Source organism: Rosa rugosa, chromosome 1 (genome assembly GCF_958449725.1).
Source record: "Rosa rugosa chromosome 1, drRosRugo1.1, whole genome shotgun sequence".
NCBI classification, from domain to species: Eukaryota; Viridiplantae; Streptophyta; class Magnoliopsida; order Rosales; family Rosaceae; genus Rosa; species Rosa rugosa.
The window spans coordinates 46944172-47005565 of record NC_084820.1 but is presented as its reverse complement, the minus strand read 5'-3'; the positions used below and the strand labels follow the sequence as shown (position 1 = coordinate 47005565).

Genomic DNA, 61394 nt, shown 5'->3' with positions numbered 1-61394 from the left:
CAAGTTAGTATTCCCTTTTTATGCACTGCTAGACTCCAAAAAAAAAAAAAAAAAAAAAACGACTCAATTGGTTTTATTTTTTGTTTTTAAGTCGATGCTTATGCACTTGTGCAGTTGTGCGCAAAGTACCATGCTTTAAAGTTTTATTCTTTCTTTAACGACAGTTAGTTGAGGTCGACTGATGAATTTGATTTAACTCTTTTGTCTCGATTCCGAATGAATTTCTAATACAAATAGCATATGTTTGCAAGAAAATTTGTGATATTATTCCCATCAATATGGTGTAGGGCTGGCCGTGGTACGGTTACCGGATTTTTTGGCGTCAGCCGAATACCGACCGAAAGTCTTCGGTTTCACCAAATGTGTTGCCGTAACCGTGCCGGAGCTTTCGGTTACCGGAAGTTCGGTTTACCGATTTCAACGGTCGGTTTTGGCTGGTATTTGAAAGAAGGCAGTATGAGGAGGAAGAAGAAACAGAAAGAAGAAAGAGTACAGAGGTGGAAGAATAGAGAAAAGAAGAAAAAACAAAAGAGGAAGAACTGAAGAAGAAAGAGAACAGAGTTGATTCTGTTGTGGTGATGGATGAAGCTGAGAGTGAGAGGAGAACAGCAGCCCTCCTAATTCCAGATCTAGAATTCAGTTGGAGATCCGATCTTTGATTCATATCTAGAGGTGAAAGAAGAAGTGGAAGGATGAATAACAAAAATGATGAGAAAATGGAGGAAGAAGAACAAGAATATAAGAAGAACAAAAGTCAGAAATGAAGAGAGAGAGAGAGAGAGTCGTTTCTGACTTTCTGGAAGAAGGAAGAAGGAGAAGGAAGAGTGAATAAAAGAAAGAGTCGCTTTTGGAAGAAATGGAAGGTGAGAAACTTATTATTCTTCATGAGCAATTAAATGTGTTTTTGCACAACCAGTCACAAGCGAGCTTGTGGTCTAATGGTAAGTGGCTTGAGTTCTCATTGAGGTTGGCAAGGGTTCGATGCACGGCAGATGCAAAATGGGTAGGAGTTTTTGGAATTAAACCAAAAACTTTTATTTCGGCTGGTTCAAACTACCGGTACCGATCCACCGGTTGCCGTATTTGTCGGCGCCGACACCTTCGGTCCGGCCGGTTTCCGGTCGGTTGCGGCAGGTTCGGCAATTTGAGCCACCCCTAATACGGTGACTTGGTGAGTATACATGTTAAAGAGAATCGTTTATTCTTGTATCAATTTCTTCTCTCCCTTATTGGTTTAAACATTGATTTACGAGTTTTTTCATTCTAAGTTAAGTACGTGCCATAAGTTATAGCAGCTAGAAAAGAAAAGAATACCGACTAACAATAGACAATTCACTACTTTGTGAGTTTGTGACCTTTGCTACATTAGAAGACTACAAGGGTAGCAATTTAAGTTGCTTAGTTGGTAATAAATTCTCATTAAAGTTGTTCCATAGACGATGCAGTTGTATGCTAAGATTACTTTGTACTCCCTACAACATTTTACAATGAAATACACTAATTCTATGCTCCCAGATTTTGTGGGGTAGTATCGAACAGTAGTTTAATCACTGTGCTTCATAGATGAAAGTTGTGCCGTTAAAAAGATGGAGAGGGTCATTGATGTAGCCATCTTTACACTTTCAATTTTGTGATGTTAGCTAATTAGGTTTAGTGAATTGTGACTAACCCAACATCTATCCTAACTAAGCTTTATGAGTTTTCAATTGTTTACCGTGGACAAGGTACTTGTTCTCCATTTTACTCTTCGTCAAGTACTTTGGAACATCATTAAGGTGTTTAAAATGTTCTTAGAACTCTTCTAAATTCTTACGTCTATAGTGCTTTTAATCAAAGTTTAAAATTTTAATAAAAAATTAAGAGGGTGTATATTTAGCATTTTTCATCTTTTTTTTTTTTTTTTAGTCATAAGAGAAATCGAATTATGAGCTAGTTGTCTTAACTTTAATTCCTAATCTCCCTTCATTATTTGAGCTAACCTAATAGCATATTTTTTTCCCATCATTAGTAAGTTTGACTCATGACTTTTGTAAGTGGAATGAGAGACTTATTATGTCATTAGACCAAATGATATTTAGCGTATTTTTCATCATTTTAAGTTTTTTCTTTTTCCATCATTTTAATTTAATAATTTCTTTTTAATTCATTAGAAAAAATAATTAAAAAAAAAATAAAACAGGGAAGAAACGACAATCGTTTTGCAGTTTTCTTTTTTCTATTTGTAATTTCTTTCTTTAAAGACTTCTTCTTATCCTCACCGGCCTAAACCCTCTCTCAGACTATCCGTCTCGCTCTTCTCTCTCTCAGACTCTCTCTCTCTCTGTGTCTCCCACATCTTCAAAGCACGCAGAGACGGGTAAGTAAGATTCTCACTCTTTTTTCAATTCCAATAATTTAAACTCATATCTTTGATTATGATGATACCTGGGTTTTTGTTCAAATTTGCGTCTGGGTTTGGTGCTTGCTTTCATGGGTTTTCCTGATTTCCAATGCATTTGGTTAACAACAATGACCTAAACTTGTTGATGAATTTGGCAATTGGATTTTGGTGCGGCTCTTTTGGTCCCCAAAAATTTACAGCTTCCTTTGCTAGTTTGAATTAGGGGAAGGTAAAGCTGGAGCCTTTCAACTTTTTGGGTTGTTCTTTGGGTGTTTGCTAAGTTTAATTGAATTAGGGGATAAGGTAAAGCTTGTCTCTTTGCTAATTACATTGGGTGCTTTGTTGAAGGGTCACTAGGACCTCTCTAGTTCCTAGTCCCATCTTTGTTAGGGTTTCTGCTTCACTGCTATTTGTGTCGGCTAATGTGAATGGGAATGTACCTAAAACAGAAAAGGGGTTCCTATAAATCTATGTTTGTGTGGTTCTTATAATTGTTTTTATTTTTCAGAGTGCTAGAAGTGTAACAGAGCCATGGCATCCCAAATAATTAGAGAATGGCTTGGGATAAACAGTTTCGCACCTGCCACGCAGACTAAGTTGCTCGAATTGCTCGGAAAACTCAACCAAGAGGTTCCTTTCTGTATTATACTCAGATTCTCGTTTACGTAGTTCGAATAACTTTGCTGATTCATATGAGTGTGGATGTAGAATGTGAACAGTTTGACAATTCTTGTTATGGGGAAAGGTGGGGTTGGGAAATCATCCACTGTGAACTCACTCATTGGTGAAAGGGCTGTTTCTATTAGTCCGTTTCAGGTATGTTTGTCTTGTCATTTTGTATTGCGCAGTTTCTTTGCTTTGCCATTTGTAAATGCATTTGTATTTTTTGTTCTTTGTTTTTGAATTAGCTTTTCTGTCTAGTCTGAAGGAACCAGAGCTGTGATGGTTTCCCGCTCAAGGGCAGGATTTACCCTAAACATCATTGACACCCCTGGGCTCATAGAAGGAGGATATATTAATGACATGGCACTTAATAATATAAAAAGGTTACTTCTTATTTTTATGCATCTATAAATTTTTCAATCCCTTAGTGAAATTTTCCCCGGCTTTTGTTCAAGACTAAATTTAAGACTATTAATTGTATTGTTCATTCCATGTGGTGGGTTCTTTTGACCAGTTTCCTTCTGAACAAGACCATAGATGTTCTACTCTATGTGGATCGATTGGATGCGTATAGAGTGGACAACTTGGATAGGGAGGTGGTCAAAGCCATTACTGATACTTTTGGAAAAGGGATATGGAATAGAGCTTTGGTTGTCCTGACACACGCACAGCTCTCACCACCAGATGGTTTGCCTTACGATGAGTTTGTCTCTAAAAGATCAGAATCTCTTCTAAAAGCTGTTCGTCTTGGTGCTGGGTTAAGAAAACAGGAAGTGCAGGTGGGTGCCTTTAACTTCATTTTTTTTTTTTTTTATGGGCCATTGCTTTTATTTGAGTGAATAGGACATAGTCTTGTTTAACTCTTAAGGAGAAAGGTGCATGAACTTTTGGGGAGGGAAGTTATATTAGCTTCAAATAGGGTAAAGATAATGCGCACTATGGTTTATGAGACAAGATCAGTGCAATGATTGAATGACATTTGAAACTACAGAGGTTTAAAACATGTCTTTTGTACATTTGTTTTGAAAATAAAAATAGAATGTTACTCTCCCAGGTCATTGTTATAGATAGCTATCTGAAAATGATTAAAGCATTCATGATTGGAGTGTTGGAATGGTTATGTCTTCTTGTTCCAGTTTGCAAAGAATATAGTTAGGCCATCGTGGTTCACTTTTGTTTTTCTCCCATATCGTGGTTCACTTTTGTTTTTCTCCCATCTTGGCATCTTCTAAGAGGTGGTGTAGATCCATTTTTGCGTCTCACCATGCTAGAAAGTGTGCGTGGCTATTCTGTAGCAAGGTTTTAGTTCACTTTCAAATGTCTGAACTTAGTTTTTTTACAGCTCAACAATTGATGTTTTATGGAATCTGTACAATACTGTAAGGAGAGTAAGTACAAAGGAAATAAATTAAGCACAACTGCTTCTTTTAATTGGACGCTTGTATTGTCCTTTGTCAACAATGGTGGAATCTTGTTCAGTTAAGTGGGTTCCTGGAGGTCAAGTGAGAAGTTACAGTTTCCTAATATATTTAAAATTTCATACCTCTAGACGTATTCCTAATTTATTCAAAAAAAAAAAAAAAAATCAAAGATTCGTAAGATACTCAGTAAGTTCACTATGAGTAGCTGCACAGATTTAAGTATTGGGTTGAGGGGATGGGGAAGGTATACTCTGTCAGGTAGATAATTGGTTTACTAGAAGTATGGGACACATTTAAGTATTGAGGTGTGATGTGTTGCGACGCCAAAATAAACTTTTTAATTAGTTAGATGAATGTGCTCTACCAATACTTTGTCAATGGATGAATATGCAACATCTGTTTCATGTGTGCCAAAGTAAAAGCAAAAGTGGTTTCCTAAAGTCACGCTAGGACAAGTTATTCCCATTTCTTTTAATGTCATAAGTTTATTGAATTTAATCTAGTTGATTTTCAGGATTCCATGGGGAAAGCTAGAGATGCCTCCTACATTAGTTGTGATTTGTTGAGTATTGACCTTATTTAATTTAGTTCTAAGTGCTGCACGAAAAAATTAAGTCAGATGAAGGAACTGGCAGATCTGCGATCTAGTTGTTTCTTTGGTTTAAAGTTCCTTTTTTCTGCATTCAACGTAGGGAATGGTATTTGAATATTTACTTTTGCTACGTTACTATTATTAGTTTCTGCCTGTCTTGTATTCTAAGTTATGTATCTTACAACTTCTATGTCAAATGTGGATTGGATAGCTCTTAGTTTCTGAAAGTTTTCCTGTATAATTGTAGGGCTCTACTATTCCTGTTGTTTTGGTTGAGAACAGTGGGAGATGCAACAAGAATGAAAAGGATGAAAAGGTTAGTTGTATTACTAGTGTCATACTTGGTCCATCTGTGAAGCATATTTATATGTTATAACATGCTTGTGGGCTGTTCTTGTTTATAGGTTCTTCCAAATGGAACTGCTTGGATACCCCATGTTGTCCAAACAATCACAGAAGTCATCTTGGGTGGAAGCAAGTCAATTTTTGTTGACCAGAAGTTGATTGAGGGGCCAAACCCCAATGCTAGAGGGAAAATCTTAATTCCTGTAATTTTGGCGCTCCAGGTGAACTTTCTGAACTTTTATACCTGGCTTGTTTATTTCTATCTGTTGATGCAGGGACTAATATCTTCTTTTTTTGTTATTAGTACTTCTTTGTGATTAAACCGATAGAACGTCGGATCAGGACTGACATTGCAAGAGAGAGCAGACCATCCTGGGAGATGCGGGATACCGCTAGTCGCAAGTACTAACTTGGTTTTGGGCCATCTATATTCTTGAAAGCTTCTTGTGCTGATCATCTCTGTTCACTCTTTTTAGGGGTAGCAGTTTGAGTAGTCATTATGATGTTTTGCAGTATGAATATTCTGCGGCGAATGGATCGTTTTAGTATGTTGAGGAAATCAGATTTTATCCTTAAGATTATTATTACAAAAGGCAGTAGTTAATATTGCCTGTATTGATGAATACTTTGTTTTGATTAATGATTACTTGAAGCATTTTAAGCATTTCTGAATTTTTGTTTTACGTTTTTGCCAAACAAATATTTACGGAACCGATTTTAGATCCAACCAATTAGGAATAAGTCTACAACAGTGGATGCAATGACGTCTGCTCAAGTTATCCACTTCATTGGTTTTTTTGGGTGAATAAGGCATCCCTACTAGGGTGGGCTTGCGAAACCGAAAACTGAAAAAAACCGCACCGATACCCGAACCGCAGTCGAAAAAAACCGCTCCGAACTGGAAAAAACCGCACCGCACTAAATCTGTTCGGTTCGGTTTCGGCCCGGCTGAAACCGAACCGAACCGCAAAACCGAAACATTGTTCATTTACTACAAAACGACGTCGTTTTTTATTAGGGTTTGGAGACCAACTTACCTCGCTGGAGTCGCCCGGCCTCGAGTCGAATACTCATTTCCTCTGTTCCTCACTTCCTCAGTGCCTAAACTCTCTCGAGCCCACCCCTACTCAGTCGAATCCTCGCCGCCATCGGACGCCGCCAATCAATTTCGGCGACACAAAGACGGGAACGCAGGAAGACTGGAACTCACAGCAGCTTTCCATCTCTCTTTCAATCGGTAAGGTTAGTCGAAGTGTCGAACTCCGTCTTTGATTTTCGATATGAGATTCTGAGCTAGTTGATCTCCAATCCGTCTTTGATTTTCACCGATTTGTGTGTAGCTAGTTGATCTCAAGTCTTCAGTGACTCACTAATCTTCACCATGTCTTCTTATTTTATGTTTTTCGTCTTCAGAGATTGAAGAAGAGTCGGTGTTCTTTTCTCCTCCATAGCAGCAAGTATAGATTGAAGAAGACTCGGTGTTCTTTTCTCCTCCATAGCAGCAAGTATAGATTGAAGAAGACTCGGTGTTCTTTTCTTCTCCATAGCAGCAAGTATAGATTGAAGAAGACTCGGCTTCAGAGATTGAAGAATTCCAGGTTAGGTATGATCCAAATTGAAAGGGTTTCTTGATTTCGTGGATGGGGTTTCTTGATGGTTTTTGATCTGGACATTCTCTTGTGCTATTATTGTTGTAGATTAGCTTGGAAGAGACTTACAGATTTGGGCTAGACTTTGGTCAGTTGGTATTTATAGCTGTGATCTTTCTGGATAAGGTAAGAGCCGAGGCAAAAGATGGTTTTAGTTTATGTTATGTTGTGTATATTGTGGAATGTTCTTGTTGGACATGGAATTGAGTATGTTAATTTCAGGTACTCTGCATTTGTTTTGGCTGAGTAGTTTTCAACTTGAGATTGCATAAAATGAAGAGGCAAATGGAGAAATCTAAGTCATGTGGTACAAGTTCTGCCTCAGCCCCGAAGAATAAATCATCTTCATCATCTCAGGTAGCATTTTTTTGTTTAAAATCAGTTTATGTTTGTTGATGTTGACTAGGTTGAATAGGTTGACAAAGATGTTTGTTGATGTTGATGTTTAAAATCAGTTTATGTTTGTTTTTGTTGATGTTGTTTTAAATTTCCTCTTCTATAAGTTAAGGCCATCAATTTTGTGAGTGGTAGACCTTAGTAATGCATATCTGAAAGTAGAAACTGCTTTATTGCTGATATATATTTGCATAGAGAAAATTGGTATGAAGCTATTCCCTTTAGTCTCACTGAAAGTTAAACACAATGCAAAATGAATAGTCTACTTGAATGGTGACAAATTGATAGGAGCATTTTAATGCGACGTTTTAACTGTTATTTCCTCATATTTACTTAGTTATTTCCTTAAATAAATCCTTCTTGATTAGGAAAGTTTCCATCTTTAGAAAGTTTCTATTTTTAGTAATTTTAATAAAAGTTTCTATTTTCTAGGTACATTGGAATAAATGACAAGGAAATAAAGCTGAAATGAAGAAATGGAGTTTTCCTGGTCCGACTAGGAATCCCAGTCAACGCAGGAATCCTGATGAGGCTAGGAAACCTAAAGGCATTAGGAGACCACATGGCTTGAACATGACGTGGGAGATATTATGGGAGATTAAATCTGATTTTTGCATGGGAAATCAAGGAGATTACGTTGAGAAAATCAAGGGAGAATTTCAAGGGATTGTATAACAAGAAAATGCTCAAAACAAGTCCAGATTCGTTCCTTAATTCCCTCAAGATATGTTGGCTGAAATTAGAGAATAAAATCTGCAATTTTAAGGTGAAAATCAGGAGAAAATCAAGGGGAGGACATTAAGGATAAAGCCATGGAGAGATTTAAGAGAGAAAAGGTCCAAAACAAGTCTAGATTCATTCCTAATTTCACTCAAGAGTATTTTGGCCGAAAATTAAGAGAAAAATCAGAAATAATCTTGGGAAAATCAGCAACAATATATTAGGGATTGATTTTGGAGCTTTTTGATTGGTTGGATGACAAAGCAGAGCTGACGTGGCATTATTTGATTGGCTGAAGCTGTGTGGATCAATCTTGAAGACTAAGTTGCCATCCTCCTATAAATAGGAGCATTCTCTACACAATTCAACACACCCTCACAACACAACAACAACACCACAACACCTCTTCATTCAGAAAAATTCTCTCCATTCTCTAGTTGCAAAGTTCTGCGTTTTCAAGCAAGGAGAGGAAGAAGAAGAAGGAGCCGTGAAGATCATATCCTCCATCATCCACCTTGAAGGCTTGCTTCCAAGATTCAAGATCCAACCATCTAGCTCTCCATCTCCATCTCCACTCACGGTGTAATTCGTTCCTTTTCCTTGTAACCTTTTTGGTTTCCTTGTTTGATTTCGTATGAACTTGTTTCTAGTTAACCTAACGTTTAGGGCGAAGTTTAAGCCCAATTTCTATGTTTAAATAAAGTTTTTTAATTCTATAATTGTGATTCGAAGTTGCTTATGTGAGTTTGTTTAATTAAATTTGCTTTATAGATAACTTTTGTATTTTAATCTTATGTGGTTGCAAACACTTAGGGTTTCGATATAATTGGTGCTAGGTTTAAGAACATGAAATCGACTTTTCGTTTTGTGTAAACTTGAATCAAAGTAGTAAAGGTTTTGAGCAAAGATCGAATTTAATTAACGAGGATTGCAATTAGGTGGACTTTTCCATACTAAGTTGTACACTTGAGTTGATAGCCTTTCTTTATGTGTAATGCATTAAACATGACATGATTGACTAGTTTTCTAGGGTTTGATTGCATGTTTGATAGGATTAATCTAGGTGCTTTCACTTAGGTTAATTAGCATTGAAAAGTAAAATATGGGAAATCATTTGCTTTCGAATGTTTCACATGATCAACTCCTTTCTCATGACTTAGATGAACAATTATAGGGTTTGAATCGAATTTGATTACATGGAATTGGTTTTGATCTTTGTTCCTTGCGTTCCACCCTTGTATATATGTTTTTACGTTTCCTTTATTTTATTTATTTTAATTTTAATTTTAAGAATCCTAATCCCCCCTTATTTGTGTTTACTTGTATATATTTCTTTTCTTTGTTTTATTTTTGTAAATAATACTTTGTACTTTTACTAATTAATTAATTATTTTTGCAATGACAGGTGTACCCTCAATCCCCGGAATAGAACGATCCCTATTTGCTTATACTACTAACGACATTTCAGGGTTAAATTATGCGCTTGCAAAAAGCGTATCACAAATTTTAAATGATAAATGGAAGGCCACTTCATGACCAAGTGAAAAATAGCAGAAACATGTTTTAGTTTTGAAATGACAAATTTTCTTGTTTTATCCATTGTTACTTTCCTTTCTCTATGAAAACTGCATTGCCAGGCCTGTCATAAGTGGTTTAAGGATCACTAGTGCTCATTAACTTTCGTATTCTGTTATCACTTTCTTACTGCAGTTTCTGTTTTTTGTTTCTTATTGCAGTTTCTGCTTTTTGTTTATGTTTGCAGTTTGCCAGTTTCTGTTTTGCACTTAAAAACTGCAGTTTCTGTTTATTGTTGATTATTCCAGTTTTCTGTTTTTGTTTTTTTGTTATTGCAGTTTCTGTTTTTTGCTTCTTATTGCAGTTTCTGTTCTGTTTTGCAGATCAACACTAGTGTTGGTGAATCTACAACACCAATACCTCCCCGCAAAGGAACTTCTACTGCAACTCCGGAAGTTCAAGGAAGTCAAGCAACCGAGCTTGAAGATTCTCATAGTGTGGAAAGCATCCTTGAGGCGTTGAAACGAAAAGAAAGGTCAGATATTTGGAATCATTTTGAGAGGGATGTGGTGGATGGTAGAATTAAGGATACATGTAATTATTGTGGAAAAGATTACTATGCCGATCCTAGGAAGAATGGTACAAGCTCCCTTAATAATCATATGGACAAGTGTCTAAAGTATCCCCCTAATATTGAGATGATGAAAGCTAAAAGGCAAAAGATTTTCTCTTTTAAAAAACCAACTACTGAGTTGTGTATTGTAGAATGCACTCAACAAGAGCTATCTATGTTATGTGTGGAGTATATTATATTAGATGAGCTACCATTTTCTCATGTGGAGGGAGAGGGGTTTAGACGTTTTATGGGTAGAGCTCTTCCTTATTGGAGAATTCCTTCCCGTAAGACAATAGCAAAGGATGTCCTTAAGCTTTATTTGGGGGAAAAGGAAAAATTAATAGATCAATTGAGTAGATATAGGTTGTCTCTTTCAACCGATACTTGGACTTTTATTCAAAACATTAATTATATGGTCCTCACTGCACATTTTATTGATGATAATTGGGTGTTGCATAAGAGAATTTTAAATTTTTGTGTGATTCCTAGTCATAAGGGAGAGGCTATAGCTAAGCTATTGGAGGATTGTTTGTTGGAATGGGGTATAGAGAAGATTCTCACAGTCACCGTTGATAATGCTTCGTCAAATGATGTTGTATTGAAAGAGTTGAGTAGGAGGATAGGTGATTGGGGTGTCCCTAATGCACTTTTGCATAAATGGAAGAATTTGCAAATGAAGTGTGTCGCCCATATTCTTAACTTGATTGTCAATGATGGGTTGAGTGTAATGAAGATATTCATTGGTGCCATTCGGAATGCGGTGAGGTATGTTAGATCCTCCCCACAAAGGCTTGATTTTTTTAAGGAATGTGTTGAAAGGGTGAAACTAGAGTGCAAAGGGCTTGTGATTTTGGATGTCCCTACTAGGTGGAATTCCACATTCTTGATGTTGGAACGGGCTTTGAAATTCCAAAAAGCTTTTGATAGAATGGTGGATGAAGATGCGGGTAATTTTTGTGCATGGCTTGAAGGTGCCAAGGGTGAAAAGCCAAAAGAATGGCCACTGGCAAGTGTTGATTGGCAATATGGGGAGCAATTTATGGATTTCTTGAGACCATTTTATGAAATCACTTTGAAGGTATGTTGTTCTAATTCTCCTACCGTTCATAGTACTTTTGGTGATATACTCTCTATTTATGGTCTCTTGCAAGAACAAAAGAACTCATGTTTGTCTGAGATTGCATCACTTATGCAAGACAAGTTTCTCAAGTATTGGGGTAGCTTTGAGAGCTTGAATAAGTATCTATTCATTGCTATTGTTCTTGATCCACGTCATAAACTTGAGAAAGTTGTTGACTATTTTGAGATTCTTGATGATGGGGATACAGATGAAAATGTGGAAGCTAACACAAGAACTGTGAAGGATCTCTTGTATGACCTTTACAAGGTGTATGAGGAAGAGGGAAGGGAAAGTGGTGTTGGTGAGGTTGTTGGTTCTCAAGTATCAAGTGAGGGGATATCTAGTTCAAGTAAGGGTTTAACGGAGTTAGAAAAGAGATTGAAAGAGAAGGAAGAGCAAAGAAAGCCGGGATTGTAAACAACGATGTGGATAGATATCTTGGAGATCCTATTGAAGGAGATGGTGAAGGCTTTGACTTGTTGAACTGGTGGAGGGTGAATGGAGTTTGCAAATATCCTATATTGGCCCGCACTGCAAAGGATGTTCTAGCTATTCGGGTGTCAACCATAGCTTCGGAATCTTCCTTTAGCACGAGTGGGAGGATCATTGATCCATACCGTAGCTCCCTAAGTCCTAGAATGGTGGAGGCTTTGATATGCACACAAAATTGGCTTAGGAGTGAAAATGTGTATCTACATCATATGCCTACTGTTGAGGAGATGGAGTTGTGTGAAGAAGCGGAAAAATGTAATAGTTTCTATTTTCTTAGTTAAAGTTTTTTGGGTTAATGAAGTTGTAATATTTATGTTATATATGATTGTATGTATTTCTTTTCTAATGTTGTTCTTTTTATTATTCTCTTATATTAATGTAGAGATGCTTAAGATGCCATGTGGAGCTGCAGTGGGGAGTAGTCGGAGCGGAATGTTACCTCCAAAGTCGAAGACTTCATCTTTCCGAGCTTGAGATCATGCCATTGCTCTCCTTCATATGTAGATGTTGGTTCATTTTTTTTGTGATGTTTAATCTTTTAGTAAACTTACACATTTTTAATTTGTGAGGTTAGTAACTTAGTGTTGATGTAATGATGGATTGTTATAAACTTTGGACTCTATATTTTTTGACCATTTCATATGTTGATGACTTGATGCTAGAACTTGATGGACTATATATTAGATTATGTGAATTGAATTATATGGAGTATGGAATTATAGATTATTGTCTATTGAAGTACAAAGCATGCATTAGTAAACTTGTAAACACATTGTGATAGATTATTATTACAGGTTTGAAGAAACAAAAACTTCTCGAGTCACAATACCAAAGAAGTATATTTATATTTGGTAAAAATCTGTTTACAAAAAAAAAAAAAAAAAAAAAAAAAAAAAAACCGAACCGACCCGAACCGTCGGGTTCGGTTCGGTTTTCAGTGCCAACTTCTGAAAATGCAAAAACCGCACCGAACCGCACCGATTCTATTTTCGGTTCGGTTTTTGGTTTAGGCTCGGAACCGAACCCACTCCTAATCCCTATATCCCTTGAATAATGAGAGTTAACAAGAACACAAGATAAAGTCTTTAATCCTATGAAAAGATTAATTTGTTTTAAATCTTAAATATATTAGTTCAATAGATAGATGTGTTTCAAAATCTCTTCATTGAGGAATGTATTTGTGTATTATATTTCAAGATTTGGCATCTTAGCTGTTCTAGAAAAGTCAGCTAAGCGACTTTTACATAACTTCCAACAAATCCCTAGTCTTCTTCCATCAGTCGAGAACCTGTGCCAATTTATCGACTTTCTGTTTTCAAAAACATGATATGCTTCATACTTCTTTGGTACAATTAGAGGAGATCGAAGTATAATCCAAGCAATTTTTTTCTGTTGTCCAGAGTGCCCATCTTCATTGCGAGTCAAAACACGTACAAGTAATGTCTGCTAAAGTTTGCTGCATCATAGCTGATTGATTTCTTGGGTAGCTCCAAAAAGTTTTCAAAGATATTCGTTCTTTCCTTGGACATTATAACACATTTACGGAAATCAAAGGATAAGAGAAGACATGTTATACTAATTTCATGTTTACTACTAATGAAAAAGGCAACAACAAAGCGTTAATTCGATGAGAAAGCTGTGTTTAAAATCTTCTGTAACTCCTATAGGTCCCTTACCTAAAGATGCAAACTATCAGATAATTTAACCCTACGACTACAGAAATGATCCCTCCCCCAGTCCCAACTGATTCAAAATTGATGAATTCCACAATGCGCATCAATGTTCCAAAAAGATGCACCAAAAGAATTTAACTACTGATGGCCTCAGCACTATATGGATGAAACAAATGACCAGAAACAACTATCTCCTGCTTGCAGCCTTTCCCTTGCTCAGATTCGCAAGTTCCTCGATGAGCTTCTTTTCATCACTGCTTAATCTCTTCGGGATTTCAACCTGCACTCGCACCAGCTGATCACCTCTCATGTTGCTTTTGTTTAAGAGGGGAACACCTTTCTTTGCCATCACAAGGGTCGTGTTTGGTTGAGTCCCTGCTGGAATCTTCAAATCAACCATGCCATCAACTGTTGGAACCTTAATTGCAGTCCCCAAAATTGCATCAATATAGGACACCTTGCAGGAGTACATAATGTTGGTATCATCACGTTTGAGGACAGGGTCTGGGATAACTTCTATAATAACAAATAGGTCACCCGGAGACCCGCCTCGCTTTCCAGCATTGCCTTCATTTCGAACTCTTAAACGGCTGCCTACATCCACACCAGCTGGAACTTTCAGACTGATTCGCTTTGTCCTCCTCACACGACCATCCCCAGAGCAAGTGTTGCAGGGGGTGGATATTTCCCCAGTTCCGCCACAGGAAGAGCATGTCATTACTTGCTGGAAGACACCCAAAGGAGTCCTTGCTGATTGAACAACCTGACCTTGCCCACCACATGTGCTGCATCTGGAGGGCTTGGTTCCTGCTTTAGCACCTGAACCGTTGCAAGTTCCACAGGTCTCCAATCGACTTATTTCAATCTCTTTTTCAACACCAAAAACTGCTTCTTTGAAGTTCAAGACAAGACTATAATACTCGTCTTGGCCATCAACCGCTCTATTCCTAGAACCAGCACCACCTCTGGACCCCATACCTCCCATGCCCTCAAACAGTGACTCAAACAGGTCAAATGGATTGCTGAAATCCTGAAATAACATAGGGATGCTACCATGAGAAAGCAGAGATAAAATGAAGAAAACAACTTTCTCCAATCATTATTTGAGCTGCACTTACCCCTGGACCCATACCAGCACCTTTAACTCCAGCCTCTCCATATTTGTCATATAGTGATCGTTTTTCATCATCAGACAAGACCTGCACGCAAGAAAAGACAAATTCTCTCTAACTGTCACCATGTGAATGAATGAATGAATAGATTAGACAATTATACGCAATTATGGACCATTCTTTTACCTCATATGCATTACTAATTTCCTTGAATTTTGTTTCTGCCCCTGCTTCTCTGCAGCAGATAAAATTATAGTTCCAACAAAATGAGAAAATATAACATTACTGAACAGATTAAGTGAACTATTGATAATCCACCAGGAAACAAAGAAAGACTGAGATTGAATATGAAATCACTCAACTTCGGAAACAAATACATCAAACTCAATTTAAATAGAAAAATTCCAGACAGCCATTCCAGTAGTAAAATATATCATACATAACAAGACACATGACCTCGAGATGTCCAAAGCAGCCCAAACCCAGCCTCAAAGCTTCAATCAATCCTGATACCGTTTTTTTTTTTTTTTTTTTTTTTTTTTGGGTCGAGAACCTTATACCCTTTCGAGGTCCCATTTTTCACCCAAATTAGTACAACCTGGAATAATACTGATTGGGTAGATGGGGAATGGAATGTATTTGTGTAGATTCATGTTCACCATTTTAAAGCAGGCACATAAGAAAATCATCTACAGCTGGTGATTTCCAGGAAGCTGCTCTTTTGAAATCAATTTTCTGCCACTTATCCTATTCGTCCAACTTAAAGATCAATATTTTGAGTACTTATATGACTTCCTCTTGTACTTCTTTTATTAAATAGGATCCCTATATATCTATCTTTACAACTGCAAGACATAACCACAAACTGCCTAAACTCAGATACAGAGAAATAGCATCTCTCTAGGCATGAATGTACCACCTGTTCCGAAAATTTAACCCATTCTTCAAAGATGAAGCAAACCAGCAAAGCTATGAAATGAGCCTTTTACCATTTCAAACCCCATTCTAGATCACAAGTTCACAACTACTAAAATATAAAAGAAAGAAAAAAGAAAAAAAAAATCATGAAAACTAAAGAGCTCTAGTATGACACTATGACATGCCACAGAAGATATAGACATAGCCAGAGCCTTGGAGGAATATTTTTTTGCATGTATATAAAAGCAGCAGCATATGCATTTCTCTGTTGATTTGCCATTGTGGTACTAAACTAACATGCATCTCCAAGATAAAAAAGACATGTACAAACTCTCTAATGGACACCGAGCATGTAATCTCAAAAGCTATGCATGACCCAGCTGAGGCGTACGCGTAAAGTGAGAGAGACAGATAGAGGCAAACTTTAAGGGAGAAGAGGAAAAGAGAATGCCAAATGCTTGTAATACCAAGTTAAAGAAATAGACTCACTTGTTCACATCTGGATGATAACTTCTTGCAAGCTTCCGGTAAGCTGAAAGATAAATTGTAAAGAGAGATTAGAGGGCAAATCTCTGCAAGGAAAAAATAGTACATGGCCCCAAAAAAGGGTACAAAGTATCATTTACTCAATCCTTCAAGCATACAAACTTCATACTGGATGATATTTGCATCCAAACAGCACAGAAGCTTAATTCTGGTTTTGGGTTTACACCAATTATCATTTAATCCCTTAGATTTTCCAGCCAAGGCTTACTTTATAATGTCCTTTTTATATAGCAATCCAGTCATAAAGATTATATGAAAGCCTACAAGAATTTTACAACACGTGCCGTAGCTGGAAGATTCCATTTTATTCTTCAAGCTCGTTAGGCATCGGAACTAGTGACATGAGTCATTTATACCTCATCACAAAGTGGAGGTTTTAAAAAGTATACAGTAGAAAACAAGTTCATTGTTATGCTAAAAGTGCACAGCGAGGTTGAATCAGGTCAATATCTTGAGGATACACAAATTCGTACCAGTTAGCAAACTGAAACAGCAACGGCAACCAATAGGCTGCTATTGGTTCTCTACTATCCCACAAAAGGAAAATTACAAGGTTTGTTGCTATAGAAGTTGGCAAAAATTATGACATACTTTATAAGTCACTAAAGCTCTCTATTTATAAATGTAAGCAATCCACCAGTGACAGTGTAATCAGCATAGTGCAATGAAGTCTTCAAATTCATCTTACATATCATCTAAGTTTTCAATACCAATAGGTGGGGCCAAGGATACCATGTTAGTTTCAGATGCTTGTATCCATACCATGCAGTATTACACAGAAACAGATAGACAGCATTCTTGCAATTTACAGCAGAGCCTTTTTATTTCTGCCCATCCATCGTGATATCTAGGGGAAAATTAAAGAATTAAATACCATAATATGATGTTGATCTATAAACACATGCAGAGGTTCTACCTTCTGAATCTAAAGTCCACAAAACTGACTACTTTCTTATAAAGCCATTGCAGAGTAGAAATTGACAAATAATAAAAAAACAACAATTTAGGAAAAATCTATAAATAAGAAGAAAAGAATATAGAAGTGTAGATACCGCTTTTAATTTCTGCTTTAGTCGCATTTCTTGACACTCCAAGAACAGAATAATAGTCCTGGATGTGAGAACAAGTTAATGCTATAACATTAATCGTGAAACTACCAGCATTTCTTCAATTAAGCTCTTTATTCGTGGAACGAAAGTAAACCGAAGTTGTTATACTCACAGAGTCTGCTCTAACTACGAATCTTGCTCCCCTAATGCGATTTGAAGTGTGAGAGCCTGCACAGAATAGAGCATTCAAGGAATCCCGAGAGAAGATGCTTGAAGTTTGTGCCCCCAAAGAGCCTATTTGGCTGGAAACACTGCATAGAAGATGATCTTTAAACTAATACTAAACGTAAACCGGATATGTTGGTAATATTTTATGCAGAGAAGTGTTTTAATTTGAAAGTAGTAACAAAATAAAGCAAGAGCACAACTAGCATAGGTAGATGGAAATATCACACAGGTACAACTTTTTCAAATATTAATCTACACTGTTATTGATAAAATAGGGCAAAAGAACAAAACTTTATAGTTAAATAAATGCCATTCCATAAGCCAGTAAAATGTCAATAAGCTAAAACTTACCAACACTGGGATGTACGTATCTTGTTCATGGCATAGGATCTTAGCATAGGCTGAGGACGAATGCCCCATTGAGCAACCGTTGTACTTCCACAAGGTATAATTGCCATTTAGTGAACTTTTCTGTGAGCACTAAGCTGAAAATATGCAAACATGCATCAGAAAAGAATTCAGGTGCTTTGACCGAAACATGTTGGGGACTGACCCATATTGAAGAAATAGTTCAACTCAACTATTTAGAGAAATTATAGATAACAATATTGAGAAAATCAATCACGCAGTTGTTGGAGAAAGAAATGAACGAAGACTATGCCAACACACCATTGATCGCACTTCCAGGTACTTATCATAGGTATTTTAATGCCTCATTAATTACTATTGCATTACTTTTAGAAAGGTTTGTAAAGGTCTCTCTCTTAATTGATGCTGCTTTTTCCAGCCGACCTTCTTTAATCGTTTACATTCATGAAGTTGCCTAAATAGAATGGAACAACGTAATGGTAACAAAGTAACTTTGCCAACCACTGCCACTCGGCAGCCTCAAAGTCAAATAGTGTTTGTCGTTGCACCACAAACCGTTTCACCCGGTGCTAAACTGTGAGTGCGACACATGGTCATTAGAAATGTTTACATATCACTCTAAATAGACCAAGTTCCCTATATTTCTTTAATATAGGTAAAATACGATGCTCAGGAGTGTGGCCTACTTCTTGATACCGTGTTTGAACTAGTTGTTCGGATTCCCTATGATACTCAGCAAAATACGATCCTCAAGGGATGGGGCCTACTTCTGGATACCGTGTTTAAAGCAGTTGTTCGAATTCCCTATGATCCTCGGGGGTGGTGCACACTTTACAGTCAAATTTTCCGTTTCTTAAAATTATGAATCAAACATCAGAATTATTAATCAAAAACCACTCTCCCACACTTTTTACATAAATCTTCAATCAGCCACTATCAATGACTCGATCAATTCCTATACAAGTAAACATCTGTCCTCTCGCTTTCTAAGTGAATCACGAACACACAAGCACAAAAATTCTATCATATCTATTCTAATTAACTCCATAACACTGTATGAGTTTTTCTTTTCTCGAGATTGGTTGCCAATGTAGATAAGAAAGCATTCCACTTTCAAAACTCAGAGCTCATTACAACCAAGACGCATAGAAATGAACAATCGAATACATTAAAGAAGATGATAATCGAATACACAGGGTGGCGACGGAGGCAAATACAAAGAGAGAAATACATATTATACACATATAGCCGGTCATCGCCGGCCAATGAGAAGCAGTTAGCATTAAACCAGTACCAAACATGAAGCAACAGAAGCATGAGAATGAGTCTCAATCACTAGGTTAAAACAAAAGATTCTTACATTTCCAATGAGAAATTAACAGCGGCAGATGAACAGTAGCGAAAGCCCGAAGAGGAGCGAGAGTATAGTTTACCTGATATTCGATGCCAATAGGGGAAGCTGCTGATGCTCAAGAACCCTAGAAATGAAAACACGAAACGAATAAAGAAGAATTAGAAGATGAGAAAATTGAAGTGAAGGTTTGCGAGTGAATTTGCTAAACCCTAGAGAAGGAGAGAGAGAGAGAGAGAGAGAGAGAGAGAGAGAGAGAGAGAGGGATTACGGTGAGGAGAGAGAGAGAGAGAGAGAGAGAGAGAGAGGTGGTAGGTGAGATGAGCTGAGGAGTGGTGGAGGGGCAGCTGTGGATGGCGCGGAAGTGAGGGAGGGCTCCGAGTGAGGGAAGCGCTTTGGTATGGATGAGATTGCGTGGCTCCTATACCGCACTCCTGGTACTAAACGCCGCGTTTTGATTTCCAAAGACCACTCTAGACTCTACTACAGAGTACCCCGACCCGGTTTATATTCTCTTAGGTCCCACTACGAAAAATCAGATATAAATTGTTTCCGTCACTTTTTTTTCTTTTTTTAAGGAACATACGAAACTTCAATTAAAAAAAAAAAGGGAACGTACGAAACTTGGTTAATGATATTATGATATACGATTCGATTTTTTTTTTGAGAAAGAGATAGATATTTCATTCCATCAACCAGAAATCATACATGGAGGGGACATAAGCCAATACCCCAAAAAAACCGCAGTTACAGATATCATCAGGCCAAAAGACCCAGAGATAGATATACGATTCGATTAGAGTCGTATAAAAAGGCAAACGAGAAGCTTCAATGATAAAAGCACTCAGATTGAATATTGAGATCAAAATTTTGACTAGCAATCTATTAGCTACTTTGTTAGTAGTTTTAGGATCATAAAGCAATAAGAACCAAAGAGAGCTATGGATAAATGATAAATTTGGTAATGAATTTACTATAGGAATGATACTGGGGAGAGTTGAGCCGTTGAGGTCTCTAAATTTATCCCACGTCCAAAATCCTCAAGAACAAATATATATGCAGTAAAGCTCTATACCTCTCTTCTACTAGAATTAGGCTTCCAAACTCAACCCAAATCCCTATGAATTGATTGATCAAATTTTTATTCTCTTGTAAACACAAATATTCATATTGCATAAAATACAAAACACAAAATATATCATTCCCACTCCTAGAATTGCCTTTCATTAGGGTCGGTGATCCAATGGGAACCCAACCACATGAGATTTTTGTCCTTCCTAATCAAACTCTTCACTCCTTCACAAATGAAATACGTCGCTTTACTTTCGTATATTTGGAATTGTACGAAATAGAAATAAGAAATATAGTTCAATTTATTCTAAATTTGGTTTATGCATTAATTCACTCATGCTTGCATGATTCAGAATTCAGATTTCCCTTTTCTTGGGTGTCTATAATCCTATATCTATTTTAAAAGTAGGTAAGACATTCCTAAACATGGAAGTTGAATATCATATTAAATCCACAATTGCAGAACGGAGAAGATTAAGCACCAGTGAATCTCATACTATGAAGTGGCATTCTCTAGTCAACTTTTGAGATCAGAAACTAGTTGAGAAGGAACACATGACAGGATTGTTAATGTCTTAGCTAGAAGACATAATCCTTAGATTGCTGCCTGCTTTGTTTGAAACCAATGGCAGAGCTAATGGCGGAGCTAGGATTTAAAAATAGGATGGGCTAAAAAATAAAAATTCTTAAAATTTTACTAATGCTTTTAAATTATTTTTTTCGTAAGTTTTACAAGTAATATGTTTTATTTTTTTCGTAAATTAAACCACATTATATATTAAATAATCAAATAGTTAACTAATTCAAAAAATTAATGTTATAACGTGTAATAGAAATTCGATAACATAAATTTAAGACAAAATAACACACCTACTCAAATTGTACCCTGCGCCCTTGAATAGAAGCAAAAATCTTTAATTATTGAATAAAAACTTTTTATGCGACTATGTCTCTTAAAGCATAATAGAAAATCAAATAAAGGATGGTTCTAATTGGACCTGCAAATTTGATATTTAGACCTCGCCTACTTGTTAAATCTCAAATTCACTTTTTTGATTACTTAAAAAGCTAAGTACACCTCTTTAATTTTACCAAAATATCCTTGAACAATTAAAATTGTATTTTCAACAATTTGTTGTTTTTTTTTTTTATCTCTATCAATTCATCCATGAAGAATTTTGTGAGGGAGCTGCCTACATCTTTGATGTACTTTCATTAGTGGAACTAGAAAGTGATTCTTGGAGATGCCGAAGAAGTAGACAATTACAAAGATTTTTTGCTATTTTAGATCATAGTTTTTTTGTTTGTCGCAATATGAATGGTTCTAGAAAAGACTTTGGTTCTCAAATAAATAACATATGTCGATTAAATCTAATTAAAATGAGTTGATCTTGAATCTTAGTTAGTACTATCTACACCAAAATATATACACACACACACACACACACACACACACACACATATATATATATATATATATATGTGTGTGTGTGTGTGTGTGTGGGGTATATATGTGTATATGTGTATGTATATATATGTGTGTGTGACACACACACACACACACACACACACATATATATATATATATATGTGTGTGTGTGTGTGTGTGTGTGTGTGTGTGTGTGTGTGTGTGTATGTGTGTGTGTGTGTATATATATATATATATATATAGAGAGAGAGAGAGAGAGAGAGAGAGAGAGAGAGAGAGAGAGAGAGAGAGAGAGAGAGAGAGAGAGAGAGAGAGAGAGAGAGAGAGAGAGAGAGAGAGAGAGAGAGAGAGAAAAAGAGAAAAAAAATAAAAAGTGAGGGGTATAATAGTCATTTTAGGACCTGTTGTATGAGAATTAGAAAGAATAAGGACTAAACTGTTTAATTTAAAAAATTTGGACTAAACTGTTTTTCATGCAAAATTATGAGGAGTAACGAGTATTTAATCCAAAGAAATAACATATGGGCTAAGTTTAATAACATATGCTCACACTGTTCATCATGTTGGATCTCCAAAGCAGGTTGAACTTCTTGCTATTAGGAAGGGGTTGGATTATGAAAAGTTCTTACAACTGCAAAATGTCACAATTGAGAGTGATTGTCTTGAAGCAGTGCAAGAGATTTCATGCAGTGATCATGTCCTAAATGAGTTTGGAGCTATTTTGGATGACATACATGAACTTATGACCAGTATTCATGGAGTGCAAATTCTACATGCACCTAGAAGTTGTAATACTGTGGCACATAGACTAGCTAGCATAGCTTTTGAGTCTGATCAACAGGAGTTTTGGCTCCATAGTGAGCCAAATTGCATACTTCATGTAGTACAACACGATTGTAACCATGACACTTAATCATCAATGAAATTCAGCCTTTTACTAAAAAAAAAAACATATCAGACTAAGTTTAGAAATTTGAGGTGGGCTAATTTTTAATATTTAATATTTTAAACCATAATTAAGCTATTGTTTTAGGGAAACGATATTTGAGAGAGAATTGTTGTGTATTCTTATTGATAATAGGGGCCTCTTTATATAGAGGATTACAATGCATAGAATCTGAATCGTACAAGGAAAGGTAATCATACAATGAATAGATATCTCTAAGATATTCACCGAGATTCTCTCTAATTAAAACCCTATTACCACTAGATCAAGTAACCTAGAGTTTGGGCTAGACACAATTCGGATTTACTTAAACACTCCCCCTTGTGTCGCCCAAACGCGGTGCTTCTCTCGTTGCCTCGTTAAAAACCTTGCCGAGTAACAAAAACCCAGTGGGACAAAAATAACCTCAGTCGAAGGGGAAAAAGAGCACAACACACCCTTCACGTTTCGAGACCATACATGTAGACACCTCCCCCTGATGTCTGCACCTCCCCCTGATGACAACGGTCATGGGAGTTCGGATAACGTCCGTAAACGATGCTACCAACACGTTTCTCGAAAGTGGAATTTAGGCAATGACTTAGTGAGCAAGTCTGCCACACTATCCTCAGATCGAACCTAGTTCACTTTGATCTTGAAGAGAGTCTGTTGTTGCTGATTATGCTTGGTGTTGTCGCTTTTGATGTAGCCTTTGCTTCATTTGTTCAAAGCAAGCAGCATTATCCTAAATGCTCGTAGGCTCATCTGTGGTAGACTTCAAACCACAATTGTTTCGAACATGCGTAATTATGGATCCAATCCATATACATTCACGAACCACTTCATGAAGAGCAATAATCTCTGCATTGTCCGAAGATATAGAGACTAGGGTCTATTCTGTAGACCTCCAAGATGTCTTTACCCATGGTGAACACTTAACCATCAAGTACCGAAATATATCTTTTACACCAATCCAATGGCGTCGCGTTGGCGCAGAGTTATACCTTAGCTAACAAGTTCACTGCAAATGAGATGTCTGGTCTTGTGCATTGAGCTAAGTACAATAATGTCCCTATTGTACTTAAGTAAGGCACTTCTGCCTCTAGCACATCTTCGTCATCATCCTTTGGACGAAGAAGATCATTTTTAGGATCAAGACTACGGACGATCATGGGGGGGGGCTAGAAGGCTTGACCTTGTCAAAATGCCTAAGTATCTATCAACACGATGCTCAAGTTCCAAACCGAGACATAATCGTGTTCTCCTAAAATCTTTCATCTCAAACTCGGATTTCAAGTGTTCAGCGGTTTCCTTAACTCTATAAGGGCTTCCAATGAAGATCATGTCCAACATGAACCGCGATAGAATCCGAAACTTTGTTATGGAAACGCGCGGGCATATCGCTTCCCAATCAAGTAGTCACTTTAGTGAGCGTTTCAATCTTATTGCAAACGCGCTCCGTGGTCTAGAGCCACTTGACTTGAGTAAATAAAGTCCACCATAAAGCTTCATGTATATTTCGTATCTAGATTCCCATAGAGATACATAGTGACCACATTTGTAAGCTGCATGATCAGTTATTTGGAAACTACCAAACTGACAGGGTAGTGAAGTGCAGTGACATCCATTACGAGAGAATATGTCTCATCATAGTCGATTCAAGGGCGTTTTGTGAGAAGCCTTGCGCTATAAGGCGAGATTGCCATCTCTTTTTCTCATCACGCTTTCTGACGAATACCCATTAGTCAATAGGTTTTATGTTAGGAGGTGTTGGCATCACTGGCTCAAAAACCTTCCTCTTCATTAGAGAATCCAACTTAACCTGGATCGCATCTTTCCATTTAGGCCAAATTTATCTACGTTGGCATTCATTCATCAACGGAGCGTGGTTCGATATCATCGGACTCAACAAACTCATGCGCACCGAAATGCGCAACTACATCATCAATTATGATGGAGTTTCTATCCCACGTCTCATGTATACTAGTGTAATTTTTCAAAGAGCTCTATATTCTCAGGAATAGGTTTTGACGTTGAGGCGTCCCCCAACGATAACCATAACCCGGAAGATTCTCATGAGACGGATTTTGAGTCTTGATGATCAAAGGATTTGAATGTGCCAAAGTATCCATCGAACTCACGGGCCTCCCACGCATCCTAGCTGGGACCATGGCCTATAACGCCAGAGTGCCACTCTCTTTGGTGTTGGCGCCATGCCTACCTCCGTGTAGGGTGGCGCTATGTCCTCTCGTAGGGACGTACTTCCTTGCAGGCATATTTTCAGTAGATGTGTGATCTTGTCACTTTAGTAGGGATTGAGATGAAACATAGTGGGGATAGACCATGACAATTCCTGTCGTTCCTGCTGAACATCTGTGTTCTTATCTCTCCCTAACGACGGGAAGACTGTCTCATCAAAGTGACAACCCGCAAATCTAGCGGTAAGGAGATCGCCTTGCAAGAGCATTAAGTGGCAGACGATTGTTGGAGTCTCAAATCCAATTGAGTTGCCTATTCGTCTGTAAGGACCCATCATAGAGCGCTGTGGCGGCGCAATTGGCACATAAATGGCACACTCAAATATGCGTAAGTACGATATTTGTACCCAGTCACTGGCTGTAACACAGAGGTAGATTGAGTGCCAGTGGGTCGTAGACGAATTAGCATAGCTGCATGTGATATTGCATCACCCCAAGCGGATATAAGGAGATTGGTGCGCATTACCAATGTCCTGACTACCATCGTAGTCGTTTCCGCGAGACCATTTGGGTGTGTTCATGAGAATATGATGTCCAACATCAGTCCCAATGCAATAACCATCGAAAGTCTTCGATGTAAACTCTCTCTTCGATGTAAACTCTCTAGTATTGTCAACTCCAATTGACTTAATAGAATGATTCGGGGAGTGAGCCCGTTGTTATATGATATGGGCTAGGAGTGTAGCATAAGCAGTATTACAAGTGGACAATGGCACAACACGTGACCAGCGTACGTGTTTGCGTGTTAACCAACATCATGAGATATTTAAACGTCCGCAAGTTGGTTGAATCAGTCCACAGAATCCCCATGGATTCTATGTAAGAACAGAACGAGTATTTTCATATCCTTTGCATAGGACGGTCTCAGTCCTAATTTCCCTAATGAACAGGCTTTGTAAACGAGCGAGAGGCTTTAGAAGCAACCAATGAGGATTTTGGTTGGGCCTGAGTGTCTGAAACGTTATTTGAAGCAAAGTTGGTGATTGCAGCATCACCTGGGGCTTCATCACCATGATGTACGCTATCCATGGCGTCATGGATAAGGACTATGCCAGCCCTAGGCAGGTGGTTGACGGCGGCGGCGGTCACGCTTAGTCCAGGAATCAACTTTTGATTCATGCTTTGTTTCGCTAGAAGGAAAGGATGTCCATGTGAAGTCTTTGGTAGACGGATCATCATATCATGACCAGGATGACCTATCTTGTCGTGACAAAGCCAATATGTGGCTAAATCCAAGAGATCTTCTCTCATGACTTTATTGGATTTAATAGCTCGAATATGACATAGAGTCCAATAAAGAGACACATAAACTTCTCTAAAATGCGCCTTTGTTCGCAATCCTTAGAGGTATTGCAAAGGAACTCATTTCCGTTCTCTACATGTGTTTTCTCATGAAATCATTTGGCTATTCATAGGTGCAATTGGCCCTAGGAGCGTAGAGAGTTTTTGTGACAGTAATTAAGGTGTCATTTGGCAAGTGAAACTTGGGCTATTCCATGTCCTTGAATTAATACTGATGGTCCAGCCATCGTAGTCACAAAGTAATATGCTCAGAATCAAAATGGAGTCATAATGAAAAGAACTCGAAATTTTATTCATAAGCCAACGGAGTTACATCATTGTCTCTTTGACGAAAGAAAATCTTATCCAAAATGCTAGCTAATGCAAAACAATGGTAGTCGTCTAACTTCTTTCGGTAATTCCAAAATAAATGTGACCAGGTGAGTAGAGAGATGTCGGTGGAGCAAGGCTCGCTTAAGTACCACTAATCTCATAACCTTCCTAGACATCACACTTACTTTGGGTGAGCCTACTTTGAAGAAATACTAAACCATTGGCATCTACTACAAACATATATGGCAATTGCCTATTACATCTCTTGGAAAATAAAAAGACTTAATCAAAATCGCCAGTCTCTGGATCTTGGCCTTTGAAGTCTTCAACCCTTATAGCGAGATCGTCATCTTGATCTTCTTGCTCCATGTGATTTGCTTCCCTTGCTTCACCATACGTCTTGTACGCATTAGCAACATTCTGGGGGTGCATTACATGCTTTAGCCCAATGTCCGGACGCTCCACACCGAAGACAAGCATCATCATGGTCAGGCTCCCTTGATCGAGGCGCGCTTAGAGCACGTTGGGGACGGCTATGATCCTTGGTGGCGCCACCATCATAGCCGGAGGCTCTGCCTCTCTCTCTCTCTTCACACGTTGACCCCTACGGTTATGTGCACGCCTATCTTGGCGGTTTCCTTCCTCTTTGGGGCGAGAATATGGACTAGAAAGTCCAAAATAAACCCTTTCCTTAGGGTTTCGCTCCCGGCGCCCTCCCTTAGGGGCGCGACTATAATTAGACTCTGGAATTGGCTTTTCTCCCACGGGTCTAGAGTTATAGTTCTTCACAAGTATGTTGTCGTGCTTTTCAGCTACGTTCATGACACCAATAAGCTCATGAAATCTTGTGATGCGTCCAGCATTGACATCAATCTGATAGTTCTTGGCTATCATCAATGCAGAGACGAGGAAGGTAGAGAGAGTCTTCTCGATCAACATCGTATAAGTGATTTTCTGCCCACAGAATTCCATTAAAGACTTGATACGAAGTGCTTCCGAATTGTAGTCAAGTACAGACTTGAAATCACAAAAGCGGAGGCTATGCCATCTCACTTCTAAATCAGGAAGCAAAGAGTCACGAACGTTGCCAAAACGCTGCTCGAGTTCTACCCATAGTTTTCTAGGGTCTTCCTCATTGAGGTACTCATTTTGGATATCTCTAAGATATTTACCGAGATTCTCTCTAATTAAAACCTTATTACCACTAGGTCAAGTAACCTAGAGTTTGGGCTAGACACAATTCGGATTTAGGCTTAGTTTGGGATTGATTCCTGAGGTGCTTTTGGGGCTGCTTCTACTTTTGGGCCAAGAACATGGTGTTTGGTAAAATCTCTAAAAGCTACTTTTGGGTGAAATTGCTTCTCCGTAAAGCTGAATTTGGGAAGCTACAATTTCTAGCTTTTGAAGACCTGCTTTGGGAAAACACGGAGCATGAACAGTAGAGTTTAATGAAAATTTGGAGAACTGCCAATTCTGTCCTCCTCCTTTTCTGAAAATTACATCGAAACAGCAAACCCATCGCGACAGACGTCTCATTCCACATCTCCTCCTTCCTCTTCTTCGGTGTCTGGTTCTCTCTAGTCTTCTCTCAGATCGCCTTCTTCTTCTGCTCGTCACTGGTGACCTCATTCAATTGGTGGATTGTCGCTTCCTTCCTCCGAGCCGTCTTCTTCAGCTCGTCGTGGATTCTCGCGGCCTTCCTCTGCGTCTTCTTCTTCAGCTCGTCGGTGGTGACCTTCAATTCGTGGATTCTCGTCACTGAAAGGTTCAATCTTTCTCTCTTTACCTTACTCTTTCAGATTCAATCTTTTTTTGATTCGTACTCATGTAATTGGTATTCTTGTGTGAGTTGGGTTTGTGTTTTTAAGCATTATTGAAGCTTGTTTGTTGCTTAATTTCGGATACGAAGCTGAAAGTTTTAATTTTTGAGTTAGTGCAATTGTCCCGCTTAAGATAGAGATTGGTTTAGCGATGAATTTGACTACCTGTGGTGCTTTGATTGTTGAAATTTGATGAAAGCCCCCTAGGCACTGGCCGTTCTTGATTGTTATTGTTTCATGTGTTAGTGATTATTTGAAGAGGTAGTATCATTGCCTTAGAGTATTCACTGTGAAATTTCTGAATTAGATTGACCTGAACCAGAGGCAAGCTTAGTGTGACAGTAAAGAACTGATTTATATATCTTTAAAGCTTGATAAGCGGAATATGGACTACCTTGTTCTGCTGGTTGAATAAGCAGTGTATATGTTTTTTTTTTTGAAGGAAGGAAAATTCATTGAATTAGCGATTGAAATCGCTCATGAGGGCATCCCAATAGGGAGCATACAAAGGCCAGAAATTGCTTGACCCCAGAGCTAAGGTAGGACAAACCAGAAAGTGTACTACACCAACCAATTGTCCTTGTACAATAAAACAATGCTCTAAAACTTTCCTAGAGAACCTAGCATAAACTGAAGGTAAATCTCCAGCCTCCTCAAGATAATTACCAACAACAAAACTATTGTCACGACCTTGAGATTTGTAGATCCAACCATCAGAATCCGCAATCTGGGCATGTAAAGGATCGGCAGACCAATCAATACTAGACTCATCCCAGCATAAAGAACACTGCTCGCCAAGGCACTCAATTGTGATACTAACAATGTAATTATACTGAGACTTCTTGTAGAATTTAGGAATGAACAGTCTACCTGCGAGTAATAACAGCACACCCAGAGGAATGAAAATGGCACAGTTAAGCAAAAGACCCAGTACAAGGTCCCCTGGGTCCCAAATCCACACCCACGGATAGAGCTGGCCTACCAAATCAGTGAGATGGGCCTGAAGATAGTCCGAAAGCCAGGTAGCCCAGAAAGATCTAGACACCCATCGCGGCAGCCTCCCGCATGGCGCTGTCTTCAATCTTCCCGACAGCCAACTCAGAGATCCACCACCTCCCTGAAACACCTTCGCCAGCCCCAGCGGTAAGAGACTAACACCGCCCATCCCCATAGCTGTGAGCAATGCCAGCAGTCTCGAAACTGAGGCCAAGATCCACCCGATCCAGAACAAACTCACCGGAAAACGAGGACGCCGCCGGAGACGCCCACGCTTAGGCCGTGGCCAGAAGTCGCCCAGCCCAATCATCATCTTCAACCACATAAGCAGTGTATATGTTAAGAAGTTTTGATGGTTATTAACTTATTATGGTAAACCTTTGATTCTTACTTCTTAGCAGCTAAGAATGGTCTGAGCATTTTAAGCTCCAAGTGGGATGAACTTGCGTGTTTATTCGTTTATTTATATCTAGTTTTTGAAAGAAAAGTTTGCTCTCAAGTTGATGGTATCATTTGCTTTTACAATGTCTTAAACCTGGAATGTTCATGATTTAATTATTGTAATTTCTCATTGATGAATTCCAAATAGTGCAACATTTTCATACTGATGTAACGTTCTATTTAAATTTCACTATGCTATTACAGGCATCATATTCAGTTCATTGTTAGAATCAGACCAGAAATATACAGTGTTTCACAGTTAGATATGCAGCTGAAAACGTCATGCAGTTGTATTTTCACTTTCTTTTTATACTTGTTCTTCGATCCATCACAGTATAGAAAACTAGTTCTAGAACTGATTTTTATTTCAAATTATGGTTCAAGGCTAAATAATATATCTTATGTCTATTTTAACTTGAGGAATTCAACTGTCTATTGATATTCAGATATTGAGTTCAACATCGTAAAAATTTCAAGTTTCTTTGTTCATATTTTGAGTTGTTATCTGGGTAATAGAATGTAATATCATAGTTATGAGAATATATTTGCTTTCTTTACCAGAAAGTAACAAATCATTATGCTCCCTTCTGATAATTCTTTCATTTTCATTTTTTCTGTGTGTTGAAGGTCATTTAACCGGCAAAAATGATGTGTGTGATTTTGGAGTTGTTATGCTCGAATTCACTACTACACAAAAGGCTTCACACGACGGTTTAAAACTGTCGTCTCACGTTTTGCATTTCCGTGGTCTATCAAGGCGTCGTATGATGAAACGCTGTCAGACGACGGTTTTCAACCGTCGTATACCGATCATTGAGTCGACGGTTTGCAGCTGACTCCGTCGTCTGATGGACCGGCAAATCTGCCGACATGCTGTCGACAGAAATATGTCGTGGTGTGACTTCTACCCATACCACGGTTTTTAGGATTCCAACGTGGTGTGACTTCTACTCATACCACGGTTTTTAGGATTCCAGCCTTGTCTCTTTGTTGTTCAGAAATCAGTTTTTATTTTTAAGACGTTGTGTAAATTGTATACACACGACAGTTCTTCCAGCATAAAATGTGGTGTGATGACTTAAAAATTCAGTGTGCGCGCTTTCACACGACAGATATAACTCCAACCGTTGTATTGTGACATTTGAGACGATGGTTTTTGCTTACTTGTTGTCTATGTGTGTATCCAACAATGATATCAGTAAGAACCTTCGTGTGAATTGTAGAAATTTTGTTTGATTCCACCCTATAATCCTCATCATACGACATATTTTTCTATATATTGTTGTTGTAATGGCAAGATTTAGATTCTGGAATGAAAAATCACCAAAAGAACAGAAAATTAATCATAATAGATAGTTGTTATAATCCCATAACAATCTAAATGGGTCTGATAATGCTAATTGTATCTACAAAATAGGAGAACAGAAAAAAATCCAAGTCAAGTTCTAATTCACTGATCTCCTGCTCTTCTTAGCTTTTGTCTTCAAAATTAGGCTTCACTTCATAACATTGGCACTCTCCATGGCCTAAAGAACAGTAATGGGGCTTCCTCATTGAAAGAGTTCTAGGATGTTGCAGTGCTCCAAATACAGGAAGTTGTTGTGCTAATTATACAGCAGCCAAATACTCTCATTTGGTGCTCCAAGTACTTACATTTACGGCAGCTACAGCATTCTCAGAATCCGCTGCTAACCAGACAAGAAAATTTGCTTAGCAGCTATCCAAAGAATAAAGTTTTAGTCTGTATATATGCACGTCTTGTGGAGTACCAGTGACTCACCTTTTCCTTGCTTCCAGCACTCCCAACAACATAACAACCTGTTAACTTTGCAAATTGGCCAACAAGCTGACCTACCGCTCCAGATGCGGCTGAAATGTAGACTGTCTCTCCTTTCTTAGGAGAGCAGATCTCATAAAAACCAGCATAAGCAGTCACTCCAGGCATACCTACATAACATATGAATAGGCCAAATGAGCCCAAACAACCAGTAGACTCCAACAAGAGATCAATACATAGAGAATAATTTCATGAGGGAAGCATATATAATCATTAAACAAATATAATATTGACACAGTCTGTTGACTTGTGACTTTAGCATGACACTTTTCCGACATATGCTCATATATAACAAGGAGCTGATACAATCAGTGACAGTGACACAAAAAAGTAATGCCCCAACTTAAGTCAAGGGGTTATGGTTAATCGAATCAACATAATAGACTTGGGGGGTCTGTAAGTAACAGAACCAGTTAGTTAAGGGAATTAAAAATAGAAAGTAGGAGAAGTAGGCATACCGAGAAGTCCAGTATAGTAAGAGAGAGGCACATCAGTGTGGTGAATCTTAATCAGAAACTCTGTGGTGATGACACTATATTCTTCCCAACCAGTGTGACCCCAAACCAAGTCCCCTGGCTTAAACTTTGGATCCCCAGATTCCAGGACTTTAGCCACTCCCAAACCAATTACAGGCTGCAACATTCAAATCAAACCACATCTTCTCTAATTAATTAGCTTCACACAGACATGTAAATCTCTGAAAAAAGCACACTTTTTTTTTAATCCAAATCCACTGGTGCATTAGGATTTTATATCATTATCCTGTGCAACCCCTCAAATTAAAAATTTCTCATCAGATCAGATCCACATCACCAAAGAAGGAAACTTTACACAGAATTAATAAACAAAAGGGATATATATCTTTATAAAAACGGTGAAGGGTGGTGGGAGCAATACTAACCGAGCCGGGTGTGAAGGATTGGACATAAGTGGGCCTGTCGTGTTGGTTCTCACACAAATGGTCTGATGGGCAGCTGGAAACTTTAAGATGTAAGCACAGAAGCACAGAAGCAATTGCAGTGCATCACAGATGCAAAAAGTACTAGCTAGCACATCTTGGGTGCCCAAGTAAAAATATTCAAGACACAATGCAACAATCCTTGAGCAATATTATAAACAAATAACAGCAATATATAGCCTAACCAAATTCAAAACAATCAAAAGAATCATATAAATTTCCCAACAATTCGTAAGGCGCTAAATGACAACTTGTATATAGCAAATATGTAGTTTTCTTCCAGAATTACAAGAGATCACTTATAACTGTAAACGAAACACACATTACAACTGTGAAGCATCAAATTCACCAGAAAATATAGTATTAGTAGCAATAGCACTTGACAAGTTCAAGAGAAACCACTCCAAGAAAAAGTTAAAAGTTGCTTAAAATAACTCTCAAACATTCAGCCATTTAAGCACGTATCAATGAAGTGACTAAGTAACTTATGAAATACAAGCAAGTCAAGGTGAAATGGATATATAATTTCAGAGATCAAGAACGGACATAAACAATTATAAAGTAGAAATCTCACCCCCGGTCCGAGGTATGAACCTAAGCTCTGATACCATTTGTAACACCCTGACCCCGAAGCCTTGTCTCTCTCTTGCTCCATCTATCCTCTATAGATAGCTGGTACGGAGTTGGGTAGCCATTTGGAACAACATGGATTGGTTTTCTTCTCCCTTTGAATGGCCCCCCTGAATCCCCCAAGTTTCTTTTCTGGTTAAGAGACTTAGAGAGAGATGTAGAGAGTTCTAGAGAGTCGGTGTGTTCCAGATGGACCTACCCCCCTCCTCACCCCCTCCCTTCTGCTTGGTCATATGGCTTCGCATGTAAGGATCGCAGGACAAGTAGAGGTTCTTGACGAGGAGGCCAGTCAAACCTTCTCGAAGCTTGAGTTTGGTAGTGGCAGTGGTCAATTTGAGGTCGGATTCTTTGGGGAAGCCGGTGATATATACAGCTTCCACAATACCAGATGAGATACCTAAGCTAGCACCATTTTCAGCAAGAAAAAATAGAGCCATCAGTCTACCAAATCCATGTGTGACCCACCAACAAATTGCAATACTACGTACCAGTGCAAAGAGTTCAGAATCAAATTTGGATGAAAAATTGATAACACAAAGTACCTATCTTTTCTGCAGAAAAGGGCATGTCTTTGTTGTTCCCTTTAATCCCTAAGATGACAGTCTACTTTTTTATGCAGAGAAAGTGGAAGCCATTTGTTAATTCCTCCTCTTGATCTAGTAACTCGCTTTAAATCAATCAAAAACCAATCAAAATAAGGATGCAACCCAACCAAGAAAACCAGAAACCCAATTCAAATTACACAGAATCTGAAAGATATATGATAATTGACCTGCTATTGAGTCCAAACAGACTCTCTGAATTGAGGTCCCGAATCTCTGCTCTCTCCACCACCTCAAACAATCCCTCTCCGAATCCATCTCCGATGCTCCCTCTTCTCTCCGCCTCTCCCTCAACCGCCACGATGACCTCCACGCCTCCTCTCCCTACGACTCCCTCGCCTCCCTCGGTATCACCTTCGGTGACCTTATCTTCTACACCCTCGACCCCTCCTCCCAAACCCTACAATCCCCAATTCCTCAGGGTCCAGTTTCCCCAAATCCCAAAACCCTAATTAGCCAAGGGGCTTCCACGAGTGAGGCAATGGCCGAAGATCTAAGGTCAGGTTCGGAAACCTATCTCAGCTTCTCTTTGCTTCTCCAGCCTTCGGATCCTCACGCCGTCTTGTGCCCACATACCTGTCTCCCATACCCGACATCTCTCTTCTGATGAGATCTGGAGTGAGTGAGATGTAGAAATTGAGAGAGGAATGGAGAGAGGTAGATCTCAGGTGTAATAGAGATGAGGAGATTTGGATATTGAAACTAACAGAGAGAAATCTTAGGTGCAATAGAGATGAGGAGATTTGGAGACTGGCAAGAGGGGAGGTCGGGAAAAGAACATATTGAAAGAGTTTGTTTTAGGAGAGTTGTCGAGAGAGCGAGAGATGTTGTATCGAAGAGAGTGAATGCTATGGTGTCGAAGTTGTTGTGGAGTAAATGCTATTGTGTAGTGGGTCTACGACCTTTTTTTTTTTTTTTCAAGTGTACTAATTTGGTCTGAATGGTGGCTCATTGGCACACATATATGGATAAGCTATTATTTGATTCATGTGCAAGCCATCAGACAATGGTTTTCACATAACTGTTGTGTGAATGCTACTTTTAAAATTTTCAGTTTGCCTCCTATTGTTGCCTGGGTGGAGGGAAATGGGTTGGGGGGAGAGGATGGGAGGAAATAATTGGGGGGAAATGTTGGTGGGCATGTTTCTCTCTTGCAAACCTATGGATTCAGACCACAGTTTTAAGCTAACCGTGGTATCACCTCTATATGCTGGGGAAATTTAAGTGGTGCCAAATGGTGGGAAACTTGCCACCCTATAACTATTTTAACCTCACACCACGTTTCCATTTATAAACGTCCTCTGAAGCAATACATAATTCCAATATGAAAAACACCCATTGGTTGAATTCATATTAGAAGACGGAAATTTTACAACCGTCGTCTCAATAATGAGAAATGATTCACATCACGGAAAACAGTGTAGCGTCGTATGAGAGGTGTCGTCTGATTCATTTTCTGTAGTAGTGATTGTTGATTGGAAAACCAGTTATTGACACCAACCGACCAACTAGGGAACAGGATCTAGTTGAATGGGCCAAACCATACCTTGCCAGCAAATACCTCTCAGGTACTTCCCGCTATGCAAGTGTTAACACTCATCTTGGAATTGGTAAATATTATCTGTCATGATACATTACTATCTAATGCTAGGTGCGCTTACATACCTGACATATCTGACTTTCTATGTTCATTGTGTTTAATTGCACTTACAGAACAAAGCAGAAGGGATGATCTGGAATCACTTGGTTATGTGGTTATGTATTTCCTAAGAGGAAGGTAAAACTTTCCAGGTAATACAAGTTGATTGGTCTTGTATCAAACTTTCTAGGTAATACAAGTTCATTGGCTTGAAAACATATGACAAACTTCTTTATATGAGAAAAAATTTGTTGATATCCACTTATTCTTATCTGGGACAAGTGGCCCTCTACTTGGATTTATGCTTTTTTCTTTATGTCATGTTTGTGCTTTCAATGAACTTCAAATTTGTTAACCATAATCTAATGCCAGGTGATGACAAACCAAGAAGTTGTGGATGCCATAAAAAATATAAAGGATTCTCGGGCAGCAGCAAAGCACCTTACTGAAGAGCCAGTCAATAGGAAGAGCTCGGACGATATTTCCTGTGTAGTTGTAAGATTTCGGTGAATGTATAATTTCTGTCTGGCATGTTTCTTGTCTGATTGAACCTCGTTTAACAATGTCTCAGATATGTTTTTATAAAACACCTATGGAATTGAAGTGTGCTTCATCAGTGTCGTATTCCCTTACATGTTGTACACTGACAATCAAGAGGTTTTTATTTTGCAATAGTTTGCCCAAACTTAACCATAAAAACTAATGTCCACTAAGAGGAATACATCAGTTCCAAAATGAAAATTGATGTCCCATTAACTACAGAAGATCGAATTACAATGTTGGAATCGATGTGCCACAAACTAGTGCACATCGTGTTTTAGATAAAGATCGATGTCCAGTATAAGTATTGTCATCGATGAAGAAAAGAAAACCGATCGATGTTATGAAAACCTACGGACATCGTAGTGGAAATTACATAAGTGAAGAGACTAGTGAAGATATGGAGGATAATGAACATGATGGAGATGGTCCGGGAAGACAAGAAATGGAGGTGTTAAGAAATGCAATTGCACAAAGTCTAATGAATGCATCTACTAGTTCCATTTAGTTGCAAATTTCAAGTGACTTTAATTTATTTTGTGTAATTGTTCCCGTTGAACTATGGTCGGGAAATTAATCCAAATATTCTATACTTATTTTGTGTAATAGTAAAACATAATATGCATATTGAATGGTTTGGAACCAAGGGTAGAAGAATAATATATGAGAAATTTTTTCATTTGGTATGGTTACATAATCAAAAAACAAAATTATGTATTTTAGTAGCATATCTTACTATGTATGCCCATTTTGGTAATTATACACAGCCAAAGCACTTTTGCCTTGCAACTTACCAAACACCTAGAAATTGCTTTTCGTTCTCACAGCACTTTTCAAAACAGTTTACCAAACACCTCAGCTGTTTCTTCTCACAGCAAGTTCGGAAGTGCTTCCTCTCACAGCAAGTTCGAAAGTGCTTCCTCTCACTGCACAGCAATCCCAAACTAAGCCTTACTTAAACAGCTATAAATTTATGTTTTTTTTCAAAATTTGGGATGGGCTGTAGCTCAACGGAGCCGGTGTGTAGCTACGCCTTTGTTTGAAACTTTGAATGTATCCAGGCATATACAACAAATAACACTCCACTCCACCTATCTTTATGCAATGCACCTGCACCTGATACGTCTTGCAGGATTGATATGGCAAGAAACTGTCTCCTTCTACAGGCACATAAACCAACGTAATTGCATAAAAGGGCAAAAAATTAACAGTTTTTTTTCTTTTTTTTCTTTGTATACAAAACCAGAAACATGATCGCTTCCTAAATAAGACTAAAGAAAATGCAATCCGAGACTTCTGGAATGCATAAACAAAGGATCGAGAGCGCTCTTATGGACCAATATCACTATGAGAGAAGCATTGATTCTCTGATATCAGTTCAACCAGTGATACGAATGACATGCATATATAACCACGAGTATAAATAACTGATACAACATATGAGATTCATTAGAGCATAGCTCTTTGTTAAGGAAATTAGAATCCTTCCCGTCAAGGCTCACAGAGTAGACTGATAGAAAAATAACAAACCACAAGACAAGCAACAAGAGAACACCGAGATTTAACGAGGTTCAGCATAAATCTATGCCTAGCTACGTCCTCCCGAGAGATATCCGTTCTTCACTATGAGAATAATTACAATACAAGATACATTGAGCTAAATCACCATAACCCAAACCCATAACCCTTGTACACCCACACTCATAGAATTTCCCAAGAACTCACTCTCACCCAAGAGCTGTATTCACTCTTGACATCTCTGCTCCCTTACCCAAGAGATATTCACTCTCTTGTTGATGATCGCATGCACCGACCATACCTTGGTTTACTACCCATGCCCTCTATATATAGGCACCCCAATTATAATCCAATTGGTAGTAGGAAAACCAAACCTTCTTGTACAGGAGAAAGATCCTATTCCTTATAGGAATAAACTTTGACATCAACCATGTCCAATTAGGAAGACTAACCAAGTCCAACTAGGACTTGCCTTTCCTAATTAATTCCCATCCAAGTCCAACTAGGACTTGCCTTTCCTAATTAATTCTCATCACATCCTAACAATCTCCACCTTGATGAGAATGCCATGCAAAATTACCTTGCACCATCTTTAACCATTGGCCTTTTTTGTACCAGCAACACATAGCCTGAATCAATTGTGGTCCTCCCTGATTCGTAACGACCAATCCTATGTGTAACTGCACCGAGTCAACAATCAACAACTGACTCTGAAGAGGGACCTCAAAACAACCCCTTCCCTAGCAGGATTTCCTTCTCGATCACCATCATCTGAACTCGGAAACTTGTCAACGACGTCTCTGTTGTACCCGCAAACAAGACTCGCCTATGCGCACTCCTGTTTCCCATTATCCATTGAGGTCTGACATACCAAATGATACCTACCACACTTGTTCTCCCTGTATGAGGACCGTACCGCCATGTGTGATTTTTTCGGCTCCACCTGCTATAACACTTATAGCCTTTGGAAACCAACTAGCTCCTGAATATCAAATTCCTCTGTAACTTTGGGACATTGTCACACCACCCAAAGTACGCCAATCCCAAATCTAATATCCAGTCAAAGAATATGTGTCACCTATGGAGATTGTGAGAGCATCTCCATATGAAAATCGGTTTCTGCTACAGCAATGCCATCCAAGCCTTTCGCTTCATATGACCCTAGTCACGACACTTGTAGCATCCCTGCCTCTGGATTTAGACCTGCTATGATCACTAAATCTCTGACAGTTTTCCGTGCATTATCCGCTGTCTTCTCCGGTTTCACATCCTTTCCCTTCAACACTTTACTAAGCCCCGTTGAACTAGGATGTCTTTCACTCACTTATACCCAAAGAGTGAAACTTCCTTTTCTGTCAAACTACTCCACCTCAAACTATGAGGCAATACCTGAAGCCATGACGAACAACCACGATCAACATGCAAACCTTCGGCGAACGAATACCACGAACAACGAACAAGCATGATCGCTGACACCACGAACCACCTTAGTGAGATATACACTCTCACCAACCATCATTCCCTTGAGTCATATCCTGGTCTCTTGCAACTCCACCTTTGATTAGGATTTTTTCCTGAGTCTAGCTCGCACCACCTAGCATCCGAGTTACTCCACCTATCGACTACCTTCGATTAGGACTTTCTTGAGTTTCTGACCCGCTCCATGTTGCTAGAAATTTTCCCCGAGCTGGCTCCACCTAATGCACTTTGAGTTAACACCTTAACCATGTAACTGACTCCACCTTGAATGATGAGGTGTCCCAGCCAAACCTGGCTTTGATACCACTTGTTAAGGAAATTAGAATCATTCCCGTCAAGGCTCACAGAGTAGACTGATAGAAAAATAACAAACCACAAGACAAGCAACAAGAGAACACCGAGATTTAACGAGGTTCAGCATAAATCTATGCCTACGTCCTCCCGAGAGATATCCGTTCTTCACTATGAGAATAATTATAGTACAAGATACATTGAGCTAAATCACCATAACCCAAACCCATAACTCTTGTACACCCACACTCATAGAATTTCCCAAGAACTCACTCTCACCCAAGAGCTGTATTCACTCTTGACATCTCTGCTCCCTTACCCAAGAGATATTCACTCTCTTGTTGATGATCGCATGCACCGACCATACCTTGGTTTACTACCCATGCCCTCTATATATAGGCACCCCAATTATAATCCAATTGGTAGTAGGAAAACCAAACCTTCTTGTACAGGAGAAAGATCCTATTCCTTATAAGAATAAACTTTGACATCAACCATGTCCAATTAGGAAGACTAACCAAGTCCAACTAGGACTTGCCTTTCCTAATTAATTCTCATCACATCCTAACACTCTTAAGGGTTAATTAGGCAGGTAACCTGCGTTAATGAGAAATGAGTGTGGGTGTTTTGGATTACTGCATCTAGAGAATTGCAAACCATCATCCACTTTATCTTTATTTTGAATATCCAAACAACAATAATACAGGAAATAACTGGTCTGTATTTGAGTATTTCACAGGGAATGAATTGAGAAAGGTGCATAAGAAAAGCTTCTTACTTCATATAATTGAGATTAATCATAACTCATCACCTGCCATGTTCATGGAAGACCCTGATTATTACTACTAAGACGTCTGAAGCAGGGGAGGAAAGCATTTCGAGCATCTTCATTCGGCCATTGTAAGCGATTCCACCACCATTCCTCTCCTTGGATGATGAGATTACATCCTCGGGCACTGCTGGAGTTCAGTGGCAACTCTCTAAGTGCTGGACATCCAGATATTCTGATTTCACTCAGATATGGAAATGGCAGTGCACTTCTATATATGCTACTCAAGAGCGGAAGACCCCACAAATCAAGAACTGAAAGTTTTGCAAATGGTTTCATGTGTCTTACAACATTTGCACCCAATCTTTGAGAACTGATTATTTCCCGCATTCCGGCGCAGCCATATACATATAAACTGATGAGATTCTGAGCAAAAATGAGCCACGTCACATCATTCAATTGGAAGCAAGAGCTTACAGATACTTGTTGAAGAGCAATGTAGCAACTTTGGTTTGTCATGATTGAGTTCCGAGGATCATTAGTTGCTCCTGCCCAATCAATGTCTATTTCTTCCAAATTTGGATACTCAGAAATTTGAAGCAAATCAAGATTTTTCATGTTCAGCAGAGATGTTAAATCAAGAAAGCTCGAACGGTTTTTCTGATCCATGAGAAGAAGAGTTTCAGTGCAGGTCACTAACCTGTGGTACTTGAGAAACTTGTGGAAGCAAGCTGTACTTCGAATGCTCAAAGTCAACACATCAAAGTGTTTCAAACCCTGCAATTCCTCTATCATGGATATTTCACCTTCAAAAAGAATTTTGTCAGAAGAACCACATTTGAACATTCTCAAAACTTTCAGCATGGGAAAACTTGATATTAAATTTGGTGGAACAGAATCAAGTTTCCCCGTAAACTCCAAGTTCAAATATTTTAGCTTTGATAAGTTCTTTATCTCCTCTGACAACTCTTTTAGACCAGTTTCTGACAAATTCAGATGCTGCAATGAAACAAGGTTTGAAACTCCACATGGCAACCGCGTTAGATCCTTATTGTCAGACAAATCCAAAACTTTTAGACTAGGCATGTGATCGAAAAAGCCATCATCAATCTTCTTCAAATTATTTCCTCCAAGAAACAAGGTCAACAAACTAGGAGAATTCGGTGTTTCAACTAGATGCTCCATGCGATTAGACATCAAAGATATTCTTTTCATGCTCTTCCATTTTCCAACATTGGGTGCTTCAATCAAATCTGCACTTGCATGCACTAGGAAACTCTCGTTTGTTTTAGCAGGATCACTAGCCAACCACAACGCCATGTCGCGGATGACATCATGCATTTTCACAAAGTTCCGTTTATATTCTTCCAACAAACATACATTAAGAAGAACACCTATAATATGGTAACTTTCACTTCGTCCTTCATGTACATTAGCATGTTCATCCCACATTTCCTCAGCCATCCAACAGTTTAATAAAGTATCTTTAGGTATTAGAAAATCTTCTGGAAATAAAGCACAATATAAGAAGCATGATCTAACTTTCTCTGATGGTAAACTATCATAACTGAATTTCAAAAGACGGAGCACCTTATCTTCCATTCCAGAGAACTCTGATGCGGATTTCTTGAGAACTTGAATTGCATGATCCCATTCTTCAGGTGTCTTCTTGCAAGCCATGGCCCGACCAACTGTAATTAATGCAAGTGGCAAGCCGCCACACTCTTTTGCCACAACCTCAGCTAGTCTAGGGATATCTTGATGAACTAGAAGAGTTTCTTTTCCAACTTTCTGTTGAAACAAGGTCCATGCCTTTTCCGATGCCAAACACTCCACTTTAATCTTCACATGAGCATCCATAAGACCACAAACGTCCTCCGAACGAGTTGTGAAGAGTACTTTACACTTGTTCTGTTTGTCAGGAAATGGAACTCCAACTTTGGTGATTTCAACTCGCTCCCACATATCATCCAAGAACAACACGAACTTCTTTGTGCCTAAGACCATCGAGATGTCCTCAGCTTTCACATCTTGCCCTTGACGCTTCCATGTTTCATCCGAAAACCCAATCTTCTCACCAATCTTGTTTTGAATGTTGTCAAGTTTGAAGTCCTTGGAGACCACAATCCAGATCACAAGATTGAAATCATTAGTGCTGTGGAGGAAGTTGTTATTGATCTTGGTAAGAAGGGTGGTCTTTCCCACCCCTCCCATCCCATACAAGCCAATCACTCCCACTTCTTCATCTTCAATGTGTCTCCAAACCTTATCAAACATGGATTCCATGCCCACAATTGGCTCAATAGGTCTTTGACTGACTAAGGGCGCAGGTAACCTCTCGGCTACCTCTTGAAAAACTCCGGCCTCCTTTAAAGTAGTGACTTCTTGCAACTTCTTGACCACTTTTTTCCCATACCTGTAGCTGGAAATATAGTTCTTTGAACAGCAACCTCCACAACACAGTTTCTCAGTTTCTTGAATTCTACCATTGAGAACTTCGTGGACTTGAGTCTCCATAGTTTCCACTCTCACAATCCAGCTCCGTACCTGTTCTAGCCGCTTCATGTGTGGCTGCTGCTCAGCAACATCAACCTTTCTCTTCACATCATTCATTAAACACTTAAGGTCTTCTAAAGAAGTAGTCAAAGCTTCAAGGTTTTTCTGGAGCTTGCTGACATAATGTTGTCTTCCAACAATGGAATCCCAGCAGCGAGAAACGAAGGCATCGGAAGACAAATTGATTGACAAGATGCCAGCCATTGCTTAAATATCAACTAATTTCAGAAGATAGATCTTCCAAGAAAATCAAGTTAATTGAGCAGGTTACTAAGAGTTCAATATGTGTTTGAAGAAATGCATAGAGGCCTGGAGAGAGAGTAAATATGTGGGTGGAGAATAATCGATCTCAATTATTAGACCTGGAAATAGTAGTGATCGGGTTGTTGGTGGTGGGCTTCTTAATCTTCATGACCAAGACTTTATGATCTGCAAGCAAAGCAGTCCTAGTGGTAGAAACCTTTTTACAAAATTGGAAATGCTTCCCCACAAGCCACAACCATTGTCAATTTGTCATGAGGTCTGTTTTGTCTAATAAGACTAATATATAATCAGCAATTTATGAATGAAAGTTGGTTTTAGGTTATTGAACAATGGATGACAATTTTCTAATGACAATACAAAAAGAAAAAGATGCATGCCAAAGAAAAAAAACAGCAACTAATTAAGGCAGAAATAGATGTAAAAAAACTTATGGAAATCACACAATAGCATGATCAAGCATCTCCAATGGACCCTAAATGTGTTTTGTTTTTCAGGTAAAATTATGGAAAAGTTAAAAAAAAAAAAAAATCCTACTTATAATGCTAGTTTTTCTTCATTTATGCACATAAACAAAATATTCTGAAGTTGCAAAATATATGTACTAAGAAAACTTTATAAAAAAATTGCACTTTACAATGAAAGGCTGTTGCTTCTCCTGTTGTTTGTTTTAGCTTGTTCTGTTTCTTGTTTTGCATTCTTATTTGGATTATTGTTAACTCTTTGTGGTCTGGTTGGTGCTTCATTACTAAACACCACTGACCAAGTGATGATGTTGTTCACCCGCATTTATCACGAGTATTCACTTCTCAGGAGGCGGAGCTGCTCGTGTATTTGTTATTCCTTCTTGGGTTAGAGCCGCTACCCAGTTGGTACGCCGACATTTCCTTACCAACGATGTTGGCACTTCGTCGGATTTTGAGTCTTCTTGGTCGGTCTGACCATTTTCTGTGCCTCATGGTGTACCGGAGATCTGGTAGCTCTATTTGGAAGTGGTGTTCAGGCCTTTTGGTCTGACCTTGTTATAAGTGGTCCATTAGTGGCCTTGTTTGTAGTATTCATACCGCTTGTAACTTCTTCCGTATGAATGCAATTATTTGATCAAAAACAAAAAAAAGGGGAGTTGTCACACCCTAATTCAGGAACCATTTTTATCCTCGAATTTAGGTGTGATTTACATCCCAATTATAGAAAATAAGAAGATTCTGCAATTAGAATGTAGAAATTATAAAGTAAAAATAAAATGTCACCAAAGCCAACAATGAAACAGAAGGTTGTAAAACAAATCTTAAATTACACAACTTTGATTGGTCACACACAAAGTTCTCTTTAGCTTCTACGTAAAAAAAACTTTACTTAAAACACAAAGCTCCAACTAATTAAAAATCAAGTGTCAACCATCGTCTCAAACTTCTAAGTAACCGGTTTGGTACTGCTTGCGATTAATACTTTCTTTGTTCCATGGATGGACAGAAAAAGAAAATATTCAACTAATTCAGAGGCTGACTTGCACTAGGGCATATAGGGTTTTCTACAACCTTTCTTCTCAAACAATCTTTGCATTGTGGGGAGGTAATTAAAATAGTCGTTGTAACTTTATCTCGGGGATATAATGACCACATCAAGAGTATGGGATCCGGTTGTCTGCCCAAATTCTGATAGAGTTTCCGTTCAAAACTTGCCATCTAGCTAGCCCTTCTACCATGACTAGACCATGCTTATGAAGTTCTACTACCTTTCTCTGAACCAAGTAAATCACTGTCCGTTTGGAAAATACAGACCTTCAAAGCTCTACCCAATAAGGAGGGTTTTAAACATAAATTACTGATATAATGCAATTAACCTCCCACTCTCATCTTCGATAATGAATATCATATCTTAATCTCCATGGCTCAGAAACAAAAAAAAAAAGGCTTGGGATTATAATGAGAAGAAGCATGAGAGAGAGTTACAAGTATTTCCTAGAAATACTTGGCATTTTGTCCAGTACCAGTCCTCCCCAATCTACTACTGAATGGACTAGTACTCTACCATTGATGTATTAGTATATTAACAAACTGAAGACTTTCCTAGAAACTGAGTACATTTTTCTCATAGTTGCAACAAATCCAGCACATCATTAACCGGAGTTCAGATTCATTTGCACCTTCAATTTTGCTAACTCAAATACTTGACATGTAAAAGATATCTATATAGCTTATAGCAAGTTCATCTCTATCTTTCCTAAATCCAACTCTACAGACATGTTCACCTGGTCAATTATTGACCAAGAAATTAATGCTCAACTACCCTTAGATTTAAATCCAATGGTGGAGAGAATTATTATTAAGTTGAGTTGTTTTGTTTTCCATCATTGAATGTAAATTCAATCATAGTTTAGCATAATTTTTTTTGTCAGCAACTGACCAAGTGAACACCCAAACATGTTCATCTGGACAATTATTGATCAAGAAATTAATGTTCAACCACCCTTAGATGTAAATTCAATGGTGGAGAGAATTATTATTAAGTTGAGTTTTGATTTGTTTTCCACAATTGGGAACACCATTGTCCAACTCTAATTTATCATCAACTTCCCCAGGAAAGCTATGTAATAAATTGAAAAGGAGAGAATTTTTCAAACAGTACATGAACTATTCGCCATTGTTAAATAAGGTTTTTATATTTCCAGAACTGCAATATAAATACATGGACTATGGATCCCGACCCATTTTCGATACAGGCCGTTAATTGCTCCATTAGTTTTTATGTTTTCCGTCATATTTTAAGGGCAATTTCGTCTTTTTAGTGATAAAATCTCTCTCTCTCTCTCTCTCGGTCATTTGACTTCTTTCTCTTTCTGTTTCACAATTCACTAATCATCCAAGAGTGAGAGATTAAGATCAAACCATGAAAATCAAGATCCCCAATTAAACACCCGGAAAAAAAACTCCATAGCAAGAACATCAACCTAGCTTTTTTATTTTAATTTTTCTCGAAGCACATCAAAAGTTAGCCAAATGCCATTAAGAAAGATAAGTTCTTGGAGCCCAAACCATCAACCAGAGCCCAAAAATTTACAACCTTTAGATCAAATGTCACCCAGATTCATAATCTCCTCATCACCTCATCACAACAACATAAAAACCCAGGAAAAAAAAAAAGACCAAATAATAAGAACATCAACCTAATCTTTGATTTCAATTTTTCTCAAAGCACATCAGAATTTTTCGATACAATTCATGTATTTATGTTGCAGTTATGAAAATATAAAAACCTTATTTAACAATGGCCCATAGTTCATATACTGTTTGAAAATTTTTCCCTTTTTCAATTTATTACATAGCTTTCCTAGGGAAAGTAAGAGTTGGACAATGGTGTTTCCAATTGTGGAAAACAAATCAACTCAACTTAATAATAATTATCTCCACCATTGAATTTACATCTAAGGGTGGTTGAACATTAATTTCTTGATCAATAATTGTCCATGCATTTATGTTACAGTTCTGAAAATATAAAAACCTTATTTAACAATGGCCCATAATTTGAAAAATTTTCGCAATTGAAAATATCTCTTACTTACCAAGTCTTCAAAAAGTGCAGAAAAGGTCAACAAACAACAAAAAAGAACACTTGGAAAATAATAAAAAAGAGAAAACGAGCCCACTTAACACACTCTTCCACGTCCTCCACCTGTCCAATCTTATCCACTTCCCTAACAAAACTCGAATCACCTACACCCCTTTCCACTTGTACCCATCACCCACAAGAACCTTCTTTCCCATTATACCCCATGCTCTTCTCAAAAGTACAAACACTCAAAACCCAATCGAGATGGAAGTGTAGGAGTTTCAGTTGTACCTGTAACCACAGCTGATGAAAACCCAAAAACCATCAAAAGCGGCGACCCCCCGTATTTTCTCTCCCACCGTTTCTCTCCATCTCTAAAACCCTCGTCTCCGATTCCATCTCTTCATCCCCAACACTGACGAATGGCGACTCCTCTCACGGCTTTCCGACTCGTTTCGATCCGGGCCGATTCCTCCGCCTCCCACAAACCCGACCCGAATCGCCGCAACAAGCCCGCTAACTCCAACTGGTGGGCCCCGCTCTTCGGCATGTCGTTCGACCCGGACTACATCACGGGCGCCCCTCCGCCGCAGAATCTGAGCACGGCTCCGGATTCCAGGCGCGACCCGAACCCGCCCGTTTCCAGATTCGCGCTGGGTTGCTTCACGGAAGAGAAGGCGAAGCAGCTCCGGAAGAAGACGCTGGAGACCTCCGCATTCCACGATATCATGTACCACTCCGCCATTGCGTCTCGGCTCGCCTCCGATTTGTCGGACCAGTAGTTTCTGTGACCGGAGCGCCGGTGACTTTCTCGCCGTCGGTTAGCGAGATTGCCTCTAGGCGGCTGTGCAATTTGTGGCAAATGAAAATCACAGATAATAATTAATTTTGTGATTTTGGTGTTGTAATTTTCTTTTAATATTTTTGTGGTTTGGAAATAAATTGCAGATTAGTCTATTCTTAATGTTTTTCTGCGTGCAATATTTTTTCGTCCCTGTAATGGTAATGGGGTCAACTTGGCCTAAATTCTACGAGTTTTAGAAAATGGCAAAATTGAGAACCCTGTGGCTGTTTGTGCCTGTCGGCCCTGGCGCTGGCTTCTGGCCTCGTCGGCGTGTATCGAGGGCGGCCGGACGGGATGTTGGTGTAGGCCGGTGGAGATTGAGGCTCCTTGTGTCTGGGTGGGTTTCAGTCGATGGTGGGTTTGCGGCAGATGGTGGCGACGGATCAGATCAGATCCGATCCGATGGGATCTCGACGCAAGCACCCGTTGTGTGGCTGGATTTCGCACCCTTTCTGGTTGGTTCTGCGGTTGGATCCGCTGTTTTGATCTTTGCCACAAGGCAATTGGACAGTGCGCGGCGGAGGGAGTCGTCCTGGGTCGGGTTTTGAGGTTGTGGCGGTGAGTTTGCCGCGACGGTGCTCGGTCTGCAATAGTGTCTCTTCGGTGACCGGAAACTAGAGGAGGCGGAGGCGCGGCGGGCTTGGCGGCGCGATGGTGGTGGCTGGGCTGGTTGTACTTGTGCACCAGTCGTCTTGGGCTGGTGTGTCTTGGATCTGGGGTATCAATCTGGGTCCAAGATGGTTTAATTATTATGTTCAAATTCTTAATTATTCTTAGTTTTCCTGTTGGTAGTTGGGCTAATAAGTTGCTCAACCACTTTTTGGTACGACAATGTGGGCTTGGTCCCCGTCTGTGCACCTTGTGTGTCTTATCTGCTCTGGATAAGTGACGAGTTTTTTACTTTAGCAAACGGCAGCAAACTCTAACGTGTCTGCCCTAGATAAGCGGCGAGTTCCTTGCTTGGTCAAATTGTTGCTGCCTCCTAGTGGTCGGGTGAAACTAAGTATCACCGGATTTATTTTTCGATGGCAACATAGTGGGAAAACTGTGTTATTTGTAATGATATTTTTTTGTTATAGAGTTATCTTTCCGGTATGCCACCATCATTATAAAGTGAATTGAGTGGCCAGTGGAACAGTTTTTACTAGTTAGTGCTTGCTAGAATAGATTGTTTTAGTTGAGACTCTTGTTATTATCTCAAGATCAAGAAGTTCTCTTGATGCTTATTGTAATATGGGGTTTAGGCACTATATCTCCCCTATGTATTCTGCAATTTCATTAATCAAGGCTTGAGGGCAGTCGCACTGGTCCTTATTCCAAAAAAAAAAAAAAAAGCAAAATAGATTCTCAATGAGTATGAATTTATTTGAAATTTGAACACAAATCTAAAAATTAGAACAACTAAAATGATAACTATGAATTGAAAAGAAGCCATCACTTTATTTTGCTTGCCATCATATTACAGCACTCCACCAATAAGGATTTGTAGCTTCAACCAGCCATTAACATACGACTTGCGCTCTACACTTGCTAAAGCATTGATCATCACAAATTCACCCAAGTATTCTATACAGATTGCGAATTGCACCTGTAGATCCACCGATCTCAATAGCTCTCTCTCCGACATCACACTCTTGACCTGTAAAGTCACATCGGAGAGCAACTGAGTCAAAATGATGCCAAATTTCATAAAGGTGACCTGGGATCCGACGACGCAACGAATCACCACTAAATGAAAAGAAATGAAAGAGAGGCTAAAAAAAAAAATTCTTTATGAAAATAACCTATGCAAATGACAGGTCCGGATCAAGGGACACTTTTTTTACACAAATTTTGACACACCTTGTGAGCCATTAGATTTTAAAATATACAATGGTTCAGATTTATTATTTGAATGATTTCAACATACCTTGTGGTGACGTGGCAAATGACATGGCATTACAATTTTCAAATCTAAAATTAAACTTTTCTTAAATAAAAGAGAAAACAAAATTACTATTTGGAAAATCAAAATCAAACAAAAACTAAAAAGAAATAAAAGAGGAAGAAGAATAACAGAATAAGAAGTATCTGTGCACGATCAAAAGAAAAAAAAAATAGCACAAGAACACGCCAAAAGCCAAAAACCTAGAGGAACATCGTCTTCTCTAACTTCAAGCTCTCATCATCCTTTCAAACTCCAAGCTCTCATCTCCATCCTCCCAATTACTTTGCTAATTGGAACTAAACAATACTTACAACAACAACACAGGTTCGTATTTATCTTATTCTTTTGTCGACATAAAAACAACTAAATTTAGGGTTTAGACCTAGAATTAGTTTTGAAGTTTATGGTATCAATTACCTATACTAGTCTTGCTAACCTAACTTGCGTCTGGCATTCTTTTCCTAGCTTTTGCTTCTTCTTCCACCTTTTTTTTCCCCTTTCTTTTGGCAAATCTTCTACCTCAGGGTTAACAACTTTGATTTTTCCCATCCTCTATTCCTCTATTGACCAATATTAGCGGCTGTAAACTAGAAGAAGCATGTTTATTAATACAGTCAGTAGGTAACACACAAGCATTCCAAACTTTGTCTCATATTCTCCCAACTTTATCATGTAACATAATCTAATACGAAGCAGATTTAGCACCCCAAAGGCCTATGAGGCTGTACCAGCTGGGAATATCTTATCTAAAGTTCAACACTCTTAAATTTCCCAAAGAGACCAATCTGAGAGAGAGAGACCATTGTCGCCAAAGAGACCACTAGTAGCCTAGCTGTACGAGATTCAGAAGCAGAAGGGATAGTTCCTATAGCATAACATGAATACAAATCACGTGTTCGTGTGCTAATTTTTTTTTCTTTTGATCGTGCACAGATACTCCTTATTCTGTTATTCTTCTTCCTCTTTTATTTCTTTTTAGCTTTTGTTTGATTTTGATTTTCCAAATAGTAATTTTGTTTTCTCTTTTATTTGAGAAAAGTTTAATTTTAGATTTGAAAATTGTAATGTCATGTCATTTGCCAAGGTAAATAAGAATGATTTTTTACAATAATCTAAGGAGATCCAAATATCAAATTCAGAGACTCACTCCTTTTGTTTTTAAACAAAATGTGGTTTTACCTAAGGGTGGTTCTATTTAAACCTCTCTATTTACTAGATGGACCTCCTTTGATATTTTTACACATCAAACTTCCAATTTTACCCATATTTTTTCTTTTTTCAGTTTTACCTCCTCTTTCCCGTCTCAACCGTTATCTTTGCGACCTAAATCTTGTGACTCTCTCTCTCTCCACCAAAACACTCTTAACATTGTTGTGAAGCAAGATGGATGACTTCGTCTCCAAACTCCTAACTTGATCAAACTCTATCTCTCTCCTCTTTTTGTTTCTTCCATCAATGTTGATGGAGGATGGGAATTGAAGGAGATTTCGTCAAGCTCTCACCTTGAATTTTGATTAATAAACCTTAACAAAAATTCATACAGAAAATCAAGACCAATTAAAGTAGCAATAGTAGTTGAGAACTGAGAATGATTCACAACCAAATGTATATTGAATTGTGAATAACGCTTGACCCAGATTCCAAAAAGAAAACAATTCTAATAGTTGCAAAAGACAAAATGAAGCATGAAGAAATTATGGAATTTTTGTAATCCAATCCTGTCGTTAGCAGACTGAAGGAATAAACTTTGATGTCATAAGCCAGAAATCACTCTCCTACGTCTAGGAGCAGCGACAGCGACCATCATGAAGATCTCAGTTTTTTTTTTTTTTTTTTTTTTTTCAGGGGTAGATTTGGATTTTAAAATTTTCAAAAAATTAGGGAGGTCCAAATATTAAATTTGGAGGTCTAACTAGAATCACCCTTTACCTAAAAAGAAAATTCAATAAATCTAGAGAGAGCCGCCTCTGCAGTCGCCAACGAAATCCGATTCTCGTCCGCCGGCACGCCCTCCTGGCGTCGTCGTCGGACGGGTTATAGTGGACCCAGTGTCCGGATGTGGATGTTCCTTGAATAATCCCAATCGAAGGGAAGGCTGCATGGTGTTGGTGATGTTGTCCAAATCGCGGGGAGGCTCCGTCCGGTTCGGGTGCAGACGGTGGGACGGTGGCTGGTGGGTTTTGATCTCCCCAAGATTGGAGTGCAGACGGGGGGAAGGGAGGTTGGCTGGTGGCGACGAGTCAGTGGCGGCGAGGTGGGGATCTAAAGTGCTGCGATCAGATCGGATTGTTCTGATCTGGTTTGGGCATGCTTCGATCTTGTTTGGAGCCGCTATGTGGCAAGGGGTGGAGAGGGTTGGGAGGGGAGATGATTCTTGCCGGTGTGATGGGGTTGAAGGACGGACGGAGGGATGGTCGGCGCCTGCTCGGTGCGACGGGTCTGTCGCCGGTGGTGGGACGACGCGGTTTCTGCATGCGAGATGGCGGCATGGTGACACGAACATCCTATGCTCTCGGAATTATGCTTGGGTTTGGGCCCACTGTTTGGGTCCGGCCCAAGTTGTTTTATGTTTATTTTTTACAATTTTTATTTGTTTAAGTTATCTAGGTTGGATGTGTTTTATGCAACCAATAAAATCCTACATATATTGTGTAGGCCTAATCGGGCTTTGTGCCTGTGTATGCACTCTACGTGCCTTGTCTGCTCTAGGTCGGCGGCGACTTCTTTGTTTTGTCAAATGGGCGCTACCGCCTAATGGCCGGGTGAGACTAAGTGTCGTTGTATTTACTTTTCGGCGACAACGTAGGAGGAAAGCTGTGCTAAAGCAGGTAATTATGCTATGTTGTACACGGGGTACATATCGAGTTTTCTTTCCGTTATGTCACTGCTATGTTAAAGCAAATGGAGTAGCTATTGCACTCTTTGCTAGTTGGTGCTTGTTAGAATACAAGTCTCCTGTAGAGTTTTCTGATATTATTTCGGAAAATATTCTAGATGCTTATGGTAATCAGGGGTTTAGGCTGAATGTCCCCCCCCCCCTTGTATTCGACAGTTTCATTAATCAAGGCTTGAGGGCAGCCGCACCAGCCCTTTATTTAAATTAAAAAAAAAAAATCAATTTTTTTTAGCATTTGTATGTTCTTCTAATTAAATTATCTTTTTTATCCTACTTAACTTCTTCTAATTGTTGTCTTTTTTTATCATACTTAACTTCTTCTAATTGTTTTGTATAAGACTTAGAGAATATGATTTTAGTTGGGGAGTAAATTCACAATCCTTATTTTACAATCCACACTTCATGTTTCTTTTTTAATAACTTAAATTTTGTCTTATTGCACTGCGCCTCTAGGGCTTGCCATCAGTCTCTCTCTAGGCGAGCCCTCTTCTCGCTCACTCTAACTTGTTCCCTTGTGATGGCGAAAAGCACTCCGGCAACGTTGAAACCTCAACAGATCTCCGTCCAAGCTTATCAGGGATTGGTGAGTCTCTCTACATTTCCCGATCTTCAGATCCTTGTCAATTTTCTCTGCCCTTTCAAAACCATCGGACTAGATCCAATGCTGTGAGCGCTACCCGTGGTGTGTTAGGAGTTATTGATCTCACAAGATAGCAATAGATCAAGAACACAAGACCAATCTGAGAGAATGACTTAGTTTATTTGAGATGCGATATGGCTATATAATAGCCTTACAAGATAAAACAGAAATTCAAATGCAGCCCACGTTATCAGCTAAAAACGTGGTAACTAAACTAGGAAGAATTCAAAGCTGTAACAACATCCTAAAGACTAGGACACTTATTAACAGAATAACAAACTCTATTCCCTCCCTTAAACTAGATTGCCTACTAGTTTACTGCAGGTGCCTTACACACTCCCAACTGATCTCTCAACTTCTGAAATGACTCCAGTTTAAGTGGTTTAGTTAACACATCAGCCACCTGCTCTTGTGTCCCACAATGCTTCAAATGCACGACTCCTTCCCTAGCCAGCTCCCGTAGGAAGTGAAAACGCACATCTATGTGTTTGCTTCTACCATGCATCACAGGATTCTTGGATAACTTGATCGCTGAGCTATTGTCACCGAAAATGGTAGTGCTTTCGCTTCCTTCATAGCCAAGTTTCTTCAGAATTCTCTTCATCCACACGGCCTGACATGAACACACTGCAGCAGCTACGAATTCAGCCTCTGTTGTACTAAGAGTAACAATTGGCTGCTTTCATGACGACCAAGCAACTGCTCCAGAGCTCAGAATGAAAGCATAACCCGACGTGCTCTTTCTATCCTCCAAACAACCCGCATAATCACTGTCAGTGAAGCCAACTAACTCCTTATTCCCTCCCTTCCTATAAAGAATCCCAAAGCCAGCTGTTCCTTGTAGATAACGCAAAATCCTCTTGGCTGCCATGAGATGAAGTTCTGTTGGCTTTGACATATACCTACTAATCAGACTAACTGCAAACATTATGTCCGGCCTTGTGGATGTTAGATACATCATGCTTCCCACCAATTGCTTATAAAAAGTGACATCAACCTCCACTCCATTCTCATCTTTAAAGATCTTAAACCCCGGAATGATGGGATTATGAACTTCATTGCTACTCTCCATCCCAAACCTTTTCAAAACCTCCATTGCATACTTCCTCTGGCTTATAAAGATCCCTTCACCAAACTGCATCACTTCAATACCGAGGAAATACCTCATTTTTCCCAAATCCGACATATCGAATTCCTTCATCATCGAACCTTTGAACTCACTAATCATAGCCTCATCATCCCCAGTGTAAATTAAATCATCAACATACAAGCTTATAATCAAACGTTTACCTTGCTTGTTGGTTTTAATGAAAAGTGTTTGCTCACTATCACATCTTTCAAAGCCTTCTTTCAGGAAATATGACTCAATCCGGCTGAACCAAGCCCTAGGTACTTGCTTGAGTCCATACAGCGCCTTGTTGAGCTTATAAACCTTGTGAGCTTCATTCTTCACTTCATACCCTTGGTTGTTCAACAAAGACATCCTCAGTCAACTCTCCATGGAGGAATGCTGACTTAACGTCAAGTTGGTAAATGTTCCAACCTCTTTGTGCAGCGAAGGCAAGAATCATTCGAACCATATCCATTCGAGCAACTGGTGCAAACACTTCCTCATAGTCAACTCCATATTCTTGTGCATAAGCCTTCGCAACTAAGCGAGCTTTGTACTTCTCAACCTCTCCAAGCTCATTCAGCTTCGTTTTGTATACCCATTTGAGCCCAATTCTTTTAGCTCCTCTTGGTAACTCTGTTAGAAACCACGTTCCATTCTTCTTAATGGATCTCATCTCTGAGTCCATGGCTTGCCTCCATTTATCAACCTTCACTGCTTCTTCATACCATATTGGATCCGCACTAGTAAAGAGAGCCATGTTGACATTAATATCTTCATCAGAGAGGTCGAGACCTTCACCAGTTTCGTAGTCCCTCATCCATACCGGAACTCTTCGATTCCTACCTTCTTCTGAACTAGAGGATTCTGGAGAACCTTCCACACTTATAGGACTTGGTAGTACTTCATCACTTTCTTCATTGTCATCTGCATCTTCTCTTTCAGACTCACTTGAAACATTTTGCTCCTCCTCGTCTCCCCATTCCAAGTCTAGTAGAATTTGGTCTTCGTAGCTTTTATCCCATTCCCACTTCTTGTCCTCCTCGAATACAACATCACGGCTGATCACAACTTTCTTTGAGACCGGATCATAAAGCCTATACCCTTTTGATTCCTCACTTACTCCCAATAGAACACAGCTATAACTCTTGTCTTCAAGTTTTGTCCTCCAAGCTTCAGGAATATGAACATGTGCAACACTTCCAAAAACCCTGAAATGTTCTACAGATGGTTTAACTCCACTCCAAGCTTCCTCCGGAGTCACATCTTTCACTGATAGTGTGGGGCACCTGTTCAACACATAGAAGGTCCAATTTACAGCCTCAGGCCAGAAGGTCTTCGAAATACCTTTCTCAGATAATAAGCATCTCACCATGTTCATCACCGTCCGGTTTTTCCTCTCTGCAACACCGTTCTGTTGCGGTGTATAGGCAGTGGTTAATTGCCTCTTTATTCCATTCCTCTTGCAATATTCATTGAATTCACCTGAAGTGAATTCCCCACCACGATCTGTCCTCAAACACTTAATGGCCAAACCAGTCTCTTTCTCCACACAATTCTTAAAAAACTTGAAAGAAGCAAATGCATCTGATTTTTCAACTAGGAAATTCACCCATGCTTTTCTACTGAAATCATCTATAAAGCAAATCAGATACCTTTTATGACTGTTGGAGATCGGAGAAATCGGTCCACATACATCTGCATGAACAAGTTCCAACTTCTGGGATGCTCTTCATGTGCTCCTTTTGGGAATAGAGTCTCGGTGTTGCTTACCCTTCAAGCAATCAGTGCATACAGCGCTGGATTCAGAGAACTTAGGAAAACCTCTCACCATTTCTTTGAGCTGCAGAGTCTTGAGGCCTTTATAACTTAGATGACCATATCTACGATGCCATAGATGAGCTAGGTCTTGTGTGGTTGCTTGAAGACACACTTCCTTCTTTGTTTGCATCTTAGTGAATTGAGTGTTGGATAGCAGAACGAACATTCTATTTGCAGTCATGTCGGTTTGGATGATCAAACCTCTTGATGGATGATAAATTCTGCATTTGTTTGACTGAATTAGAATGGCTAGCCCTCTTTCCTGCAGCTGACCTATACTGAGAAGATGATTCTTCAGTTCCGGCACATAAAACACTCCAGTTACTATGTGATTGAGACCATCGAGAGACAATCTCACAGTACCCTTTCCAACTACACTCATCTTCATATTGTTTCCTAGCTTGACCATCTGCTTGAACCCTTCATCCAGCTTACAAAACAATGATCGATCACCACACATATGGTTACTACAACCTGAGTCAAGAAACCATACGTCATTTCGACTTGCTCCATGCACCTCTACGTAAGCCATGAAAAGCATTTCTTCTGTATCATCCAACTCCGCATAATTGGCATTTTTATCCCACTTTGGACACTCATATTGATAGTGTCCAAGTTGATGACATTTGAAACACTCGACGATGGCTTTGTTGTAGGGTTGACGACCCCCTCCTCTGCCTCTTCCTCCTCTGAACACAGCTCTCCCACGTCCTCTTCCACTATATCTCTCTTCGTGTGTTACTTTGAGTGCCTGCTCTTCTCCACGACTCTTATGAAACTTCTGTTCATGCACAATGAGTGAACTTTGCAGTTCATCAATTGTGAGTGAATCAATATCCTTAGATTCTTCGATCGAGACAACTATATAGTTAAATTAATCGGTCAAAGTCCTAAGGATCTTCTCCACAATGGTAACTTCTCTCATTTGCTCACCATTACTCCTCATCTTGTCAGCAATAGCCATAACACGAGCAAAATAATCAGTGATAGTCTCACCTACTTTCATCTCCAGAATCTCGAAATCTCTTCTCAACGCTTGTAGAGCCGAACGCTTCACCCTAGCATTTCCCTCGAACTTTTTCTTCATAGAATCCCATATCTGCTTCGAGGTGCGTTTCTCCAGAATTTGCTCAAGAATGGTCCTGTCAATCGCCTGGAACAGGTTATTCTTCACTTTAAGGTCTTTAGCCCTCAACTCCTCCAATTGCTTTTGCTGCGTCTCACCCAACGCTGCTCCTACTTGTGATTCTTCATAACCAGTCTCAACTAGACTCCAATAACCTTTAGATCTCAAAAGGTTTTCCATAATCATGCTCCAATGGTCGTAATGACCATCAAAGCGTGGTATGGCAGGTTGCAGGAAATTCTTCTCTTCACTCATTCTTCTCTTGTTTGTGAGTCACTCGAAAGACTGCAGCTTTCTTTTCTCAGGCCCCAGTGGGGGGCTCTGATACCAGATTGTTAGGAGTTATTGATCTCACAAGATAGCAATAGATCAAGAACACAAGACCAATCTGAGAGAATGACTTAGTTTATTTGAGATGCGATATGGCTATATAATAGCCTTACAAGATAAAACAAAAATTCAAATGCAGCCCACGTTATCAGCTAAAAACGTGGTAACTAAACTAGGAAGAATTCAAAGCTGTAACAACATCCTAAAGACTAGGACACTTATTAACAGAATAACAAACTCTAAGCCATAACATGGTGGTGTCTCTAGATCGTCGAGGATTTGTCTGCTCTCCTGGGTTGGTGGCCTCCTAAAATCGGGGCTCAGAGATGAGAATGAGTTTTCTAATATTTGTAAGAGGATGAACATGACTGTCTTTCACGGCAGTAGTTCTGGTGGCCAAGTGGTGGCCCTATGCGATGTGGCTGCTTGCGGTGAGGATGGATACTCCCTGCATGTAAAGAGTGAGATAACATCATACTTGTCCTCATTAGAAGCTGTTTTCCACCCTTATATTGGTCAAAGTTTCAAAACTGATGATGCTTTGTTTTTAACAAAAGTAATAGTTGATGGCATTAGTCAATGGCATGCTTCACATATCAATAAAGTTCATAATCATGAGTATATGGACGACGACCAAGAGTGCTTACCTCCTTCATATTGCGAAATACAAGAGGTAGATCAAGAACGGATTGTCTTACTGTCCAAAGTTCGCAGTTTCTGGACCTCCCATTCCGTGTCAGAGATGGAGGTGTTGATTGGGCAATCTATGTGGATTGGGCGGCGGCTATTAGGCCGGCCGGAGTTTCATATGGCGGCGGGTACATCTTAGTGGCTTCCTAGGCTGCAACTAGGTTTAGTTCTTCATGGGCTTCCTAGGCTACTGCTGGGTTTGATCCTGTATGGGCTTATTGGGCCTCTATCTGAGATTGGAGTCATGTGGATTTCTGGGCTTGGACTTTTTGGGTCCAAAAGATCGATTGAGTTGGTAGAATTCCTTCCCTAATGGGAAAGGAAATTTATATTAGTTTTTGTTAAACTTTAGCCTATTAATTACTATGCTTTGTTAGCTCATAGTTGAATATGCTTGCTTTAAATAAGTGAGCAATACATGTCTAATGAATAGACCTATTCTATGTACCACCGTGATTGTATCACAACTTCTTGTCTATCTATATATGACAGCGGGAGGGTATGTAATGACTATTCTGACTTGACCTTTTATTAATGAAAATCTGTATGATGATGTTATTCAAAAAAACTTAAATTTTGTCTTTAATAGCTCAAATTTGTATTTTTTTTAAAAAAAAAAATCAAAAAAGGAAAAAAGGAGTGTAGATTATAAAATAAGGAGCGTGGATTTCACTCCTCTTATAGTTTTTTTTTAATATATATATATATATATATATATATATATATATATATATATATATATATAGAACTCCCCTTTTAGTTGTATTCTTTGTATTTCTCGAAATGATCTGTAATATAAAGCTCATACAAGATATTATGACAAAAGAAATGTTCATAATATGTAGTTCATGAAACCAAAAAAAATAAAACAAAAATAAGATTTTATTTTAATAACGGTGTACAGTAAGGGTTGTCAAAAAGAGCCATTATACAAAATACACTACCCAGCACATGCACCCTAACCAGAGTACATTACACAATACACCACTGACATAGCTACCTTTAAGGTTACATCCAAACAAAGAAAACTAGAATTGAAGCTCTGAAGAGGAATAAATAAAACAACAAAGCTTTCTACTCTCATTGTAATCTTTTCCAGTCAAGCAAAAAAAAAAAAAAGAGATTGACTCTCCTTCTCAACTATGGAATCATCCTACAAATACTTTAGGAATCTTCGTCTTCTCTTGATCTTTGGAGTCGTACCAGTCATCTTAACAACGTACTGTAGACTCCCCTCAATCTTAGGTTTATTTTTGACACCCTTAGGTCTCCCAACCTTACGCTTTTTCTAAGCAAAATATTTAGCCTCCCCTTATGCTGAGTCGCTAATGCCATCTCCTCATTCACAACTAAAGGTGGTGCAGGCAGAATCAATAACTTCTTCCCTAAATGAACTAGGGCAAGCTTTGCCTTTCTCTTCTATCAGTGCAACTAGAGGTGGCAAACTGGGCACTAAGCACGAGCATGGCACGGGCCTGGCACGCTTAAAAGAGGCCCGGCACGGCCCAAGCCCGTTAGAATAACGGGCCGGGTTGGGCCTAGGAATAATGGCCCGGCCCGAGCACGACATATTGTGGGCCAGCCCGTTACAAACACAAAATTTCATTTAAAATTTTGAATATTAGACCTCTTTATTTAAAATCTCATGACAATTCCACCAATGCTATTAATATTGTCAAAATAGTGAAATAAAACATTATATCCTTGTTTTGACATAAAGTATTTTTTCTAATCTCATAATAATACAACTATAGAATGAAGGAAAGAATAATATGATACTAAATCTTCATTATATTAATAAAGATTAATCTCACAATAATATACTACAAGCAATATATTTTTGAGTTATTTTTTTCTTTCTTTCTTTCTTGTAGTGGAATATAAAAAATATTAGAAAACTAATCTTAAAAAGCTAAGATTAAGAAAAATATTGTAGAACTTAATTTATTTTAATTTCCTAAATAGGTAAATAAAATTAATTTTTATTTATTCAAACTAAGATTTTAAAATCTTGCTTTATAGTGGGTAGGCACGAGCACGGCCTGTTTATTGACCCGGCACGAGCACGGCCCGGCACGATATGGGCTCGGGCCATGGGCTGGACCGGGCTTAATGTTTAAGTAAATGGGCCGGCACGAGCCCGGAACGATAATAAATGGGCCAGCCCAAGCACGGCACGAAGCACGATTAGGCCCACTTAAAATGGACCGGGTCGGGCCGGGCCGGCCCGTTTGCCACCTCTAAGTGCAACAATTTCCTCCGCCTCCATTGGCGCCACAGGTTCCACCACTTAAGGCTTACAAACCATAACTGGTTGGCAGGAACTCCTGATCAGACACCACAACACCTATGTTATATCTAATTTATCGAAAATACCATTTAATGGTTTTGGTTTTGGTTTTTATTTTTCTTTTTTTTACTCTCACTGATGATAATTTCAGTTTGGTTCCAATCAATTCGACTACCATGATCTTATTTTACATTTGCAGTATATATTTTATCCAATTGTGTTCTTTAATATGGTTGAGAAAAAAGAATGAGAAAGAAGGGCCTTTTTTTTTATTTGAAATTTTTTTCGCTATATAAGTCACATTGTTTAATTTTTTTTTTCCAAGGGCATCAAATATCTAAGGCCGGCCTTGTTTGTCAAGCGCTTATTTGCAACTACATTTTTTTGTCTGATATGTATTATTTTGCTTTTGGAAAGAAAAATTTAGATGCACTTTTCATATTTTCTGAGGACTTATGTTAGAATTATCATTTTTTTCCCGACAGCTAGTCGGAAATGTATTTTTTTCATTAGACACTTTTCTAACTACCAGCAACGGCCTTTTACCCTCGGAAAATAGTCTTTTGCAACTAAATATTGACCTAAAAAATAATTATCACAATTGTGGTTGACTGGTTGCTGAGTTGTAACATGTTGTTTACTTGGTCTAACTAGCAATGCGGAAGTCATAGTTTCAAATCTCACCGGCATAAGGAATGAATATGATTAACTTAATTATTGGTGTAAAGGGGCTGTGACCACTTACCCAATTTCAGCTTAAAAATTGTCCACTTACTCCATTAAGAGTTATTTAACCCCATTTACTCAATCTAACATCTATTGACATTTTAGCCCTATTAATTAAATTGAAACTCATCCTTATCCCCTCAGATTCTCTCCTCCCAGACTCTCTCTCTCTCTCTCTCTCTCTCTCTCTCTCTCTCTGCACCTCCGGCCGACTGCATCGCCCCGCCGATTTTGCCAGACCGCCTTCATCATCCTTCCGCCACCGTTGAGCCATGGATCACCACCACAACTCTGTCTCTCTCTCTCTCTCTCTCTCCACTTCCGGCCGACTGCATCGCACCGCCGGTTTCGCCAGACCGCCTTCATCATCTTTTCACCACCGCTGCGCTATGGATCACCACCCCAGCCAAACAACACGTTCTCTAGATCGGATCCAAGAAACCAACCCAGATCGGCTTCGTCCAAGCAGAGCCCAACCACGCCGCCACGACCTTGGCACCCCCGAGCCGCCTCCGACCGCACAACCCCAGACCCTTGCAGGTGTTGTCGTACTTAGGAGGAACTGTTTCTGATGCAAGAGACCGGCGAAGATGGTGATTGGGTGCCCAAATCAATTTCTAGTGTTTTTTTTTTTTGGGTGATCAAATTTTATTTT

General features: G+C 39.0%; 5 protein-coding genes and 1 long non-coding RNA gene across 7 annotated transcripts; 3 read left to right on the top strand and 3 right to left on the bottom strand.

The window, feature by feature from the left end:
* Positions 1–2225: 2225 nt before the first annotated feature.
* LOC133725147 (translocase of chloroplast 34) lies at positions 2226–6065 on the top strand. Of its 2 annotated transcripts, none has more exons than XM_062152279.1 (8): positions 2226–2356; positions 2889–3010; positions 3089–3196; positions 3302–3426; positions 3558–3822; positions 5304–5372; positions 5461–5622; positions 5706–6065. In XM_062152279.1, the coding sequence occupies exons 2-8, from the start codon at positions 2912–2914 to the stop codon at positions 5808–5810; spliced, it is 933 nt and encodes a 310-aa protein (XP_062008263.1). In that variant the 5' UTR covers positions 2226–2356; positions 2889–2911; the 3' UTR covers positions 5811–6065. The 2 variants fall into 2 exon arrangements, with proteins under 2 accessions (XP_062008263.1, XP_062008264.1); XM_062152280.1 differs by having other exon boundaries at positions 2254–2360.
* A 7388-nt stretch (positions 6066–13453) lies between these two features.
* On the bottom strand, positions 13454–19591 carry LOC133725144 (chaperone protein dnaJ A6, chloroplastic-like). The gene is made up of 9 exons (XM_062152277.1): positions 19427–19591; positions 19238–19282; positions 17787–17920; positions 17380–17518; positions 17211–17268; positions 16102–16144; positions 14881–14929; positions 14701–14781; positions 13454–14612 (listed from the first exon to the last, which is right to left on the bottom strand). The coding sequence occupies exons 3-9, from the start codon at positions 17891–17893 to the stop codon at positions 13770–13772; spliced, it is 1320 nt and encodes a 439-aa protein (XP_062008261.1). The 5' UTR covers positions 17894–17920; positions 19238–19282; positions 19427–19591; the 3' UTR covers positions 13454–13769.
* Positions 19592–31038: 11447 nt separating this feature from the next.
* On the bottom strand, positions 31039–34595 carry LOC133729247 (2-alkenal reductase (NADP(+)-dependent)-like). Its single transcript, XM_062156744.1, has 6 exons — positions 33907–34595; positions 33303–33531; positions 32448–32520; positions 32005–32179; positions 31490–31656; positions 31039–31397 (listed from the first exon to the last, which is right to left on the bottom strand). The coding sequence occupies exons 1-6, from the start codon at positions 33992–33994 to the stop codon at positions 31374–31376; spliced, it is 756 nt and encodes a 251-aa protein (XP_062012728.1). The 5' UTR covers positions 33995–34595; the 3' UTR covers positions 31039–31373.
* A 608-nt stretch (positions 34596–35203) lies between these two features.
* LOC133710487 (uncharacterized) lies at positions 35204–36019 on the top strand. The gene is made up of 3 exons (XR_009846709.1): positions 35204–35304; positions 35450–35527; positions 35748–36019. It is a non-coding gene; the product is annotated as an uncharacterized LOC133710487 (long non-coding RNA).
* Positions 36020–39862: 3843 nt separating this feature from the next.
* On the bottom strand, positions 39863–42952 carry LOC133725143 (probable disease resistance protein At5g63020). Its single transcript, XM_062152276.1, has one exon. It carries the CDS (start codon positions 42730–42732, stop codon positions 40024–40026), a length of 2709 nt encoding a protein of 902 aa, XP_062008260.1. The 5' UTR covers positions 42733–42952; the 3' UTR covers positions 39863–40023.
* Positions 42953–46760: 3808 nt separating this feature from the next.
* LOC133729237 (uncharacterized) lies at positions 46761–47120 on the top strand. Its single transcript, XM_062156734.1, has one exon. The coding sequence runs from the start codon at positions 46761–46763 to the stop codon at positions 47118–47120; it is 360 nt and encodes a 119-aa protein (XP_062012718.1).
* The last annotated feature ends 14274 nt before the right edge of the window (positions 47121–61394 follow it).

Excerpts from the sequence above, each read along its gene's own strand:
- LOC133725143 (XM_062152276.1), bottom strand. The coding sequence starts at position 42,732 with ATGGCTGGCATCTTGTCAATCAATTTGTCTTCCGATGCCTTCGTTTCT.
- LOC133729237 (XM_062156734.1), top strand. The coding sequence starts at position 46,761 with ATGGCGACTCCTCTCACGGCTTTCCGACTCGTTTCGATCCGGGCCGAT.
- LOC133725147 (XM_062152279.1), top strand. The coding sequence starts at position 2,912 with ATGGCATCCCAAATAATTAGAGAATGGCTTGGGATAAACAGTTTCGCA. Across the intron at positions 5,373-5,460 it reads AGAATGAAAAGGATGAAAAG|GTTCTTCCAAATGGAACTGC; the intron begins GTTAGTTGTATT and ends TCTTGTTTATAG. Across the intron at positions 5,623-5,705 it reads CTGTAATTTTGGCGCTCCAG|TACTTCTTTGTGATTAAACC; the intron begins GTGAACTTTCTG and ends TTTTGTTATTAG.
- LOC133725144 (XM_062152277.1), bottom strand. The coding sequence starts at position 17,893 with ATGGCAATTATACCTTGTGGAAGTACAACGGTTGCTCAATGGGGCATT. Across the intron at positions 17,519-17,786 it reads ATACGTACATCCCAGTGTTG|TGTTTCCAGCCAAATAGGCT; the intron begins GTAAGTTTTAGC and ends TCTTCTATGCAG. Across the intron at positions 14,782-14,880 it reads AAATTAGTAATGCATATGAG|GTCTTGTCTGATGATGAAAA; the intron begins GTAAAAGAATGG and ends TCTTGCGTGCAG.
- LOC133729247 (XM_062156744.1), bottom strand. The coding sequence starts at position 33,994 with ATGGATTCGGAGAGGGATTGTTTGAGGTGGTGGAGAGAGCAGAGATTC. Across the intron at positions 33,532-33,906 it reads CTGTTTGGACTCAATAGCAG|GTATCTCATCTGGTATTGTG; the intron begins GTCAATTATCAT and ends GTGCTAGCTTAG. Across the intron at positions 32,521-33,302 it reads TGGAACACACCGACTCTCTA|CTGCCCATCAGACCATTTGT; the intron begins GAACTCTCTACA and ends TAAAGTTTCCAG.